Source organism: Oreochromis aureus, linkage group 12 (genome assembly GCF_013358895.1).
Source record: "Oreochromis aureus strain Israel breed Guangdong linkage group 12, ZZ_aureus, whole genome shotgun sequence".
NCBI lineage: Eukaryota > Metazoa > Chordata > Actinopteri > Cichliformes > Cichlidae > Oreochromis > Oreochromis aureus.
Window position 1 is genome coordinate 31938665 of NC_052953.1, and position 72089 is coordinate 32010753.

The window sequence follows — 72089 nt, forward strand, 5'->3', positions numbered from 1 at the left end:
ATATATATATATATATATATATATATATATATATATACTGACTTCAGGACACACACACCCACTAACTGCATGTTCTACTTATGGAACAACAACTAGAACAATGCATCTTGTTATTGTTACCTCCTCCATGTGTGAGTACATAGAGCCTGCTACATTATGTTTTTTGAGCATCTATCATTAAATCTACTCATGCAACAGTTCCAGTTCAGTTTTGGAGTTTCCTTTTCGATACAGGAGAAAAGCCAAACCCGTGATCTCAATGTATCACGGGTTGTGTAACAGACATTCGTGCTAGCTTGTACCGTTGTTTGACTCCATCTTAAATTTACTGTCCACAAAGGCTCGCCTGTTGCAGCTCCTTAGCCCAAATATGGCCGCTTCCTCCAGCCTGCTTATATCTTTGTGTGCATCTGTGTGTGTGTGTGTGTGTGTGTGTGTGTGTGTGTGTGTGTGTGTGTGTGTGTGTGTGTGTGTGTGAAAGAAAGCGGAGGTGTGATCATAGAGGTGATGACAGCAGATGAGTGCTGTGTTTGGAAAGAGCTTTGGCCTTCCACACAATAAGAGATCGCTGTCTACACGCCAGCTCATGCTCTTTCTGTGTGTGTGTGTGTGTGTGTAGGTGTGTGTGTGTGTGTGTGTGTGTGTGTGTGTGTGTGTGTGGGTGGACTCAGTCCTGAGCTGCCACCCAGTAGACTAATGACAAGACAAACAGCAGGTTAATTCTGTCTCTCTCACTACCTGTATGTTTACGTGATGAAAGCTCTCTACCTCTCTGAGCTCCCTGACAGTTGTGACATTACTGAACAGCAGGAGCCACTCTGTGTGTGTGTGTGTGTGTGTGTGTGTGTGTGTGTGTGTGTGTGTGTGTGTGTGTGTGTGTGTGTGTGTGTGTGTGTGACTGATGACAGCAAACAGAGAAAAACAGCATGTGCAGCCTGGGATGGGTGAGGAGGACAGGGGGGAGGAGAGAAAAGATTCATTTGTGGGGAGAGAGGAGGAGGAGCAGGAGGAATGAGGGCGGACTCGACGGGCTCTTGAACTGACGCTGACCTTGGAATAAACCCTCTGATCTCTCCCTGACCTCAGATCCCTCACCAGGGTCCCTGCAAAGGGCAGGTTGACGACTGGTTTAGAGAGGCTTAGGGAAGGATTAAAGGGTGAATGCTGACATTCAGAGTTTATTCGGTAGAGCGATTCCTTCTGATTTGCAGTTAAGAACAAAAGCTAAAGTCTCCTTCTGTGAGTTTTGCAATTTGTCATCCTGAGCTCCTAAAATGGGAAAATCGTACGAGGGAGTACACAAGTCCCAGGTAACCGATGTCTGCAATCAATCATTAAATCATTAAATCATTTTGAAGCTCTATTCTCAATAGAGGGAAATAATTCAACGCAATTATGTCTTTATGTAGGTGTAACAAATGTTCCAATAATGCCATTGTAATGTTTGGAGCACAATTACTGTGAAAAACTGAAAAAGTATAACATCTCTGTGTTTTTACTGATTACTAATAAAATGACATTTAAACTATGTGTTCCTTAAGTGTTTAAAACATCTGCATTTCCAAGTTTTCATCTTTTCAACAACGTTGGACTTACTAGAATTTGTAATTGAACGATATAGATCAGGGGTGATAAACACAAGGCACAGGGGCCAGAATTGGCCCAGCATAGACTGCATAGATTTTGATATTTTAACTGTATTTTCACATGTTTTTCCTATTGATAAAGACTCACACACACAATGCCATGCTACACTAAATTAATTAACTACTAGAGTAACTAATAACAGAATAACTAACTAATAGATTTTTAGAATTTATGTGAATTGTTGAAAACTGTAATGTTATAATTACACGTCAGTCTGGGCAACGACTAATGCAATTTTACACATTTATTATGTATTTTTACTGGTCCGTATGTGGCTCCCAATATAAAATGAATTTGGCATTACTGGTAGAAAATAAGATACAATATACTTTATTTACCCTAAAGGTTAATGAGTCAGCAGCCAAAACTTGGAAAAACAACTTAAAGCTCAATAGAATATGTAAAATATTACACATCAAAATTAAATAAATATTCTATTTATTAGTTTGAATTTACCTTACATTTAAAAATTATTATATCCCATTTAGTTTTGATTCCTGGAGTACTTTACTCTTTAATATTTTCTAAGTAGACTGATAGATTTAATATTGTGTCTTGTTATCGGGCTTTCAGCTCATGCATGGGGTAAATATAACTTAAAATAGAGGTTTAGCTTAGTTTAGTTGTTATGTGGGCAGTTCTGGACTTCCATACCAGGCAGACTGATCAGTGGTAATGTGTGTAAGCCTTTTCTAAAACCAGAATGTTTCCTGAGACTGGAGGCACTGGATGAACACAGAGAAAGTGACACACAAACACCACCGGCCTGTTTAACATCTGGTGCTAAGCCAATGCACTTCACTGAGGCCTCTGACTAACTCAGGGGGGTCTCTCCTTTTGAAAGTTACCAAGCAAATTAGGTCCAGTTCAAAAGGTTCTGAGCGTCCCATCCATTTATAAAGGGATGATTTATTATCCATGTGGTCCCTCTTTAAGCAAGAGGGCTGGAGGAGGAATGGTAAACACTGACATAAATCTCAAAGGATTTTCCCAGTTGCAAATTGCGGCTCTCTTACTTTTAGCTCCCTCTGATGTCGTCTCTCCTCCTCCTTCATTCCCAAGAGAATCAACACAAAATGTCTTGTAAACAAACCCACGTGTCCCATACCAAAGTGGACAGAGAAAGAGGCAAGCTCCCAAGATCTCCGTGCCCCGTCTGGGACATGAAAGAGGGGTGACGACATTTGGGATGACTGTCACTTTTTACTTTGGCAGTCGCTTCTCGCTGTGGCAAGAATGGAGATTCTTTCAGTGCTCCAAAAATGGCTTGTTTATCCCTGTTTTTCAACACATGTAACTCAAACCAAAGGCAGTTTTTAGCCAGGCCTATCATGCTTTTAAAATAAATAAATAAATAAATGAAAAAATACAGATAAAAAAAAAATACAGGCTGTGTAGAATGTCAATAAATGACCCTGATAGAGAGAAAAAAGGACCCTACGAATGTAGGAAATCAAAAAAAAAAATTTATTAGTTGGTTCTAGTGTTATTAGTGATTGTATTAGGAAATTACTTTAGTGTAGTATGAATGGCAATATGTGTGTGTGTGTGTGTGTGTGTGTGTGCGTGTGTGTGTGTGTGTGTGTGTTATTTTGACAACATCCCAAAAAGTCTGTTCATCTGGACTTGAAATGTTTCGTCACTCATCCAAGTAGCTTCTTCAGTCTTGACCACTTTACAATCTGACATTTTACAGTAATAATGCAGTAACGTTTGTACAGTAATCGACCATTCTAGTTGAATAGTGTTAGCACCAATGCCTTAGAAGAATAAAATGTGGGGCAGCATAGGAAAAGGTGGCCAAAGACACAGACTGAGAATCCCAGCTGCAACCAGTCAAAGCCAGGCAATGACCAGCGACTGGACTTTGCAATATTTCCAGCATCTGTTAAATTCAATGCCTGCAAATATCTCTCAAATCTATGAAAACATTCTTTTTTAAATGCTGGTTTAACTATGCTCATCTAGCAGATCTCTCAGGTATGAATAAATGATTTTGATATTATCTGATATTATCACCCAGTATTAGCTTTTTCCTGATGCACCATGTATCAGCATCCCCATTTATATCACCTAATAAATTTAAATGAGTAGAAACACCCTTCAACCATGTGATTAGTGCTGATCTGGCATAGTTTGTCCACCAGAGAGCACTCTGTTAGTTCGCTGTTGGCAACATGGGTAGAGGTAAAGAGTAAACTAGGAAATAAATAACTGAATATTAATCTCAACCACAGTTTTAGCTTCCACGACCGTGATCGAGTGATATTGAAAACTCATGCACTTCCTAAACCAACGTCCAGTGACGTGCCTTCATGATCCCATGACAGCTGTATGAACCACAATGCTTTCCTGGACTCATCTGGATGAGTAAAAAGTAATTAAAGTATAATTTTATGTTCCTGCAAATGTGTTCATCTGGCTATGCAGTTCCACGTGGGGAGCAAACAGCTGTTTTCACTCACTGCAAACGTGATACTGTGCAGTCCTCCAAAATGCTAACTGCCCGTCAATGGATGATGTATTCATCAATCGAATGCCGATAGGTTGACAAGTGGAATACACAGAAGAGCGACAGATCAGCACTAACAGGAGAAACAGGGGAAAAAATGATCAAAGACAAAAAAAATACAGTCTGAGAACTACAGACGATGGCTGCAGTGGAAACTTTTAATTGCTTTTAACTCTCAATTTCACTTCAGCTCTTTGTCTTTTATGACTATGTTCTTCTCCACAGCTGGCTGAAGGACCAACAACAGCACAAGCAAGAGCCCACAGACCAAATGTATCATTTGTTTTTGTGCTGCTCCATCTGACAACAAACACCATGACTGGCCGAAGACTATCTTCAAGTGCTAACCCTGCTCAAGCATAAAATAAGCATAACTCTGTATTAAAAGACAGATAAAGATCAAATGTTTCATCATAAGTGAAATGATTTACAAACATGCTACGTGTGAGCACATATTGATTTACAAAATCAAAGTAACTTAAGGCTGGGATGCAGTTTGACAAGTTGAAAGTAAAACTTAATAGAAAATAAATAAAGATATGTAAATAAAATAAATTTTTTTCACATGTTATTCTAGAACCTTTGAAATTTTAGCATTAAAAAAGTTTTTAAAAAAATACATTTTTTTTTATATATATGTGAACAAAAAGCTATCATACCTTAAAAATAAAAAAAGATGCACAAGATTGCCAGTGGTTGAATTGTTTGTACTTTATAGTATGAACATGAAAATAACAGTGTAGTGGCAAACAGGCAGCTGTGAGTAGTATTCTGTCAAGCTTAAAAACTGCAGTATATCAGTAATTAACTGTTGTTCATTAAAGTAGGTACACTCTTGAATAAGTTTATTGCTGCCAGCACAGTACTTTATAATTTAACAAGAAAATTAGTTACAGCGCAGTTTTACAGGATATCAGTTCAAATAATGTAATTATTCCATGCTCTGACATCAAAATGTACAAGTGATAAGTAAGTAAATAAAAAGTAATAAAAGTAATAAAACTTTGGGCAAGGTTTTACAGAACAATTACAAAAAATTAAAACAATTTAAATAATCAGAACTCTGCATTGTCTTCTGCTTCTTCCCATTCTGCTTTGACTTTTGTTGAGACGTCTGTTTCAGTGTCCACCCAAACCGCTGCTGCTCCCACGAAGCCCTTTTTTCCCCAAGTAGCTTTGACAATGCGGTGTGGACTCGTTGCAGGGCAATTTATGGGCCTGGAGCAGCTATGAGAAAAGAAAAAGATACAAGTGGATGAATAGGCCTTGATCACTTGTCTCCTTCCCTTCCTGATAGTCTGCCTGCTGGGCTCCCCTGTAATTACACTTTATGACTTGCTCCACAGTAAATGCTACATAAATCTTGCGACGCCCCCGATTACATCCCCCCCACGCACACACCCCTTATCATGCAAACATCGTAATCCCTGCGCGCAATTTTCTCCTTTTATTGGCAGTCACTTCTGATTTAATGGTGCTTTGATGATTGCACAGTAAAATGCTACATGGGGTGAGATCGGTCCAGATTGCGTGGTAGCAGAGTGTGTGTGCGTGGATACGTGTGTTCGTGCGGATATGTGTGTCCCTGTCAGCTCTCACTGTCAGTGTGTTTGCTGACAGAATCCAGGCCTCGCTAGTTTTGGGTTGGCATCCGTCAGTAGAGGCCTGCGCAGCCCAGCCAAGCCTGTGTAGCCATGCTGTTTTTCTGTTTTAAATCACTGTAAACAGCCGTCCCCTGTTGCCTCTCTGGCACCAAAGCAACATAAAGGAATCTCGACTCTCAAAGACAAACAGTTTTACTCCCCATCATCATCTGAAAGGCCCCACGGGCCTCTCAGGGGTGCATGTGGTGCTAAACTGGGGTTGCACAGGGTGAAGGTGTAGTACAATCCCCAGACAATCAGAACGCGTAGGTGGAGCTTTGCAAAAAAATTTAAAAAATAAAGTCCAGTCAGTATTGCAGCCTAAAACCTTTGATGGAGATATGAACATGACTTTTACTGATACTGAATAAAAGAAAAAACTGTCCCCAGGTCAGAAACAAGTATCCACTGATGCCAACATTCATTTATTCCAAGAATCTCTGAAGATGTGACATGAAGGCACAAGTGAAGAATCCAGCAAGATTAATAGAGGGTTAATGATGACCTTGTATTGGACCACCCCCACTGGGGTTTATGCACCTGGGACTCTCCACCTTTAGGTTTTAGAACTAAAGAAACCTCTTGGATGAGAGGTGAAGCATCTTAAAGAAGTCCATTCACCTTTTTTTTAACCTATGAAGACTACCTAGTACAAACTACAAACCAGACATTAACAATCTAAGGTCTAAGTCGTCATCACTGACAGCCCTAATCATACAAAATCAGGAGATGTAGTAGTTTGCGCTCATGCTTAAACACTGAAAGATTGTCTGTGTGTCCTTGTTAGGTGAAGAGCTCATGCCTGTGTCTTAGACTGCAATCTGAGTTTAGAGTCCTAGCTGGTGAGTAAATGTGTCAAAGCCCATATGAGGATTAATGTAACAGATGGTTTAACAACATACATTCCACAGGTAGTGAATGAATAATACCATGTATTACTTTTTTTTAAGTAACAGTTAATGCATGGTGTCCCTTTATCTGTAACGTCAAACGTAGAATTGGTTTAATGAAATTTAAATAAATGATATGAATTATTCATCCACAAATGAAAGAGCTGATTCTACTGAGATGAGTCATGTTACTGGCTTCCCTGTTCTTCCTAAACCGTTGTGCTGCTGTGAACCCAAAAGACAGTTTGATCCTAAACAATAAAGTGCTTTCGACCATAAACCACCATCACAAACACGTAAAGTTAAAATCAACCCTCCTGTCTGCCATTATCATTTACTGCCCTCTGTTAATGTACAGCGACAGCAAACTGATTACAGGCTGCACCAATAATGGTGGGAATGTTATTGAGCTAGCAAAGCACACAAGAGACAAGGGAGTGGGCAGAACCATCTGTCATTAGCTGTTTGTGTGTATGTGTGAGTGTGTGTGTGTGTGATAGATGTGGCTCCTCCTGTGGTTTGTTCATCACTCTTTAGCCTGACTGCTTCTGTCACACCTCTGTCATCATTCATCATGGACAGCTGGGTCACGAGGTCAAAGAAAGTACAGTGTGTTTTTGTGCGGGTGGAAGGTGGGAGGTTAGCTTTTAGGTTGCCAACTTCCCAAAAGTAATTAATGCATAATCAATAAAGATCACAAAAAAGAGACATTTTTAAGTTGAGCAGCAGCTGGAGGGACTCACTGCATAAAGTTTGTCATTTCTACCGTAGGTTAAGGGTCAAAAACTAGAGTAACATCTGCTGCAGTGGTAGATGAAGTCCTTTTAGGGACAAATGTCATCACTCAGGAGCAATCTAGGTAACAGTTATGAAGATATTAGACGTATTAGTTATGTAGACCTGATATGGATGAAAATATATGTAACTGTAGTATTAATGGTCACTGCCACATAAAAACTGCAAAGTAGAAATGTTTTCGTTCAGAGTAAAATTTGAATCTTGGGTAATGTGTTACTATAAATGGTAACAGCGCTTTTATTTTGAAGCGAACATTCTCAAATCTTTGAGTGCTCAGAGTTGAAAAGTGCTGTACAAGCACCAGTCCATTTACCATTCCATGCAAACTATATATGAGTACTGTACGGCAATCTGCACACAAACAAAGCAATCAAAAGGAGATTTTAGTGCAGCCCCCTCTTTGTAACCAATTTCACCCTGTGACAGCCGTCAGCTCACTCATCAACTAGTTGTAGAATACACATTTTCCCCTACAACTGGAGGTTGCTGGATTCACCAATTAATTTCTAGGCCTGTGTGCTAGCTTTTCCAAAATTTGCTAAATGTGCTTCTGTAGAACATGTTATGGGAAACTTGCGAAGGAGTGTAAAATAAACTTTGAGGTCGCAAATCTATTTGTTAGTGAGCAACAAAACCAAGTAGATCACTCATCTGAATGACAAAAGCAACACTTACCATATTGGAGTATCTATACAAAACACCTGCTGTGTGTGTACCGTAGATAAACAGTGAAAGTCACAGAACAAATGGATATACAGATTCTCACTTTGCACAAACTGCTTTTTGCTTTTTTGCTGGAATCCAAGTAAACAAAAGTCCTAAAAACTTGTGATGTCTTATTTCTTCAACCCAGCCCACCTAATACAAATGAGTGTGAGGACCACATGACAATATAAGGTTGTTCAGACGTTGACAGAAAGCTTTGTGGTTACATATGAGCACATTGCCCATCACGGTAACTTACACTGAGACAGAATTCTGGCAGAGGGTTTAAAAAGGGAAAAAAATTCCTCTATTTCTTTTGACAGAAACATTGTTTTGACAGCTCAGTGTCTTCATTTAAACTATCCACACACAAAAATATATGTCTTCACAAAACAGACCATAAATCAAATCATGCTGACAGGTTTCAGTGTTTATGAGATCTGTACTTTGTGATTGATGGAGTTTAAAAGAGCATTGCTTCGACCAAACTAAGCTTAAAAACTCATCCAAGCTTAATATTTTTCAGTTAACAAAGGATCAAAAGGGGCCACTTTTAATGTGAAAGACAATACTTGTAAAGATTAACCCGAAAGACAAACAGACAGTTTGCCCATCCTCCCTGTGGAAGCAGACTGCACACTGATTCCTATCTTTTATGGATTTTTTATTATTATGATTGTGTGTATCTACGGGTGTGTGTAATGTGAGTGTTTTAATGTCATGGAGGAGCACCCGTAATTTTACTGTATCACTCTATGTAGCAACAATAAAGGCATCTTATCTTATCGTACTCTTCTGTGCCTAATGCAAAATTACTGTTGGTTAAGGCATTATAAACCCCTAAAATCGAGATAAGCCTACATGTACTGTCTGTCATACCTTAGAGAAGCTGTAAATTGTACTGTAACATCTCAAATGTACTGGCAAATTACACAATGATTTCAGAAAATGAGAGTTCACTGTCACAAAAGTCAACTCTGGTGTAAGAATGTGGAAGGCATTTTTATTCCACTCGGATGAGTTGAGAAAAGCCAGGCTGCTTTAAAGCTGCTCTGCTGTCCCAGGGTGTAATGTGTGTGTTGTAAACACCAGCGTGCCACCATATTGTCTGGCAGCAGATCATATTTTACCATGTTAACACACCATCTGTTTACCCTCATAAGCATTCATTACACATAAATGAGTACACACAGCAGGCTGCCACATCAGTGAGCCGTGGCGCACGCACGCATACCAACACAAACTGACAAACACATTCCCATATGGATACATGCATAATATACAAATGTATGCAGATACGCCACACAAAGCATCCGCATGCTGACATAAGCAAAAGCGTGCAGGAGTATCTTCCATATAAGACAACTGCCGTAGTTTATTTCAGACACACCCTCTTAGTAGCACACATGTACTGTACATACTCTTATATTCTTCTTTTTTTGCCACGTCTTTAGTTACATTGGAGGATTAATACCTCAGCTTAAGTTTTCTGCCGATACCCAGCATCAATCCAACACCAGTTTTAAACAGGAAGCACTCTGAGACCACCGCTAAGCCAGCTCAATGTCTGGGCAGTATAAACTTTGAATAGTATTGTACTTTTTATATACAGTATTTGATTTTGTCTGATACAGATTCTCCTTTGCTATTAGTCCAAGGGTTTGCTGCTCCTCAAACAAACACACAAACGCTGTGTATGAAGGGGACGAGAGAGATAATGTGAAATAATTGATGGAGTTAGCAAAAACATTTTTTCTTGAGTTTACTTTGCAAATAAATTAAAAGCTGTTGCAAACATAAAAATAAACCTTGTTGGTGTGATTTGAGTAAATACCTCCACACTGCTGGTTTGCTGTTAGCTTCCTACCTTCTGTGTTAACACTCCCACTAGCAGCTGGAGCGCTACTGCTAACTACAGTGAACTAAACAGGCAGCTAAGCTGAAGCAATCGTCATCCAGTCCAGCTTTCGGGGTCAGGATTTGACCAAATTTTTTATAAATTTTAATTTGTATAAATGTTAAACCAGTACATTATACAGTAAAGTTACATTCCCCACAAAAAAGCCAGTTTCAGAATACATAATACATGAAAAGCTGAATGGTGTGTTTTGTTGTGTTAACTAAGTATTGCTCAAAGTAAAAAATGTGCACACTAAAATGATTTAGTGTGTTCATAATCTCATAAATCATGACACACTGCTGTCCCCTAAATAAGCTCCCTTTGTAGGTGACGGTACTGGTATTGACAGTACTGGCCTTGTATTTGTTTGGACCTGAATCACTCGCACAGCACTAGTGTGAGCTGTTAATAAATGCTGTCTTTTTGCCAACATGTCATCTATGTAACGTGCTGGGTCAGGACAGTATTAAGTAGGAGGACATGGTCATTGATGGAAAGGCTGACACAGTTAATTTGTTCCAAGTTTGACATTATTTCAACAATATGTATTTCATGCCACTTATTTTAAGGACTGTGGCAACATTAAGAGCCTCTTACTGCTGGCCGAGTAACTCAGCTGCCTGTTCTCTTTTCTAACTTTCTAATTCTCTCCCCCTTATTCTGCTTTGCTCATTGTAATTCAGTAAATGGGAACACGGTCTATCACAGTTGCTCAAAATTCATTTGAAGTCGCCTTTCTTGATTGTGCTTGTCTTGTCCTCCTCCTCCTCTTGCTCCTAATCTACCACCTTTGATATGCATTTTTCCTCCTCTTCTTCTCATCCAGGGCTGAATTAGATGCTTGGAGATAATGCTGTCTTAAAGTGCTTAAACTCAGCATTGGGCAGTTGGAGAGGGTCGGTGGTGGAGGAGCAAGTCGCATGTTTGTCAGGCAGCAGGTCATGTTTGTGTCCTGTTTATGGAGTCTTTCATTAGAAATGGGAATTTAACCAAAAAGTGATCAACTCAATAAACAGCTTTGGGACACTGAGTGTTGGGTTCAAGTTCACCTAATATGCAGGTTGGTTTAAAACCTGGTAGATCATCTAACCAGCATGTTTCATGCTTCATCTGTCTTCTTCAGTAGAGCTCATGTAATTAACTTGGTAATGGCAGTGCTACGATTACAGACAGAAAATAAGATAGGTGCCCAAAACCAAAAGCCTAAACCAAGTTGCACTAAATTAGATTTTTTCATCAAAAACCGGTTTCTCTATAATATTGTCCCAAAATAAAATGAATTTCCCTCATCTGGCACATCCCAGACCGAGCTGCTAACAAAAGACGTGCTTGTTCTAGTAGACATGGATTTCTCAGGGCCTGCTAAGTGTGAGCTTATTTACCCATATCAGTTATTTTGCCAGATGTCAGAGAGAACATTTATAGAAACAAGTAAACAGTTGCTCTAAGTTTGTTTGTGGCTAATTGCAAAATGCTATTTTGATAGGGTGGAGAGAGGGTGGTGGGAGGAAAAAGGGAGGGACAGAGGGTTGCAGGGGAAGAAGGTGAGAGAGGGGTTGGCGGGATCTGGCCAAGCTTACAGAGGTCCATTCATCCTCCATGCTCAAGCAGACAGAGAGCTGGCACTGAGGGATATAGCCCATAAATCAGAGACCATCACACCCTGCTGTCACACACACACACACACAATACAGCCTAGTATGGATTGATACACACTTTTGCACGCACAGCAAGAAATACACCCACAACCAAACACATTCTGGCTGCACACTTGCACTCACAGAAGGATTTTTACTTCCCTCACCCTGCCGCAGTGCCAGTATGTCATGTATTCTTTAGTCCCTCTGTCTCCTGGCTGAAACGTGCGAATCTAAACAAGATAATTCACTTTCATATACTCCCTCTACCAGCTCAGAAAACGGCTCAGTTTCCTTATCACCTCATATAAACCTCCTCTCTTCCTCCACCATCCTCCACTCCATATATCTTGTTCCTTTGTTTTGGTCAGTGGGTCTAATAGAGGATGCACTCTAGCAGGCTAATGATCGCCTTGACTGGGGGTTATTGATCAGGGGCATGATTGATCTCAGGATCCCTCTGATTATTGGGTCATTAATCAGTCCAGGATTACCCTATCAATGGAGCTGCCACTGACTGGGCCAGTCTGGAGATTGATGACTGTGGAGAGGAGAGGAGAGGAGAGGAGAGGAGAGGAGAGGAGAGGAGAGGAGAGGAGTATAGGAGAGGAGCACAGGAGAGGAGAGAGCAGATGCGATCAGATAAGGGCAAGAGGTGTTAGAAAAGATCAGAAGGGAGGGTTGTAATTTAGATTCTGTGACTTCTGCCTCTACACCAGTGATAAAGTATGAAGGACTGGGTGAGAATAACTAAAAGGTGACACTGTAGACATTCAGAGGTATAAACATTTGTGCTGTACCAAACAGTTAACAGTGAACCTTTGCTGCTTTGTTTAGGCCACCATGTGCAAGTTTCCATTTTAGAAGGTGATCAGTTTGCTGTGTTAGCTTTAAAAATGTTCACAAAAATAGAGTTTCATCAGAATCACTAGAGTTAAAAGAATGGTACATTTAATGTTAATGTTCAGTAGCAGAAGCGTCTTTTCCATGATCAAACGTGAAAAGGCAGAAGTGAAAAGAGGAACTAAAAAATCCTTCTGACCATTAAACAACAAGTTGGGAGTCTCACTAATTCCTTTAATCAGTGAGTCATGCATTACTGCCAGAGTACACCTTGTACGTAACTGGGATACAATAGTGGCGTTGACAATGCAGCATGACTAAGCCACCATGATTTCGGTCATGCTTATGCTTTGTTTTCTATATTAGCCATTGAAATCAAAGCAAACAATCTACCCCAGTTACTAAGCAATCCAATTAATTATATTTAATTAAACTTAATTATTATTTTTCTTGCTTAACACAGAGACAGACTTTATTGACATTCCAAGTTTCTTTCACTTTCCTGTCATGGGTAATTTGAAATGTTCATCTTCCTGGTAAACTCCCTCCTTGTTACAGTAAAGTCCTATTGTTTTCTGTGTGTCTGCAATTTTGAAATGACAGTTCGTTTGATTAACTTTGTGATAGAGTCTTAAAACCTTCACATACCAAACAAGCACACACATACACACATATCATTAAGCTCTCTGAAACGGACTTCCTCGCTCCCCATGAGGCTTTGTTACCAACAGAATGTAAAACAAAATGGGAAAGTGTGTGTCTTTGTGTAGTTGTGGTTAACCAGTGAATTTGAGAATGTGCGATTATGCATAGTCCACATATCTGTAGTAGCCTATAGATCAGTGTTTCCCAACCACTGTGGGAAACACCGTAGGTGTGCCGTGAAAAACAATCAAGTGTGCCGTGGAAGATTATCTGGTTTCACCTGATTGGTACTCAAAGCGACCAGCATGGGTAAAAGGCAAAACAATGTCATTCTCTTCCACTAGAGGGCAGTACAACTTCTTGCTCCAGTTAAATGGGTTGCCAAATGCCAGCAAAATGGAAGAAGACGAAGAAGAAATTACTGTCATGTCACGAGTGAGACAACGCAGCGCATAATAGCAATAGATAAATATTTGAAAAGAAAAGGTAGTCAATCTGACCTGGGTCCTGTAAAAAATTCCCACCCAGATGAAGGCCCTAGCTTGAGAAGTGGTCAGAAGAAACCAAAAACCGAGCCAATTCCGCTATACCTGGTGCACAGGGAAAACTAATTAATATGCTTTTTGTTAAGTTTTTGTTTGGAGTATGTGCTGTGGCTCCAAAGGTTTGGGAAACACTGCTATAGATCTGTGAGATAGTCTGCTCTTTGCGGAGCATATTAGTAGCTGTAGGAGAAAAATATATTTTGAGATGTTTTAGTAAAGTGAATGCACTAAATGATATTAGGTTGCACACTTTTAATTCTTGATAATTAATGAGTAATTTTTTTGGTTGATGGGTTGTAATAAGTGTATTAAAGCTAGCACAACAGCTGTTCAAGTTCCACTGCTAATGCTATGTAGCTAAAAAAAAAAAAAAGGTATTCACAGATTCAGACAAACAAACTCAGTAACTTATTTGTGAAACACTGCTAAAACATTACCCCCTCACACCACACACACACAAAAATAAAATTTGGTATAAATGTATAGAAATAACACATATTTGTATGCTAGCACTACCGCTTCCGTTAGTCAGGAACATGCTAGTACCAGTTTATCACAGTACACAGCTACACAGCTTGAAGTCTGCCACTCAGCAGAACACTAGGTAATAACAGTTTAGTTGTTAGGTTTTTTTTATTTTTAGAGCAAAAGTTTTAAAGTCTACATGTTTTCATCTACTGTCATTATGTGAATATTGCATTGTTGTGGAGACAGGTTGCTGGTGGAGCTAACTGTTGCATTTGGAGATCATAAAACAACAGAAGAAAAGGTGCCACAAAGGTAAGGGAGTGAGATTCACTTTATGCCCCTGCAAGAAAATCTGATTGTAGTACAGTGAAGTCATTTTTAGGCCTATTGTGACAATGAATCGATCCGCACTCTATTAATCACTTTGTGAGAGCTGACAGATTAACTCATTTAGAAAAAAAGTAGCATTGATCTACAGATAGAGGTTAAAAAAACATTGAATTTCTCTTTAATTATGGGAGAAGGGTTTGGTTTTAAGGAACGTAAACTCTGTTTCTGCCTCCAACTTCACACTATATCAATAGCTCTAGCCGTTACTAATTGGGCAGCCAACAAATCCTTCCCTTGAGAAAAGAATGAAAGTAGTTTCTCAGGAGTGAGTATTGATAAGGTTGGGTGTAATGGCTCCTTTTGTGTCTGATCCATGAATGTGTCTTTGTGGTCGTTGTCCACAACTGAGAGACAGACACATATGCCCATTACAGGCAAATGCCTGCCTGTGATCGATGACCTGGGTGACTAAACCCATCAATACATGTTTCAGCTCACACACTCATGACCATATCATGTTATTTATCATTCATTAAAAAGCAGAGACTGTGCCTAGATTGAAGTAGGAAAAAAATCATCCAAGTAAACAGTTTTTTTGCCGTGTGAGCTCATGAAAAATAAATGACTGCAAGGATTTTACAGGAACAATGCTTCTTATTGCCTTCTACTACTGTTTTTACCAGGTGTGTTTACATGCGCCTGACACCGTGGATGTTAGATCACTTCCATAAATAGGTTCACAGTCAGGGTGAACTATTTCCATGCTTTGTTATAGTCTGCTTGCAAATAAAACAGGATATTCTGAACATCATCATTTAGACAGACCATAAAGACTCCCTGTCACAGGGGCGAGGCACTTTAAGCCTTTGTGTTGTTAGTCTTAACAAAAGACGCAGTAGTGATAGCAAACACAGCTCCAGTGGGATACCCTTCAGCAGTAACCGCTCAGACAGAGCAGGTTCCTGTTGAAACTTCGCCTCTGTCTGTAAGCGTTCTCTTTTTTAGTACCTTTAGCTTTACTGTTAGCCACTGTCCAGTAAGAGAATAGTTCAAGTAAAGGTACTGCCATTATTTCTTATACTTCTAATGGGCCTCTGTTTACACAAAAACGCTGACATGTCACCAAGGCCCAGGATTATGCTTTACTGTGAATCATGCTAAACTGCTCTTGTAGATTTCTTGAATATAAATATGGGCCTGGAAATGTGCATTTTAGGTCCTACTTAAAAAACATAAGGTCATAAAAATTAAACATGAAAAGTATTTTGTTTTATATCCTATCCTCAACTTTTTCTTTATACCCAGTATGAAGATGACAGTTGACATGGACTAACTCATCTTTCTGCTTCAATACCAGTCAATCACTGGTACTTTGTTGAGTGATATAAGTAATTCAGATCTTCTCTAACTATAATATTAAATACAAACATTAATGAGACACTCATTATAATCCAGTAACAAAATATTAATAGGTATTTCTGGGTAATGATGAATTTTACTTTGGGTACTTTTAAGTATAGTTTCATGGTAAAACTTTTCCACTGTTACTTAGAAGTAGAATTTTTACATCTAACTCTAAATATGTGTTTCATGCAACACTGAACAATATTCAGGCTCTTGCTCAGTGCATCTTTTTTTGCAATACTATTTGTATTTGAGCACAAGCTGCACTTGAGCCCGATATATACACAGTTCTTTCTACACCACGGTTAAAGCACCTGCTAAACATCAGCATATTAAAATCAGTGAGAGTCTTGTTACTATGATTATATACAGTGCATTTACACCGTGAACCTACTGCATGTGTTTACCTTTTAGTAATGAATGAATGTCTCTTAGGACGGATAATATCAGCTTTCTGTTACCGTCTTCTGCGACTATAAAATGGCAACAACAAAAACAATGTAGTGGTTTTAGAATTAAGCAGTTTGCTATTACCTTGGATCACATTTCTCCTGCACTGCTGACCACTGAGCGGCTCCTGTGGGACACCTTGGGTTGTTTGTTTTATTAATAACATTCACCCAAACTGAGTTCAGCCTGTTCAGTTTGGTTTGTAGATCCAGGATGAAGTCCAGGACTTGTGATTAGAATCCCAAGTCTGGGATGAAGTCCAGGATTTGGGATTCTAATCACAGGCTCCCATAACGATGTCAGTCACAAACGTGCTATTAAAATGTAAGATTATAGCTCTAATTGCACTCAAACCCAAACACTGTGCTCTGCAAGTTGCTCTGGTCCCATTTTATTCTTAAATTTTTGATTAGGTCGTTAGTCCTGCATAAATATGATTCTTGCATTGCATTTCCAAAACTTTGTCCTCCACCTTGAGTGTGTGCGCTTGTGCGTGCACGCATGTGAAGAGACACTCCCTGTACTGCTCACAGAGATTAAATTTCAAAAGGATCAAAAATACACCAGACAGTCCTGCTAGGATAATCAATCACCACACCCAAGATGTGTGTGCGTGTGTGTGAGAGAAGGAGAGAGTGCAACATAGAAAGTGATAGAGACAGACCAGAAGACGGGGAGAGGGAGAGGGAAGTGTAGACAAGGGAAGGGGGAGGGCTGTGGGGGGAAACTAAAATACATACATATAGTTGGGAGTGTGGCCTGCGTCTATGTGTCTGCGCTGGGGAATTGGAGTCATAAATCAAACAGGCTGTCAGAAGTGGTGGTGGGGTTTGCTGGAGAACATGAGGGAGGGGGAGGCAAAGGGATGGAATGAGGAAGAGGGGGAGAGCCTCAGCGTCATTCACACACTGCATCACACACTGAGCCCGAATGCAATTTCCCCTGAATGTCAGGCAGAGATGCGAGGTGGGGCAGATAAGACGACAGTGCGTGCGTGTGTCCCCGCACCCATGCCTGTCCCCAACCCCAGGATGCGAGACACAGGCCCAATTCTCATTATGTCGACATGATAGAATTTGCTCCCTGTGTAACCTCATTATCCTCAATGTTAGATAAGGTGCTGTAATTGCTCACAGCAACAATGCCTGCTTCAGCGTGTTTGTCTAAGCCGTGTGTTTGGTGTTTCGAGGCTCACGCTAGTTTGCGTTATACCAGGCGGCCATCATTCAGAGCGCTGATATCCTTATTTCGATACGTCGGGAGGCGACAAATGGTGTCTACGGTATCAGTTAAGTTTGAACAGCAGCAACAGAGGTGTCTGCGTGATCATGCTTCTGCACAACAGATCACCATCGCTAGAGGCTGATCTCCACCTCTGTGAATACAAAGTGCTTGAGCAGTCTTAATCTCAGGAGAGACATTTTAACAGCTGTCAACCAAACGACTCATTCAATTAGTCCTCGTTAATCATTTTGGCGCAAATTTTTTTCTGTTCGAAATTCATCAAAACTTTGTAAGATTAATTATGCTAATAAAATAGCAGGGCCCTGTCACTCCATCTATCTTTCCACCCAGACAGTTTAATGGTAAGGAGCCCTCCTCACACACACAAACGCACACACACACACAACAGTTAATATCACTCACTTATAGCAAAGGATTAGTGTAATAAGAGAACACAAGTGAATGGATATACACTCACTTGTGTTCTCATGTTAAAAAAGAAATTACCCCCTCTTTCAAGGTTTTATCTCTAAGGGTAATAAAAATTGTCTGGTCCTTCTTAAAATTAGTTGAATACCTCGCCTCAGATCGACCGCCAAAACCTAACATTGTGTCATTATTTATTTAATAAAACTTAAGCCAAAATGCAAAAACAGTGTGTTAAAAACTCAAGAACACCTTTACTACTTCCATAGGAACTAAGAAGGCTAGTAGCAGTCATGTGCTGCTAATCAATGTGCTTGTGAGTGTGAGCACCCATAGAAAAGCAGGTCTGCAATATGCTCAGACAATCCTCAGAGCAACTGCATAAAACCCAAGAACTCAGATTGGAGTTTGAAATGTAACTCAGACCTCTGCCTGAGCATGTTAAATGCTAAAATTCATGACAGTGCACAATTAGAAAACGACTGAACAAGCATGACTTGTTTGGGAGGGTTCCCAGAAGAAAGCCTCTTCTTTCTAAAAAGAACATGGCAGCATACTTTTTTGCAAAGTTGCATCTGAACAAACCCAAATGTATTTCTGTGCGTTCACATCTGGAGATTAGTCATTACAGGGAACACTTTACCTTTCACAGCATGTCAGCACAAACACCTCATACCAACTGTTAAGCATGCTGATGAGTTTGGCTTGTTTTACAGCCACAGGACCTGGACACAGTAGTTGGGTTGACCATAAACTCCTCTGTATAACAAAGTATTCTAAAGTCAATTATGAGGCTATACAGATGTCATACAGAAGATAATTACTTCAAGTTACTGCTGCTAAAGGTGGTTCTACAAGCTGTTCCTTAGACTTCATGATAGAGACCGCTGCTCTTAAACATTTGGTTGCCAGGACAAGTAATGTGAAAGAAACAAGTCAAATAACTGACTTGTGCTTTTAAACAACTTAATTGTTTGCAGTGGTAATTGGACATTTCTTAGAAGTCATGTTTCAGGACACATTTATTCTAAAAGCAGCATACAGAGGAAAAACTCACTTGGAAGGGATTTTTCATCTATGATCTTCGAAAAATATGTCTTGGAAGTTTCAGTATTTACCTGTAAAAAACTTGTCTCAGTGAATATGAAGTCCAGTCTTTTGCCAGTTACTCTCAGCCTTTCGGCAGTTCCTGTTTATAGAATTCAACATGATCAGTTTCCTTTTCATTTGCTAGCCACTATTTTTGTTTTTGCAGGAGCAATTATGTCATTTCAACACTTTAGCCACTGCTAATGCACATTTTTGAGAACAGCGCTCATTTTCTCAGAACATTTAATTCACAAAACTGCACGCCCCGAAGTCTAACAACTTGAATATCCTGCAACATCCTTTTCTGCATTCAAAGTACATAAACATTTCTGGATCAAATGAAGCACACTTCTGTCATTCCTTCATTCCAACCAACTCTATAAGGTGGTGCTCAGTAAAAAGCACTCATTGGCAGATTGTAGTCAAAAACTGAAGAGTGTCTCACAGTCTAGCTGTGTCTGCATACCTCGTCTCATCAACATCACAGGCAAAATATTCTCAAAAACTGCTTCAAGTGTCACATAGCTGACTTGGACCTAACCCTATTAGGTATTGAACAATAAAAGTGTTGATAGCTGTACCATATACAGTATCTGTGCAGCTCTGTATAAGTTTGCTCTTCTGTTTTATTCCTAAAACTATAACAATCTAAAATGGCTCTGGGACTATGGACTCTTTAGATTATTATTATTATTATTATTATTTTCAGATTGAATCTGCTGGATCCTTAAAGCTGCTTCATGTCCACTTGGTTTCGATTGAGGATACAGGCCAGTGTGGAACGGCTGACTTACCACATGTCATTGAAAACTGTGTTGTCTCCTTTGAAGTGGCTTTGAATTTGAGTCTAATTACATTATTGGCTAAAACATACTTGTGGCTTTCTGTGCCTCAGCTGAACGTTTGAACCCTCCAGCCATTACGCGTTTGGCAAAGACAGTAAACTGTTCTCGTAGACTTGTCCAGTCTGTGACACGGAAGACGTTTATGGCGTCCTGCATAATGTAAACTGAGTAAAAGTTGGGTGTTCAAGCTTAAACACCCAGATACTGGAAACAATACTTAATTTGGCACAAACTGTCTCTGGCAGCCAGATGTGCCCAGATGTCATCAGTAGAGGTAGGTGGATCGAACCAACTACCTATGCTAGTACTGCTATCAGATCAATACTAGTGCAATAGGATCAATACTTCTTTTTTGTCATCTAAGTTCAGTATGTAGCCCACTGAATTCTGTTAAAAAACAATTTCTTTTTTAAATGTAATGATAAATGTCCGAACCTTTTTGTGTCGACTGTCACGTCAGTGAGAAAAGCCCATTTACATTCCAGGCGTTTTGTTGTTGCATAATTGCGCAGTATTAGTGGTCATTAAAACGTGTTCACAATTTGCAGATTAATGATGATTCATCCCATAAATCATGACACACTGCTCTTCTCTTCATAACCTTCATAAAAATTGCTATTAGTGTTGGTAGCAGCAATACTGCCTCTGTATTGAATCAATACCAAAATGTGCAGTATCACGCAGCACTAGTCTACAGAAAGTTGTCTTCATATTCTGCGTCCTTCTCCTCCAGCTCTACTCACTGCTCACTCTAGCTCTCCTTGAACCACTTTTAAGCTTTTTGAATAGCAACTACCTACTTTAGACAGAAGTGTTGCAAAACACACCCACAGCAGCAATATGAAGTTGTAGTAACAGTTTTGAAAGCCCTGCTCAGGCCTACTGAGTTTCAGTGAAAAGCTGGAATGTGGAGGCCTTCAAAGTGATAACCAGCAGTAACCTATGACCTGGCCCATGTCGGGGACTGCAGACTCACTGTGAGAACATCCAGCAGGCTAATAAAGAGTTTTGCATTTGAATTAACAGAGGAGTCCGTATAAATGTTGAAGAACAAACACCTCTGTGTGCTTAGAATGGCAAATTAGGGAAGTGCTGAGTGCAGAGAGGACTTGGCAGTGGGGAGAGTCCTGTGTAAAATGTTATTTTAGGTTTTTCACTTTGCAAAAGAGAGTGGGTGCATGTTATCACCTCGCAATTCCTTAATATAATCCAATTATTCCTTTAGCATTTTCAGGTTTCCAAAGCTTCTCAGCTCATATCAAGTTTGCCACATACAAAACCAAATGACTATAACTGTCTGTTTAAGTACGCTGATTATTCCATGACAAAGACGCACTGAAATGTGCGGTACGAGCACAAACAGTCTCCAATGACCCCGGAGCCAGGAGGAAGTGCAGACATCCCAGATGCATGTTTCCCCTCAGCAGCATTTACTCAGCTGAAATCAAAAGCTGCGAATGTATCATTCTGGTAAGAATAGCAGTTTTGTGGCGGACCCTGTCGAAACTGAATAGTATGCGGTCGGTGTCTGTCTGTGCGCGCTGGTTCGACCACCCACAATACACCTCACTGGATGTCTCTCTCACCCTTTTTGCCAAAAGCAGCATGGAAAAGCTAGCTTTATGAGCTTGCGGGCAGCAGAGGAGAAGAGGGGAAATGTAGATGATTTGTAGGGAGACCATAATGGAGACAGATGATCCTGCTCTGGGTCTGTCTGCTGTTGAATCAGCGCTGCCACCCAGTAGGGGAGTGTGCGTCCTCTGGCCTGGTTCTCTCTTGCTGTTATTTCTCTTTTTATGCTGCTCCTTTTATAGACCTCCACTGCAGTCCACTTCATTTCCATCTCAGAATATACTGAGCGTGCTCAGTCTGCATACAGTGACTTATTCAGATAGGGTGCGAGGCAAAGCAAAACCACAACCTCATTCTTCTGTATGCAAAGTTTTACAAAGAGCATGACAGGAGGCTCGAACTGGGTAGACTGGAAGATATAACATAGAAAGAGTTTGCATATTGTTACAAGCTAACAGAAATATCCAAATTGAGTCACACTCTTAATGTTACTTTTATACTTGGACCTTTTTACGTGATTTTTTTTAAAATAGTATCAGAAAATAAATAGTAAGTTTTCCGTAAAAAAACAAAGGCTTACATGCAAAGCCTCTTATTCATTAACACAGTACTAAAGTAGCAACCTAGCTAGGAGTTAAGTTTCTCAAACAGACAATGACTTTAACATTTAATAACGTACAATTAAAAAGTTCCGGAATTCCATATGTAAAAGCCAAATTTTGCTAACTGTACTTCCATAATTAAATCTGTCCACTCCACTTAAGGTCGTCACCACGTGAAGTCCTGTGCTCCACTTATGTAGCCTTCTGAGGTGATATCGGGGGCAGTTAAGGGCAAGTTTGTGTCTTCAACTTGGCTTAAGAGTTGAAATCATCGTGCAGTGATTTGCGAGCAGCTAAGCGGAGCCGTGTGCTTTTTTTCCTTCTAGTTTCCAGCTGTTATGTTCGGACGCTTTTCACATAGACACTCGTAAGCACTGTTCTGAATTTTGGGGGTCATTATGGGTACTTTAGGAATGCTGACAATGTCTATCAACAACACCCTCATACCCCATAATCACAGCAAAGAACGCCCTCACAGCTATTACTGCAATAAAAGCTTTTAGATTGTGAGATAATAGACATCATTATCTTATCTCTAAATGAGGATTGATGATGACAGGAACTCTGCTCAACTATGAAAATTAAACTGATTGTCTGTAAAAACCGCTGTTCCCTTTATTTTGGTGTTAAAGTGAGCAAACAATGAGTGGAAGAGATCACAACTGAATTATGTGCACATGTAAAGGAGTGTGATTATGCTCTCTGTAATGGACTACATTCAGTAATGGGCTATATTATTGCCAGCTGTGGGCTTTAGGGGCGTGTCTGGGAGGCCCAGCTGTGATCTCCATCTCAAGGTTTTAGATGATTTTAGAAAAAAGTGACTAGTGAGAGAGCAGTACGTTAGTGAGATGTGTTTTACAGGTAAGTTGTGAAAAGCGTGGCCAGTGCAAACCAAACAGGATTCTTTTTATTTATCGTGTGAAGATAGTACAGAGACAAGGTGGGGGAAAAAATTGATACAGTATAGTACCCCGATATTTTGTGTGGTGATATTGTATGGATACAGGGACACCAAATACCAACATTTTATTAAATCAAAATACTCTGGGAATACTAAAAACAAGAGGGCTCATTTAACTTACATCAAATCAGCTCAACTTAAAAACCCAGAGCATTGTCATTCCCAACTCGTAACATACCAACGAATTGTCACGTCCCTTGGTGTCCTTATGAAACGCTCTGGGATGTCAATTGAATCCAATAGAAAGCTGCTAGCAGTGGTAAGACACACTTAGAGCAGAGGCTCCAGCCGTCCATAACCTTAACCCTATCACATAGTGTTTTCCAAAGTGATTCAGGATCTGAAAGTGAACAGATTTAACGTACATAATGCTTTGTTAGGTTGATTTTCATATCAGATGTAAAACACATGTATAGATTCATTCCAACCCGCTCTCATGCCTCCGAACGTGTAACATACCGACGATTTGTCACAGTCGTCGGTATGTTACGCGTTGGGATGAGACCTTGTTGCAAAAACCATCCATCACTAGATATCTTTAACCTTACATAGCTGCCTTCTACTTCAGCAAGTAGAAAGGTAATGGCTCAGTCACAAAAATGTGTGTTGATTTTAGAGCCTCCCTTTGAGACAGTTACGCACTCATTACCAGATTTGAATACAAGATGATTGCACAGGTCGCCTGATAGGCAACCTCTCTGCAAACAATCGCAGTCTGACTGCAGTCACTCTCAGGGAGCTTGTCGAGGGTCTAATTTCTAAATGCACACAGATTGCCAACATGTGGCCATCAGTCTGAATGAGTCTTTATCAGTAAGCACAACTCAAGGGGACTCAATTCAACTTCAGCTGCTTGTATTCTGTTTATATTCCAGTAGAAGAGGAAGATTGCTGAGCGTATCGCACAATGTTAAAAATCGCAATAGTATCATATCATGAGTGAAGTATTGTAATAATATCAAATCATGGGATGTCTGGTGGTTCCCACTTCTATTTAGTACATGAGTTTTTGAGACTTCTACATCATCAGTGTGATTTCTTTTCCCCAAAAAACCAAAATAAATTGCACAAAAATGCCAAATACAGCAAAAATGATATATATACATAAGCAAATATATAATTCATTTCTTTTCAGGAGGTTCAATAAAGAAAAAATTTGGGTTGAAAAATTTGCCTTCTCTGTGCCTGAACTCATTAGAGTTGGACTGAGATGGAAAAATTGCCTCCAAATTTCAACTTTTGGGGAATTCGCTGACCTTTGGACTAAAGAGGAGAGGGGCCATCAACTTTGTTATCAGAACAAAGTACAACAACGAGCATCTGTGGTAGTACAGCGGTGGATCAGTACACCTGCACAGATGTAAAAACCCCTCTGATTCTGAACAATACATAGAATGCATAGTTTAGACTTGTCATGCTATGTACTCCAACACACTTAAAGAAACAAAAAGCATCACAAAGGAGTTCCCAGACTCAAAGCTGAAGTCCTTTAGCAAGAAGGAAAGTATTAAGCCTTCCACACAGCACCAAGCAGGGATGGGAATCGAGAACTGGTTCTTGTAGCACACTGGTTCCCAGTAGTCCAATTCCGTGGAATGACTTTCCTTGGAAAGTAAAGTACTAAACTGCTGCTTAGTGGTGGTGGTGACTCTCAAAACAGAGCCAGTGAGAACCCAATGAATCAGAATCACTAAATTCTTATCAATTCCGATCACTAGCACCCAGAGCAATGCTTGATAGTAATGCGTCTGTCCACACTTTTGTGATATATGATGTTGGCGTGAAGTTAACATATTTTTAGTTTCACAGTTTGATATGTTGTCTAGGTTGTTGTGTGTTGTGCTATTTTCAGGTACAGATATGATTTAGATGACTTGCAAATCATGTTTCTCTGTGATTTAATCAGGCTTTTTCAGAAACAGAGTAGTAATTTTTAAGAAAAATGTGCTAAAGAGACTCAGGAAGGTGGGAGGACAGGATTTGGACATAGCTGAGCAGATTCATCAGTGTGACTGACAATCGGACAGGCCAGCTGCTGTCCCGCTGCACAGAGGAAGGAGGACAGGATGAGAGCGAATTACAAGGATGTGTGTGTGCGTGTATGCTTGTGTGTGTCGGTGGGGAGGGTGGTGGTGTTGCAGGGGTCCGTCTGCCTTTTTGTGTATGCCCGCATGCTTGAGATTTGAAGTCACTGTGTCGCTGTCATCTCTTTTGAGAGAGTCTCACATTCTGTGGCTCTTTGTTGATGCCTCTTGCAGCGGGGCGGGTTGACAGGCCGTGAATGGCCATCCCTGCTGTGCTGTGGCGGCCTGCCGCGCGGAGTCAAACCCTCAGCAGCCCTTATTAGTGTCAGCGATGCAGAGACATGAGGGGCTTCTGGCGTGTGCACGAGTGAATATGTGTGTGTGTGTGTGTGTGTGTTTTTTTTGCTTTCGCTCTTTCTCTTGTTTGTTTCCTCTGTGTCATTTTTATTCAGCACTATTTTGAAGTTTCGGGGAAACCGAATAACTGATGTGAACAGAGGGAGAGGGGTGCATGAGGTCTGTGAAGGAATGTGCAAAGTTGAATGCATGTAGGAGTGAGGGCACGTGTGTGTGTGTGTGTGCGTGTGGTAGTGTGTATATATGTGCTGCCACGTCAAACGCCACCCACGCCTCCTCTGCTTGGCCCTCCCTCCTCTCCATTCAAGTCTGACAGTGATTAATGATCCTCAGCTGTCAGGTACGCTTCCCTCCTTCTTCTTCTTCTTGAGCTTTCATTTTTACCTCTTATCTTTTAACTCATCTCATGGGTCTAACAGGAGGACAACAAGGCCATCACAGGACATAAAAGAAAAAGGGAATCACAGCAACTATCAGACAGAAACAGTGATTACCTCTCTTTCTCGGGCCCTTTCTCTTGCCCATAAAAGTACTTGTGCGTGTCTGTGTGTGCGCGCATGTGTACACGTGTGTGTGCAACTGCAAGCAAGAACCATTTCTCATGTGTATGCATGTGTGTTTTTACATGTGTGCATGAGTGCGAGCCATGAATGTGCCATGCATTCGAGCTTGAGAGAGACCAGACACGGTGTGTCAGCCATTGCTCTGTCTTTCCTCCTCCTTAGTTCCACGCACCCTCCTCCATTCCCAATCCCGATGATGGATGATGGCGAATGGGAAGTTTCCTCTCTTGGACTGCTGGTTGCCGTCAGAAGACTGGCCATCTGCTTTCCATTGCAGGGGCCGGTGGGGGCCCTCGGTTTTGGGCCTGGGTTTTTGGCTGCCCTGGCAGCACGATGTGGCTACACGGGCAACTAAGGATGGAGGCAGGGTGGGCTGCAGAAGAATGAATAAACCCATTTAGGAAAGTAACAAATGAAGCAAAGGAAATTATATTTATTTTCAACTGGAATCATGATTAATCAGTCTGGATTAATGTTTGTGTGGAAGCCCATGTGACTGACTCTGGAAACCGTACTTTCGACATAGTATACATTTACAACATCCCAAGGGCAAAATTAATGGCAAAATAATGTGAAAATAATTTTCCAATCATTTCTTCTAATCATCCACCAGGTCACTGGGTTTTAGCCACATGCTAAATAGGCAAACTTTTATAAGCTATGGCTGGATGTTTTTAATGGGGGTAAAAAAATTTGCACCTATTGCGGTTTCACAGACACCATTTGTCATTTTTGGTGTGTGAGAATCACGGATGACCAAAGGAATGTCAGGCAAATAAGTCCTCAGTCACACAGGAGACCAGTCAGTGACCCTCTGATAACCAGTAGTCTTCAGGGAAAAAAATGTGTATTCCCTGACAAGTTGGCGAGTGGTTCCTGGAAGCTGATGGCAGTTGCTGGGAAATATATGGCTAAAGGCCCACAAAGTCACACAGGCCTAGAAACCAGTTGGTCTCCCTGGTAGAAAATGTATATTTCCCTACCAGCTTTCAAAAATCTCCTTGGAATAGCTTTTCCATTAGCATATTGCTACAATGACCTGTAGTTTGCATGGAACATGCATCATCAACTACTCTCTGAGTCGAAATTAAAGTACAAGTACAAGTCAAACTAGAAATGGAAACCACTGACCTTCAAAAAAAGTTACACCTTTTGAATTATGTTTACTGCATCACTGAGGGACAGCTTTAGCTGTGAAGTGAAACGTTCTCTGGTTCACACATTTTCAAGTTTTACTGCTGCTTTACTGTAGTTAGTGTCTGCAGACAAGCCAAGGTATTCCATCCAAACTACAGGCAACCGCATCAATCTGCTAGCGACCAAGGCAATTGCAAAGAGGCCTTTTTTTGTAAAATCCTCTTTGCAATTGCCAGCTAATCAGGGAATAGATATTTTTCCCCACAACCATTGATTGTATTGCTTCTGATATGGTGGCCAACTCTCGAGCAATGTGTGGATGGTCTTATACGAGAACCCTCTACAGCTGGCATTGTTCAGTTCTTATTCTTTAGGGCATTGTGAGCAAGGGTGTCCAAAAGAGTGGAATTTGTCATTGCACAAAAGTGAAGTAGGTAGAGTATCGGTCTAGATTAGCTGTCCCCAAACTTTTTTCCGCCACGGGCTGGTTTATGTCGGACAATATTTTCACGGACCGGCCTGTAAAGTGTCACAGATAAATACAACAAAATAAAACCAGTACCAAAAAAAGAAGATTTATTCATAACACACGGGAAAAGACCCAGGGAAACCGAGTTAACGAAACCATGAATTTCACACCTGAGCCTCAACTCTCGCAGCCCGGTACCAAACCACTCACGGACCGGTACCGGTCCATGGCCCGAGGGTTGGGGACCGCTGGTCTAGATTAAACTCAAAGAATCTGGAACTGAAATCTGACAGAATTACACATCAAAAAAGTGAAAACTGGGAAATTTGGGAGCACTTTAAGGCTTTTTTTCTATGTTTGAAAGAGGAGAACAACAAAGGTTTTTCTGTTCTTCCCCTCAATTTGATTCTAAACCTCCATTTCACACAGTTTCCATGTCCCAATGACATGGAAGGGTTCCTCCATGCTGATACTCACTTCTAGAAAGACTTTTGTATTAGAGCCAGTAAGTGCAATTAAAACAGTTACTAGCATAGATGTATATAGAATAAAAGTGGTAGTATGCAATTTAAAGAAATGTGTGTTTTTTATTTGCAAAGAGTCACCAAAAAGGCCTCCGAGAAGTGAATAAACTGCTGGGCTACACACCTATGAATGCAACATTAGCTCAACAGCTACTGGCCAGTTATGTGAGCACTCTCACCATCACCAGGTTATGTTATTTATTTGGTAAAGACAAATAAAGCAAAGGATTCTTTCAAATCTCATGTAGAAACACAGAGCAGTTTGTTTTATCAGGTTTTCAGAATGCCACAGAGTAAAATCTAAAAAGCAGCAGGGACATTAACAGCATCACAATAACTTGCTGTTGCTAAGCATGTATTATATCACACTCAGAAGATCCAGGGTAGCTGACATGTTTTTCTAGTAATAAGTTGGTTGCTTCACCAAGACCCAGATGGTCCATGAGTATCTGTTTTCAAAAGCCACCCACGAAGGGGGAATAGAAAGTACAGATTCATTCAACCACACATCAGCTTCACAGCTTTGTCATGTTGTGGAATCTCAAAACGTTACTTGCAGGGCTGGAAATGACAGATTTAAACAAATGATTTCAATCAGAGACTATTCGGGTCCGTGCAGCGCCAAGCCACTGCTCACATGTCACTTGTGATTTATTAATCCTGGACATATTAGCTCGGCAGGAGATGAGGAGTGCAGACAGCTCGTGAGACAGAATAGGGAAGAAGAGAGGGACAAAGAGAAAAATAACCACTCATCACAGTTCTTCAGGATTCATTAGTTAGACATTCCTGACAGACATACAAGTCCAGATGTTTTCCCTTGATACAGACGTTTACCATTATATTCCAAGTTGTGGGTCGACAAAAAAGGTTGCAAAGGGATCATTACTGTCTTGCTTTTTTGCTTTATGTGCCACTGGACCCTTTGGTGGCTCTTTGAATCCTTTGTTAAAAAGCTGTGAAATTTAGCACGCTGATTGGGCAAAAGCTTTTGACATGTTGGGATAAAGTGGCCTGCCTTCAGCTGTAGCTCATCTTCTTTTTCATCTTCTTCTACCATTGAGTACATGCGGCAAAGCGCTGTAATATTTGGCACAGTGACCGAGAACAGTCCCCTGGCTCTTTTTAACTAAGAACAAAGTCTGCACTTCAAACATCCAGGGCCTTTAAAGGGTTGATTAGGTTATGGGCATTTATACACATAACTTTTGCACCATGCTCCCAGTGTTTTTTGCCTTACGGCCAGCAAATGCTGCAGAATTGTGTTGTTGTTAACAACCTTATCCTGCCAGTTTGCTTAACCTCTTTAACATCCACCAAGTCAGCAGCACCCCTTGCATTATGGTTCGGTTAGCATCTACTAGCATCATCTTCAGTTCAGTTTAATTTGTACTGTGCCAAATCGAGACAGCAGTTGCGTCGAGGTTCTTTAGAACTCATATTCTTCTTTGGCAAATTTTTGTCATTGGTATGAACATGTATATTTTGAATACCTGCATTACTTACAACAGATTTTGCACCACAAATTTAGAAACCTTTCCTTTTTGTAGAATTATAGCATTATAAAGTCTTAGGGTTGTTCTTGTAATGAGTTACATGTACACGTGCATAATAATAAGAAATGACAGAGGAAGGAATATTGAACACATGAAGAAAGGGATTAGCAAAAAGGCAGGGAAAGTCAGTGATTAGAAAGCAATCCTCCCACTTAGTGCAAATTAACATCAGCTGGTTCAGTCCCAACTGATGGCCTATAACAAGGTGTCACACAAGAAGCATGTCCTGATGGGTAAAAGCAGTGAGCTCTCTCAAGACCATCACAGCCTTATTGTTGCAAACATGCTGATGGCTTTGGTTACAGGAAAATTACTAAACTGCTGAAGGTTCTACTGGTCATTGTTGGGGTCATAATCCAGAGGAAGAACATCATTTTAGCACAACCAAACAAGACCTGCAAGGTTTCAGACAGAGGAAGAAAAGAATTACCAGAAGAGTTGTCCAAGAGCCAAAAAGCACTTGTGGAGAGCTGCAGGAAGATCTGGAATCAGCAGGTACAACTGTTTCAGAGTAAACAGAAAGTAATGCAACCGCCATGTCCTGTATGCACGCTCACCACGCAAGACTCCATTGCTGAAGAAAAAGCACATTGAGGATTGTTACTGTAAGAATATAGTCTGGATAGATGAGACCAAAATTTGGATGTAATAATATAGACCATGTTTGCAGGTCAAAAGGCATTGCATATAATCCCAAAACAGCACACCAACAGTGAAGTTTGGAGATATTAACACACAGAGATGACTAGAAAAATGTACCAAGACATTCTTGATAAAAATCTGCTGCCATCTACCAGGATGATGAAGATAAAACGAGGATGGACGTTTCAGCAAGACAATGATCTCAAAACACAACCAAGGAAACTCTCAGTTGGCTTCAGAGAAAGAAAATGGCCCTGCTGATCACCTGAGCTGAATCCAACTGAAAGTCTATGGAAAGAACTCAAGCTCAGTGTTCATAGAAGAGGCCACAGAACTTTCAAGATTTGAAGTTTGTTTTTGTGGAAGAATGAGCCAAAATCCCAGCTGAGCAATGCATGCGATTAGTTTCTCCATACAGGAGGCGTCTTGGTGAGAGGTTCTCGTTGAATGAAAACATACACCCATATAAACCCTTAAGAACCCAGTAAGTACAAGCAAATAAAGTGAGTCACCTCACTTTGCAGTTTTGCACTGTCATGGGATAAAAACTCCCCGGAGAATTCTGTTAAAATCATTAATCACCATCCCTTTCATCCCGCGCTCCCACCCACATCCTTTCCTCTCTTTTTCTCCTCTTTGTTTCTGATATTTGACTCACCCGCTAAATCATGCGCCTTTTTTAAGAACATTAGGCTTTCCACATCCTTTTTAATTTGGTCATTATTTTACTAGATTTAATAGATGCCTTGGATCTGGAGAAACATGCGCATTGCCAGATCGCCCCTCCAGTGAAATCTTGCAGAAAGAATATTTGACATGAAGTTTTCCAAAAATCTGTATAACTTAAACCTTTGTATAACTTAAAAGTCTGTGCCGAAATTAATACACCAGCTTTAACAATCCTGCTCACATCTGTTACACTGATGGCCAATAAGAATTAAAAGCAGAAATCTCAGTGTGGGTTGGTGTATGTGTGTGTGTGCTTGTGTGACACTGACTGATAAGTGATGGGTTTTCATGCAGTTATCAGCCACCTGCCAGTTTTCTGACATCTCTCTCTCTCTCTCTCTCTGTCTTCTTCTTTCTGCTTTCCTTCAATCTGACCTTCTTTGACTGACACCTGTCTTTGGCCAAGATTAATGATCCATCTGTGTGTGTTCTCTCTCCAGGCCTGTGTGTTAGTCTCTATGTATATGTGTGTGCACAAGTGTGTGCTTTGTTCTGTTCATGCGCTTTCAGTCGAACATGCACTCAGCCAAACGCGGATTGATCGGGGTCTGGACCGGCGGGAATAGAGGTGGGAGTCAGCATTGATAAGGCAGTAAATGAAGTGATTGGCAGGATCAATAGAGGCCCCAAGGGAACAATGAGCATTTCTGCCTGCTGGTCTGTCTCTCTGTCTAAGGATGCAGGGATGGGAGTTAGGGGAGACAGAGTGCAGTGGGAGTAAGTGCACAAGCAGAATGTAATACATAATAGAGCTGGCTTCAGCCTCTCTGGCTGCTCTCTGTCCCATCCATCCATATGACAGGACAATGGAACAGCATGGCACATAACTGAGGACTGGCTCCCAGTGTGAGGAAGTCAAAAGACTGGGAAACCATCCATGCACCAGAGTTAATCACTCACCTCCTCAGACATACTTTGTGTTGCAGCAGGCTTTTATGTATGTTGTTTATCATATTTTCACTGTGCTGTTTCATCAGTTATGTGATATAATAACTACTGTATGAAATGTATTGCTTACTTATCCAGGAGAGTTTCATTTTTGGTTATTGCAGTAAAGTGTCTCCACAACCTCCCAATTCTTCTATCTTTGAGGACTGGAGGTCTATCGCAATTTAAAAGCTATCACATATGTTAGATATATATCAGTGATACAGGACGGTTATCAAAATATCCCCAAAATTGTAATTCTGCAGAGTTGTGCAGTTTAAGTGTAATAAGTAAAAGGAAAAAAGAAGCAATTTTACTTCTGTGCTTTCCATGCAAACTATTGGCAACAACAGAAATCTGCTGGCCATCAAAGCTATCACAGAGAGGTTTTTGGTGAAGCACCGTTTTTGCAACCAACTTCACCAAGTTACAGCTGGAAAACGGGCAGGAATTATGGATTTTTCCCTCACCAGCTGGTTTCTAAGCCTGGGTGACTGATGCCTATGCTAGCATGTATGCAAACAATTACTGATAATGTGACTTGCAAAACATTTTATGTGACATGCATCCTACATCCTTGGTAGAATGCTCATAAAGTGGTCGTGTACATTTTTCATGTTTTTGGACTAATAAAATCTCTAAGAACTTCTTTAAGGTTTCCATTGCGCTTCCTAAAGCCTGTGTGGCATTGATGGCTTGCATAAACCTCAAATTTAAGTATGTGTTGAACCCTGCCTATGATCTGTGGACAACGCTACTTCAAACTCCCGAGTATACCTGCCGCAATGGTTGCTTCGCTCGCTGCTCAAGCCTCGTCTTTCATGCATGTCTTCTATCCTGTCTTCCTTCTCTCACCCCATCCGGTCGCAGCAGATGGCCCCGCCCCTCCCTGAGCCTGGTTCTGCCGGAGGTTTCTTCCTGTTTAAAGAGAGTTTTTCCTTCCCGCTGTGGCCAAAGTGCTTGCTCATATGGAGTCATATGATTGTTGGGTTTTTCTCTGTATGTATTATTGTAGGGTCTTCATAACAATACGAAGCTCCTTGAGGCGACTGTTGTTGTGATTTGGCACTGTATAAATAAAATTGAATTGAACACTTGTCACTTGTATCACCCACTGTGTCACCCACTGTTAAGGTGCAGGAAACCGCTGCAGTGTTCTCCACGAACAATAAGTGTCACACACTCAAGTTGCAAACTGTTTCAACATCTCTCTCTGTATATCTGTATGTCTCTGAGCCTCTTAATATCATTAAGAGGGTGCGAAAAACTGACAATCTTACCCTCATGTCTTCAAACCAGCTGCAGCTGCAGCGCAACATGCCAGGTTACAAAAGTTGAGAGGTGCATGACCAGCCAAAGTGCCACAAAGACTGTGTCGCATGATACATGATGTGGCATCAATATAGCCCAAGACACCAGCGACACAAGCGGTTATTACAAAAAATAACGACAAATTTACTCAATCTAATATACATTTAAATAGTCTGCTCAAACTATCCATCATCCAGCTCATAAAAAATCTGCTGCATCTCATAAAAGAAGCTATCAGAAAAGCCAGATGGAATTAATTTTTAAAATTAAAAATACAGATAAATAAGGAAACAGAGTATTGTCCTCCATGACCTCATGCTTTTTAATCTACCAAGGAAAGTGGAAGGACAAGCAACAGCTCAATTATTCCCCTAAAAGATGTGAAGAATTTGCCTAGTTTTTTAACAGAGCAGGTATTATTATCTCAAACAGCTGCAATTCTTACAGACAACCTTGTGTAAAATCACCAGCTGTGAACAAAACTTCTCTCATTTCTGTCAGAACTGTTTGAGACTGTGAATAAAAACTCCACCTCACCACTTAATCCTGTCCCCACTCCTCTTTTGAACTGCAGTCTTTAAAAATCAACCATCATTAACAAGTCCCACTACATTATTCTGTCCCTCTGTTCAAAATCACCTTGGTCAAAACTCTTTGTTTTTTTTTAAGAAACAGTGATCCTTAGTGATTAGTCCTTAGTGATTAGCTAAGTCCTGGCAAATGTCAGCACATATTTAACTAAACATAACATCCTCAGTGAATTCAGTCTGGCTTTCAAATAAATGTAATTGTACTTAACAAAAACATGCATGTGTTGTTGGAACATGTAGGAACAGCGTGTCTTCCTTTCTTTGCCTCCAGCCTTTCAAGGTAGATGGCCCCGCCCCTCCCTGTGCCTGGTTCTACCCGAGGCTTCTTCCTGTCAAAAGGGAGTTTTTCCTTCCCTCTGCCACTGAGTGCTGATTGCTGGGGTTTTCTGTGTTACTGTTTTACCTTACATTATAAAGCACCTTGAGCTGACTATTATTGTGATTTAGTGCTTTGTAAATAAAATTAAATCAAACTTAATTAAAACAAATGTGCTCCTGTAACACTGAAAATTAATAACATTACTGAATTTAGGAGAGCAAACTTTAAAATTGAATTACACCAAAATCGAATTTAATTTATTTTGTTGTAAACCCAGATATTGGGCCCACTAGGTGTGTTAGTTTTATGCCTGATTTGAAAAGGTTTTGCTGTCTTCTAAACACAAGTGCAATCACTTCATTTCAATATTAAGCACAGTGCTAATTATCAGTGTGATTGGCAGTGAATAAATGGGGTTGCACATTTTACCTGAACTACTGGATCCCAGTATCCTTCTGAATTGGCTTTAAATTAATGTTACACATATATAAACCCTTGAACCATGTGACATTGCTGCAAGTTGTCAGTTTATGCCCTGACCCACACCTGCACATTATCCACTGTCAAATTAAGAGAGAAATTGATAACATGGTGGAAATTTTGTTGATAGTGCCCGCAAACTCTGGAGCTGCCTCCCTCTAAATAATGTTACATCGCTGACAAATGATCTCTCTCTCTCTCCCATGTGTGTCTGTAAAGCCTTTTGGCAACTGCAATATTGAGTTATGCAAATAAAATTGACTTGACTTTGTTGCACGACCGTACTTTTATGGTCCCTCTTCTCTTTAGTCCGGATGACACAGTTTCCATGGTTTCCAACAAGAATTTGAAATTTTGATTGGTCACACCACAGGACAATTTTCCACTTTGCATGAGCAAACTTTACACTTGTGTCTGTTTTTAATGCGCTGTCACATCAACGCCAACAGGTTTATTTTTTTTAATCATTGCATCCTGTTTTTATTTTCACACTGTCCTAACCTGTAAATGGGATTCCAGTAGTAATAGATGCTTAGTTTCAGCTTGTTACTTTTTTATTAAATCTGTTATCAGCTTTCCCTCTGCACCTGTAATCCAGGTTCAACACATATCACCCCCTGGACCAGAAGATTCTTGTATTAGATAATATTTCTTTCCTGTGTAGCAGCACTCTAGTTTCACCTTTAGCAGCAGCTTCTTTATGAATATGGATTGCATGTATACATAAAGGATTAAGATCTCTTCTTCAGGTCCCTTCTACTACCTTTCCTTCCTCACTCTCTCTGTCTCTCCTCTCAGCTGTTCAAATATTGTCTTTCTATTTATACTGAGCTTGGGGAAATATTTACCCTGGGCCAGTGAAGCAGGGTGGATATGAATGGGCATCATTTCAGCTTGTCAAATTAGCTGCCGCTCGCTGCCTGCTAATGTCTCTGTAATTGGAAAGGCTGGCAGCACAGCCTGTCTGACTGCTGCTTTGGCATGGACGTCACGTGTCGCAACCTGTCTCAGAGGGTCGGGATGCTACGCTACAGCCACAGAGGGCACCTTACCAGGTACTTGATAAAAGCAGCTATGACACTCATATCCACAGCGGCTTACAGGAGCTGTCCATCAAACCGTTGAAGGTTTGCTTATTGTTAAAAATGTGTTGATGACTTTTAAAAAGAAGTCCTTTTACTTGCATAAAATAAAGTGAAAGTTTGTATTCTGTTTCATTTGGGGAGATAAGGTAAATGTAAAACTGATATAGCAGAGTGTTTGAATGATTAATAAGAGGCCATAGTTTACTGTGAAATAAACAATGTAAATGTAGGTTGTCAGTCATCCAGGCGATTGTAGTCTAAGGAGCTTGGAAAGATAATAACTGGACTAGGTGAAACGTCTTGGAGAAACTTAAAGAGTTCAGTCACTTTCTTTCCAAACTTCTTAAACAACATAAATGTGGTTCAGTCCCTCATATAGTCATTTCTCAATATTTGCAAACTTAAAAAGTCCCAGTACTTAAAAACCACTGAAATAAAGCTGAAAGTGTATTGAAAATCATACCAGTATGACTTTGGACTGTCTGCTACACTAAGAAGTGATGCCTGACTAAAGCTAAACTGAAACACAAACACATCCTACTCCCCCAGTGAAGGCAACAGGCATTTTCTGTTCTGTGCACCAGTCATTGTTTACTAGTAAGGAAACATTTATAAAGATAATAAATAGCCTGATCGTTATCAACTGATGCTTTGAGTTCATATTCATATGCAGATACTCAACTTACATTCAGACCTTCCAAGAATGTAATTTCAGCTTGCTGTGCATTACACACTGGAGCTTCACATCTATTAGCCATTTGCAGCTTGTTAAAGTATAAGCCATTGTTGCACCCTCAGAGAGATATGACTCCATTCTCCTTTTGGCAACTTTATTCTCCTTAGTTCAGGTTTGGAGTTTACAGGCAGCATAGCATATCATCAGCAAACATTGCTCTCACGTCTCAGACACTGTTTTTTTTTCTCTTTTCTGCCCTTACTGATGACATCACACGTCTGAACTCTGACCTCCTGGAGCTAGTGAACTACAAAAATTAACTAGAAATGTGTCCAAAAATAAAACACAATTAAATAAGAACAGTCTTTAGAGATTTTCCCAATGATTCAGAAAATGTAAGTTTTATAACTACTTTTAGAGCACAACACCATCATCAGTAATGATCCCCTAACCCCTGACCTAATCAGAATGTTCTTCCAAGTCCTGTCAATTTTTGTTCTCCAGTTTCTCCACAACATAGACTCATCAACGATGACGACTTATACACAGGATTAAAACTATCAAGAAGTCCTGTATGTTTGCAGGAGGCTCATTGTCTTGGAAGCGTATGGAAACAAAGACCATACAAAGCTGATAGTACCCTACGACTTCAAGTAACTACTTGCAAAATAAATGCTAGCAACTGGGCAGGGGGCGGGGCCTGAGATAAACTCTTATTAACCTTAAAGCGAGTGATTGAAATGACTGCCAATGAGAGTAAAGAATGCTGTTAATACATTTAAAGGTTACCTAGGCAACCAGAGCCTAAAGTCTGCAACCAACAGGCTACACTAAGCTTCAAAACAAGGAACGACTCATTCCCGTTCAGTGTGGATTAACCCCATGGGACATTCATGTAACATGTAGGTTAACAAATAAATTCATCAGCTGCTCATTTAAAACTATATTTTTTTTATACATAGAAATTATGTAAGTCCTTCCCAGAGGTCTCCCATGGGTATGAGTATGCACACAGGATGTCTGAGTATCTTCTGTGGCACTGTGGCATTGGCAGCGGATGCTTTAAATCACGTGGGTTGCGGGGCAGGGTCTCCATGGCCTTTTTTTGCTCCTCACTCAGATCAGGATCTGGGGAATTTGGAAGCCAGGTCTTCGCCTTGGGATCTTCTTTAACGTTCTTCAAGCTTTTAAATAAAGCTTCGCTTTTTGCAGTGTGGCGGGGACATATTCCTTTGTGGGGGAAGAAAGCCGCCATCGGGGAGTATCGTCGTCAGTAGCAGTGTGTTAGGTGGGTGGTACATTTCAAAGTAAACTGTAAATGAATGCCACTGGCATTACACTGTGACAAAATGATAAGTGGCTCCAGTGTTGTGGCTGATTGGTGCATAGTACATGTGCTCTGTGAGAAGGGCGAGAAACAAGCTCTTTGTGTAAGCCAAAAAAGTCTGTCTGCTTTAGCTTACTCTTTTAAATCTTTGATTTTCAATTTTTCTAAACTAAACAATTTGAATGAAGTTTCTACTTTCCTATACAAACCCCACCGATTTATAATTCACACTAACTGGTCTCAAATGCAGACACAAGCATGCATCAAGCATAGGTACCCACCTGTCATGAATAATTCAGAAGTACTACATGGAATTATGTAAGAAAAAAAAAGAACGAAAGAAAATAAGGCCCACAGGAAATAAAAAACAAGCGGGTGTTTACCCTTTTGATAACAGCTGAAAGCGAGCGGGCTGTAAAACCGTGATGGAAATGGTTAACAGCCGCAGAGAGCGAGGGAGAGAGCTAATGGAGAGCCACATTTCCTACTAAAACGGATCCTACAGCAGACCAGGAGATGGGCTTGAAAGTGAGAAGAGAGGGCCGGAGAGGGAAGGGAAGAAAAGCAGCCGCGGAGCTGATATTGATCTTCTGTCAGAGAGATTGATAGAGCAATAAGGAGCTGAGGAGAGGAGAGATGAAAAGTGGAGTAGAGGTGGAGGGAGGTGGAGGTGGAGGAGGATGGCAAGGTGAGGGAGCGAGAGAGAGAGAGGATTGCAGGGTGTTAGATGAATGGATGGCAGGGCGTCGGGAGGGGAGATGAGATGAGAGGGTGAAGAAAAGATAGAAGGAGAGGGCTGAGAAAGTGATACAGGATGAAAAAGCAGGAGAGGAAAGAGAGGGAGAGGTGATGTTGATGAAGTAGCCTGCGAGTGACATCACTGAAAGGTGAAAGATCAGGTATCACTTCCCTAATTAGGTCAAGGAGAGCAGAACGACGGGGTGATGGATGAATCGGGGGGGCAGAGAAAGAGAGAAAGAGATGATTGGATTTTATGTGTGAGAACGAATGGTGTGTTAGACCAGCTGAGACACTAAAGGTGACCTCCACTTGCCTAATGGCACAATACATATTCTTTAATGAAGTCACCAGCAAAGTGCAGTCACATCTAACTACAGCTCCACCGGCAGCTCCTGTGTGCTGAGTGAAGAGATCAGCAAGTGCATGTGTGTGTGTGTGTGTGTGTGCATGAGTATGCGTGTGTGCATGTGTGTGTGCGCGCACGAGTGCATGTGTGTGCAATAGAGCCTTGTCAGTGTGACATGTGAAGCATAGCACAGTACCATTCATTTGAAGCCCCAGGTGTGTGTGTGTGTGTGTGTGTGTGTGTGTGTGTGTGTGTGTGTGTGTGTGTGTGCGTGTGTGTGTGTGTGTGCGCGTGTGTGTGTGTCAGGGTGATGTATGGGCATGTGACGCTGTGAGTAGAGGACTGGCACAGCCATCACTCAGGTTCAAGGCCTAATGGAGAGTCCTGGTAGACAGCTGGCTGATAGATAGCATGACCACCACAGACACACACACACACACACACACACACACGCACACACACACACACACACGCACACACACACACACACACACACACACAGTCATCAGATAACAGTACTAATGCCTGACCTCACTCACTACACGTCCTTCAGCGGTGAGAGGGAGAGGAGGGGAAGGAGAAGAGAAAAAGAAACAAGCGTGTGTGTGTGTGTGTGTGTGTGTGTGTGTGTTTTCCTGTGGGTATGCATTGTGCATTGTGAGTAACTGACATGTCTACTGATATGATCTCAATTTCCTTGTTAGTCCCTTTCGCCAGTTTGTCAGGAGCCATTAACATCACCAGTGATCCCAACTTCCTTGGCACACAATCACACACACACAAACACACACCTATACATATATATATATATAAAGACTATGTACGGACAATTGCACCACAGCTGCATCGACCACTGAAGCCACATGTGTTTCGTGTTGCTGCAGGCCGCAGTACACAGGCTGCCTTCACTCTTCATTAGCCTCTGTTTGAATGAGATGCTCGGAGACATTAAGGTAAAGTTACAGGCCAATTAAGTAAGTAAAGTCCCCTCAGGTGTCAGTGCAGGAGGCAACACTGTGGTGGTGGGCAGAGACTACAGAGTGATCACTAAGCAGGAGGCAATGGGAAGGTCTGAAGGAGAGGATGGAATTTGACACATTAAAGTCTTCACGACAATATTTGTAAATAACACTTCATTCCTGCATGGCCTTCATGAAAACACTCATATTCAGTGTGGATTTTTTTTTTAATTCATGAGATCGCAGCTTTAGACGTGTTTCCATTCTGTAAACAGCACGGTCAGGACACTAGTGAGACACAAACATGTCAGAAGATATTATCATCAGAAATACAGTACATCTGGGAGCTGTGTGGGTCAATGACCCCTCTCTCTGATGTACCATCACATAGCCTGAGTAATGATAGCTTTTAGAGAGACCAGCTGTCAAACAGAAAAGTAATGAATTACACTTGGACAACTTTTGCTACTGTTATTAAGCAGCATTTTTTCCTAGTTTTGACTATGTGGTCAAAGCCTCAAATAGTTGCTCCTCTGAGTCACAGAGCTCTATTGTTACAATAAATAATATAATACTCTCAGCCACATTGTTGCATCATAATCTTTCATCACAATAAATATGGTCTCTGTTATTGTTTTTGATCATCCCACACACACGCTGTCATGCAGTATAAACTCACTAGAACTCCACAGGGCTCTAGAGTGCGACCAATTTGGTCGCAAATGCGACCAAATTTTTCAGTGGTGCGACTAAAAAAAAATATTTGGTCGCACGGGTGCGACCAAATATTTTCGGGTAACAAAAAAACAAAAAAAATCTCTGCAACTCTCCGTGTGGTCAACAACAGACACACATTATGCCCCTATCGTGGACTAAACCAATCAGAGATAGTCAGGGGCGGGACCTCTCTGATTGGCCGTGGTCCAGTTGAAAGTGCAGGTGGAAGAGAGAATAAAGTCATATCAATTCATTAACGGATTCCACACAAAGACGTAAACACAGAGCGGACCCGACGCCTCAGAATCAGCTTTGTCTTTCTCGGCTTTCTCACCCCACGGCCCGAACACGGACACGCTGTCGGAGCTTAGCGATTCTGATGCGTCGGGTCCGCGCTGTGTTTCCGTCTTTTTTGCGCTGATTCTGAGCTGCAGGTTTTGTCTCTCCAACCAAAATTCGCCGAGCCAGCAGCAAAAGAAGCAGCAAGCTACGCTTCACATTTGATCAATGTCGTCATGAATTCCCTCTGACTTTTGCTGTTTTGCTTCCACCACGATAAAAATCACACTTCATGCACAGCTCTCTCTCTCTCTCTCTCTCTCTCTGTACTTCAAGAACAGTTTCCGTCTCAAATCTCTGTTTTCTGCATCATTCATTCGCTTATTACCCACCAGTCTACCGTTGTTTACAGCGCTGTCGGCCGCTGTCTTTTTCTTTTCTTTTTCTTTTTTTCACTTAAATGACCTCCGACAAGAAAGCCTAATTTCTGCTGTTCAATACTGAAGAAATTTAAACTTTTTAAAATTATGCAAAATTGCAGAATATTTTTAAGGTTATCTGCTATAAAACGCCAGACCAGGAAAATCTCCTTCATGTTTTTCTGTGTTTTATTCTCAGTTACTTTGACACAAAGGGCATCTGCTGTGATGTCCACAATTCTGATGAAGTCTCACAGTGTCAATACTGATAAATGATCAGAATTATAATATTTCTGACTGTCTGAGGCTAAATTGAATCGAATCAGGACTTTGAGAACCGGAATCGAATGGATTATAGAAATCAGTGATGATACCCAGCCCTAGTGAGCAGCCTAGGCCTGACAGAAGTGGATGTAGCTGTAGGTAATAAGAAAAGATGAAAAGAACTATTGATAACTTTTGTGTTAAGTTAAGGCCTGATCCGTCTGAAATTCATAGCCAGCTCTGACACGGTGCCATCAATCTTTGAATGCTGAAAAAACAGCAGTGTATCCAGAAAACACATTATATGCTGCAATAAATGCACTGCCCAAGTGTCCCCTCTCCCCACTGCCTTTCAGCAGCAGGCAGCAGCAAACAGGTCGTCAGAGGAGCCAAGATGATGATTAAGTTTAACATTTTCTACAATATTGACAAAGCAATTTAAGCACAAGTTTGTTAGTTAATAATTTAGAAATGAATATTGTCTGTATGGACTTCCACCCCCAAAGAAAGTGCACATGTAAAACTGCGGTGTTAAGCGATGCGGTTGAAAAATTTGAGTGCGCCTAACTTTTGTGCCGGTACGCCTAAATTTTTAAAGTTAGGCGTACCGGTGCGCCCATGTCAAAAAGTTAGTCTAGAGCCCTGATGTAGATCCACAGGTGTAAATGCATTTTGCTTCTGGTTAAGCAACTTTAGCTCAAAAGTGCAGCTGCCAGCCTTTTTAAGGATACTATGATGACATTTTTGTACAGACAAAACAATCATGATGTATTTCTGAGCAATTTTTAAAGATGCAGATATGAATGAATGGTAGAGTAAACAATCGTGTCATTTGGGGAACTGATGATCTACTCAAGGTGTTTCTGTATTAAGGCAACAAAGAGGCCTGTCAGCCTAGTGTTAACCAGTCATTAGTTACCGTTGCTATTTTTCAAGCCAACACTCTCCGCTTCTGATTAATGAGTTATTTTTTTCATACACATCTGAATGTGTTGTGTGTTTCCTGTCTAGAGAGGTGTGACCTCTGAAAGAGAACATTTTCACAGGACTCTGTGCAGACCTGTGACAAGCTACGTACAACTCATGATTCATTAGCTTGGGTACAGGTCTGGACCAGTGCAACACCACCTTTCTTTTCTTTTTCAGTTTGTAGATTTGTAGATTTGTTGCTGTGCTTGGGATCACAAGCTTCAGCTTTTGGATTCACATTTTATTCTGTAATACTTCACAGAATCAAATGTTTAGCTCCCAGATCAAGTGGCTGCAAAACAAGCACAAATCATCACCTCTCCACCACCGTGTTTGAGAGTTGGTTTGAGTTGTTGATATGTTGTTTATATAAAGTGTTTGGTTTTCATCAGACATGGACACGGGCCCATTTTGTTCTTGTCTTTCCAAAGGTCATTGTTTCAGAAATCTTTTGGTTTATTTAGATGCAACTTTGCAAAGCTGAACTGTGCTGCCATGTACTTTTTATAGATAAGAAAGTTCTCCTAACTGTCATGAAATAATGACAGGACAGTTCATGAACATATGCTTTTATAGAGGTACTCACATTTGCTGATGATCATGTAATCAAGTACACTTGATTAGCAGCTTATCCTCTTAATGCTTATGGAGGCAGTAAGGGTGTATTTTTCACAGGTCCTGTGGGAGCTTCCATTCACTCTGGGAATGCCGTATTTGATTTCATTTGATTTCATTGGCGTTATTGTCATTTAACAGCACAGTTGAAGGCTTGTGGAAATACAATCAAAAAATCTCTTAATGGGTTTCCTTTTCATTAACAGAAGCCTTTTCATTAAAGAAATTCTTAGAGTTTCTCCTCTTGTGTCTTTCCGTAGAATAAACTTGTAGCCAGAGCATCAGAGAGGAAGATATCAACCATCGGAATAACGAATATGGAGCTTTCAACTTAAACGACTGCAGACACATTAGGAATGGATCTTGCTTTGTGGACAATGAGTGTAGTCTCGCACCATTGATTTCTCACCAGCTTTTATTGCACTCCATCGACGGCTAATGCCCCTAAGATCCTGCTGCAGTCTGAATTATTCAGCAGGAGTGTTTTGTTTTTGTGTCAGGGCCGCGGGGGTAATTCTAGATCTGCGATATTTGATGATCTGCTGCAGGAGTAAAATGTCTCATGACTCTTCCCCCCCCAGTAACTATGGGGTCTGATGTGTATGTATCAGCTGATGTGGAGCATCCATATCAGGTTGAGAAGAGGGCCGTGACAGTGATATTTAGCGTTTGGCTGCATTCCAGTTTTGTCCCGAGCCGCATCAAGGCTTTTCATTTCAAAATGAGACAGACAGGTGGAATGAGACGGAACAGGAGATGACCGACTTCTCCGTAACACGGGGGGATTAAAAGAGGCATTGATGGAATAGCTCAGAAGAGGAAACAATAGCCAAAGAGAGAAGTGACAGAGACACACAGGAGCACAAAAACAGAGAGTGTAGAGCCACAGAGAAAACAAGGCAAAACCACTGAGAATATTGCAACAGCACAGAGGAGCTGTATACAGAGAGAGACAGAAAGAAGGATCCACGAGGAAGGGAAGAGACAAGGAGAGAGGACAAAAGTGCGTTGGTTAAGATTCAGGGCAGGCAGTGGCACGGGGCTATCATTACCATACATCAGGACAATAAATGAGGCTTTCAGCAGGCCGTAATAAGAGTTTGATAAATCATCGGGGCCAGAATTAACTAGACGTCAAAACAATGTGAGGGCTCTGACGGATGGCAGAGGAGGGGCCGATGGCACAGATTAGTCTAGCTGGGAGTGAAGGAGCACTGAAGGGATGAAGGGAGGGAGGGCGTGAAGAGAATGGGGGAGGCAAGGAAGGGGGGATAGGCGGAGAGGTGAGGAGAGGAGCACAAGGACGGAGGCAGGGAGACTGTTAAACAGAGGATTGAGATGGTGTCTGCTCTGTCACTTTGATGTCCATGAGAACGTTTGCATCATGCTTCTGTGGATGTGTGATGTCAGCATTTTTCCTCCATCTGTGTGTTTATTTCTCCTCACCTCTGACCTCTGACCTAAGGAAAAAGCTATGCAATGTGTTGCTATTTTATTCATGTGTGTGCATGTGCATGTTCTTTAGTATGTGTGTCAGGCTTTCACCACCCCACAGCTAATCTTGTTGGTTATCATGATGAGTGGTTGGTACAGTGTTGCTACTGTCCCTGTTTCTCCCCCCTCCCCGCTGCCAAACCCCTATTCACACCCCCCAGTGGGTAGCTTTAATTGCCAGGCTCTGACCTTTGCCGAGTGGCGGTGACAAGGCCTGTCTGTTGCGGTGGGAGGTGGTAGCGGCTCGATTAGCTCTGACAGCAGAGCCGGGCAATCGGAGGGAGGGTAGGAGGAAAAGGGGGGCGCGAGGAGAGCCAGAGCCGACTAATTGGAGCCCCTCAACCTCGGAGCAGTGAGCTAGAGAGCAGTTGCACTCGTCCGGGGCATGGTGACGAGTCATGTGCATGTGTGTGTGTGTGTGCGTGTGTGTGTGTTGGGAGGGTAGTGGACTATGGGGAGAGTCACCTCTACTCCACTAAGCATGAGCCCAACGAGTGTACATGCGCACACATGGTTTGTGTGTGTTCTGTCCAGTCTGTAGCGTGTCTGTTTAACCAGTCTTTCTGTGATGTGTGTGTGTGTGTGTGTGTGTGTGTGTGTGTGTGTGTGTGCATGACTCGACTGCGCTGTCTACCACACTGTAGTCACTGAGCCTTTTGCTGTGTGTGTGTGTGTGTTTGCCTGTGTGTGTTTGCCTGTGTGTGTGTGTGTGTGTGTGTGTGTGGGGGGCTAGAGAGAGACTAAGTGGAATGGACAGTTAGATTGAACAGAACGAGGCACAATTACCAGGTGACGCTGAGAAGATAATGTTGTCCCAATCTAACTCACCCCTCAGCCTCCTCTCCCTTCCTTACTCATACACACACACACACACACACACACACACACATGCACACACACACACACACACACACACACACACACGCAGACACACACGCACACTGACATGCATATACTTTTTTCTCTCCCTCTCTCTGTTTCTGTGTCCTACAGGCTGGAATCGAACGATCTCTAAAGAATCATAGGCTGAGCAGCCCTGCAGGCGGAGACCACCCAGCCTTTATCAGCTGTCTTCCTCCTGCTGGATGCTGGGAGGAGTGAGCTTTCAGCCCTGCTTGTTGCACAGACCTACCGGGAAAGTGAGTCATATAGTTTGATCTTGGGGACTCTGCCTGTCAACAGCTTATTTTATGTTTTATCTGCTCTGTCCAAGAGACCTTCATAAGGTCAAATTCAGGCTGACAATTTCCTAGGATATCAGTGTTTAACATGAATGCTGCGTTTCTTTCATTTATCTAACAATTTCATGAGTTTAATAAAGTATGAAATCACATAAGTGAAAAATGAAGTCATTGTGAAAGCACCAAAAAACTGCAGTTCCTTCAGTGGCCACTTGAGACTGGCTCCAAAAGTGAGTAACTACCATGTTAAAATGCCTGAGCTTCACAATCAAATCAAAATTCATATAACCTGATTTGGTCTTTTTAGCTATTCCCCCTTCACAGAAACTGTAGAGGAGGTACCAGGATATAAAAGCTTTAACAGTACAGTGTAGTTCATGAACTTCTGCTTTTATAGAGGTGCTCATATTTATTGATTATAATATTTATTGACAAGTGTGTCATTGCTGACTGATGAGTGTTTTATTGGTCGCTTCCTTGGCACTTACTACCAGGTATCTGTCATGGCTAGTGCTGTGTAGACTCAGAAACAGGGAGTAACTTAGGGCGCAGCTTTATTGCTGGAAAACTCTTAAGACAATAACTGTTATAAAAAATAAAGCTGGGAGTGAATGTGAGCGTGAATGGTTGTCTATATTTATGTGTTAGCCCTGCGACGGACTGGCAACCTGTCCATGGTGTACCCCGCCTCTTGCCCTAAGACAGGGACTGGGAACAGGAAACTAGAAGCTAAGAAAAGTCATGCTAGCAAAACCAACAGGGACACGACAAGAGGACACAGGAAAATGAGGGTACAACGCGACAACAAGCAGGGGATGACAGAGGACTAAAATACATGGCAGAATAATCGGGAAATGGGAGACAGAAGGGAAACACAGCTGGGACTAATTAGGTAGGACGAGACAAGGAAAGCCAAACCGAATACACTGACATAAGACCCAGACTTTCGAAGTAAAACAAGAAACACGCCGACTAAACTTACAGACACAGACTCAAAGACACGGCTTCACACAGAGACATGACTGACTTGAAACCAGAGAGAACAAAGACACAAAACCTAAGGACTAGAAATCACAGAACCATGAACCAAAAGACTAGTAATGATAAACTGTGATGAAATCAAAGCTTAATTATAATAAAGAAACCAATCATGGTAGCATTAGGTGATCACTTAACATTCAGTTTTATTTATTTAGGGTTGATTCATATCAGTCACAACAGCTGTCTCAACACATTTAACCTCTGGTTTCATTATGTTCCCTTTTGTCAGCAAAAAAAGCCACCAACAGAGAGCACCAACCATTTAGTTGCTGTATCCAACTATATATAGTCTATGCATAAAGCTTGTTGCTGCTGTAGAAACTTGTAAAAACGTGTGCAGCGATTGGGCACTTTGCTTAATATACCTGTCAAATTTAATGCAATACAACACAAACAGTGGGGGAACCTTCACAGCAATGAAGAGACACAGTGTTGAACTAAATGCTAGCAGATCAAATCATATATAATGTGTTAGCATGCTAAAATGTTCTGATGGGTGCAACCATAATGCATAGCTTTGAATGGTAGCAGTCCCCCTAGTTTAACAAATAGCTAGTAAGACCAAACTCCTTATAGATCACAAAGGGGACTGACGGTGTTTAATCCTACTGCGTGCTTGGGTAAACTAACAGCAGTTTTGGTATTTATTTATAATTTTATCACCCAATGAATAAACATGAGATCGATGCAGCTACTCTATAGGGCCACAGTCAGCATTTTTAAATAGTTTTGTCTTATTTAGTAATTCACTACAAAATCTGAAATTCAATTGCAGAAAGAGATCTAATCTGTGAGTCAAATATTTCACTGCTGATGAAATTACGCAGCAACTTGGGTTCAGTTTCCATTGGGAATCATCACCCTGGAATCGCAGCTTATTGAAATGCATCAAAGATCCGGTGTATGACAAGACGGTGTGGGAAACCCCACGCCTGGTTGTGCCTCAGTCCCACAGTCAAAACCCTTTTCAGACTCAGCTCATTTACTCCAGTTCTTCCTTAAATCCTAAACATCATATATTAATGAGTGACACTAATCTAGACGACAAACTCAGAATAAACTGGGTCCAGTCCCTGTGGAACCTGGACACCACTAACTAACTAATCTAATTTTACTGGAACAAAATATCTCAGTGCAATTTATTCACTGTACATGCACGGTCACCCTCAACTGGTTCTAATATTAAACTTAGTACAACCACACACTGAATCTCCCACTAAATGTATATTGCTTGACACAGATGTTGGGTTTGAAACATTGCCAATATAAAGCTGCCTGGTTTAGAGTCCAGCTCTATTTAGGATGGGCATATGCCTCTTTTCTGTGTAACCCTTGTTAAATGTGATACTGCTGTCAGTTCTTTTATTAGTGCATGTGATGATAGACGAGGAGTGAAAGGTCTAAATTGGTTTAAGTCGACCCAGGTGAGGCTCATGGGTTCACAGTAGGGACAGAGCCAGCCCTGCTGGGTGTGAAAGTTCAGTGTCTCGAGGCAACAACAGTTTTTTAGTCATTATACATGGGAACAGAGGACGGTTAGAGGTGAGGGGTGAACAGTGCTGCCCTAAGTATTGGGTACAAAACTCAGACATGAGGAATCACGGTGGCCTGAGCGAGTAGAACATCACGCAAACTTCACATCTGATCTAATCTAACTTTGCTGCAGGGGTATTTAGGTCCCAAAACTAATTCCCACATGTACCAACTCCCCCTGCTCTGTTAGTAATATTAACTAGCCCTTTACGGTGTGGTGTCAAGTCTTTGACTGACAAACAGCAGTGTAATGACAACCATCTGGCGTAGTAATGAAGCCAGCAGTGGGAATGAGATGTTTTAATTAATGAAAGCCACTCCATTAACTCTGATGAGTGGCTTATCAGCTCCGGCTCATTATGCAAATGGAATTAAGATTGCTGAGCAGCCTGCATCGTTAATAACAGAGTTGTTAAGGCATTTTGTTCAAAGTGACTTCCTTTGACCACGGCTTGCCAAGAAGTCAGCTGTTCCAAGACATTATATGTCCATATGTACATGTACAGTGTCATTCAGGACTTTTCTTAGTGTGTCAGTCTTTTTTTTCCCAACCAGAGTATTATATAAGCTTAAAATTTTAAATATGCCGTCTAAGCTGCAGAGACAAGTGGGAGCAATCTGTAAGTCGCAGGTACCAAGTGGAGGTAAAGCATTCGAGCAGATACCAACTGTTGCCAAAACATGAGTAGAAAACCTGGAGGGTTTTTGACCTGAAACATCAAAGGTGTGAGCAGGTGCAGCTTTGTCATGTTTACACGTTTTGGTCTATGAATAAGCTAAATGATCCATCCATCCATATCTCCATGCTCTTTAACAGGTTCTGCCAGAAGGTCTCCTCCTGCTTGGGTATGCCTGAAACACCTCACCCAACTGTTGTGGCTAGCTGAACTACAGCTAACTTTTCTCAGCCTGTGGACGACAGTGCTGGAGTTTGACCATTTCCAAAGTCCCTGCAGCAGAATAATCTTAACAGGAGTTTAGGCTAAATTTCTCTAATGGCGTTTAAAAATTGTCATTAAATTTGAAAGTAAATGGGTAAAAAAAAAACTACAGACTAAATCTTTCTCATATTATAGCCTGTAATGCACACCATTCTTGATTTGAACAGGAAACATCATAGATCCTTTCAAGGTGCTCTTCTGAACGCTATTGTGTAAAATAGCAAAATCCTTATAATAAATCTTCAAAAATAATGGGTGTTTTTATTAGCTGTTAAACAAACATATACTTTTGATCTATTGAATCAAAGACAACTCGTCAAGTTCCAAATGTGCTATGATTAATATGTTGAATCCCATCTCCGCTTTACTTAAGATCTGCAAAGCATTTTAGCTCTTTTTAGCCATTTATGTTGATCTTTTGGCTCACTGTAATGACTGAATTATGCTTCAGTGGAAAATTTACATTGTAACTTATGACGTAACCAGACACTCCTCTTAACCTTATGCCATAACCTTCCGTGACACCTAGCGTGCACCTTTCAAGAAACATAACTACACACTGGGTTGACCCTGCTGATGCACAATTCAGCCATAACTCCTGGCTGCTGGTAACTTTCAGGAACAAAAAAAGTTCTTGGCTGATGTTTGTCAAATCACAGCTAAATGCAGACATTAAGAAAAACTGAGCAGTCGCTGTTGTCCATAGTACTGTACAGCATTTACCAGATGTAAAGTCATGTACCAGAACCTGAAAAACAGAACAATGAATGGCCTTGTATTCAACATGTGGCCAGAAAAACAACTTAAGAATGTGTCATGTTGGCTGCTGATAGATTCATTGTAACATAGATGAATGTGTTGTGTTATATATGATATATTAAATTGTTAAAGTATAACAAAAAGTCAAGAAGTAAATACTGTTTTATTTGAACTTTTTATCTTTCTTTACCACTTTTTGCGCACTTCTGTGTCTAAAAATGTTCTTTTACATCTGTGTGTTTGTGTGATCATATTTCTCGGTTCCTCTGTTGTGTGTGCGTGCATTCGCATGGGGGGAGATGGTGTGACTCTCTTTGACCCTGTGGTCATTAATCTCACTTGCTGTCAGGGTAATAGACACTGATGGACAGGATTGTGTTTGCTCACTCACAATCTCTCACACACAAGACACACACACACACTCACTCACCAGTGCTGACAGCCTCAAACAGACCCCTCCACACACACCCACACAATTCAGTTACTCATTGAAAGCAGCTGACGTCCATTCACTGAATAGTCCAAAAACAGCCTGCCGCTGGTGCATGTGTGTGTGTGGGTGTGTGGGTGTTCTCAAGTCATCTGTCACTACCTCTGCTGGTCACTCGGAGCGCTCCGCTTTTATTTAAATTGGTCAAACCTATCATTGGCCTGGACTGATTCACTGGCCCACAAGGTTGCAACAGTTCTCCGAAACATCTGCATGTTACATTTCCAGCAACACCCTGCCACCGCCGCCACCATCGATGCTTTGTCCAGCCTGCTTGCTCACTTCCTCCACATTTCAAAGCAATTACTCCATGTTGATTTAGCTGTCATTTGGGGCATGTGTTAGAGCATGTGATTTATAGAGCACCCGCCCGGTGCCAGTTGACTCGCGATAAATTGCACAATATTCCAAAAGGCTCATTTGCTTAGCGCTACATTAGCAGGCCGATGATTGCTACACAAAGCCATGTAAATGAGTTCTGAGAGGGGCCCCATCACTCAACATGTCATGTAGCCAATCCCATTATTATTTATGACTGAAGCTGGGCCGTATTTCCTCAGAGGCCAGGCAAGACTCATATGTGTGCCGTGACAGCTCTGCTCTGCCTCTGTGTGTGCGCTTGTGTGTAGGAGAGAGACAGAGAGAGAGCTTGATATAGGTCATATCTGCATGCTGAGCAGGAAGGAGCCAGGCTGTCTGTGTTATCTGCCGGAGAGTGAAGATTAAAAGATGGTGATGATTGTACACAGGCAGATGGGAAGATGATGGAACAATGACCAACTAACTTATTAACCAGCTTCTCCTTTTTCCTTTTTTCTGCTTTGTCTGGTTTCGCCTCCTTCTGTACACATAGATATACACAATCTGAACAAACCAATAAATCCAGAGATGTCTCCAAACAAAAGCCTCTTCAGTGCACCGACAATGGAGGAGACCACTGCGGCTCACTGTGTTTATTCACTCTTATCTTCTTCATGTCAGGGCCAGTGTGAAGAGCAGCCCGATTCTGGGCCCTACAGTATTTGGCCTTTTTCATGGTCGCTCAGACATGTCATAACACTGCTACTTACATTCACTGCTGTCAAACATGTCAGCTCTCCAAACCATAACAAAGATAACAGAGGCTCTGCTCTCAGATCCATCGCTCAGCGAGTGGATATGTGCGTGTGCGCATGTTGACATTACAGCTGAGCTGTTATTTGATCAGAACCATGATCTAAGTGTCTGTGGTGATTAGGTGTAATCTGCTTTCCAGGGCTATGATCTATGGTCTGCAGCTGTATGGGGAGGGTGTGTGTGTTGCAAGCCTGGTTATTGGAGGCAGAAGTGACAGCTTTAGACAGCACAGTAGAAAGCAAGGGATCTTCAAAAAGCATACATTTCATTACTGAACGTGTATGAATATACTGTAAATAACTCTAAACCTGCATGAGTCAGTCTAATGATGTCAGGGATACATTTACCATAATGGCAAATAACTTTTAGCTTGTAGCTAAATGAATCGCTGATGATGTTCTATACAGTCTTTGTTGCTGTTCTCTCGTTCGGTCATACCCAACAGTAAGCAATAAACGAAATAAGATATTGTCATCACTGATGGCATCCTGCCACTTTTTAGAGGATCATTAGCCCTTTACATTATGACCCATGACCAAGTGCATAATTTCTCCGTGATTAAATCAAATTTTAAGGGCTTTTATTGTGAAATTACAATGTAACTGTATGTATGTACAAATACTTAAAGTTAAGAACATTAAAATTACTTCTGCACTACTTACATTTACTTACAATGTAGTTATTTCTTCATAACTGAATGCAAAGGTCAGAAGTATTCATGCACTATCTAAAGTAACTCACACATAACACGTAAAATTAGTTACAGTCTTTTTAAAATTACTTATAGTGTAATTATTTTCTTCCAGTTCCACGTGTTCCTCTCCTGCTATAACAAGCAAGAAATCAATGCTGACTAAAAAAGTTTGATTATTAACATCTTGGTGTGTATTTAGCTGACACCCCAAAGTTCCAGTATATGAGCAAATGCCTATTTTTGTCCCACCATCATATAATGAGCTGGGCTATGTTTAGTATTATGCCAAGTGATAGCATAGTATTAGGGATCGCTTTCCCCAAAGGTCAACCACCTGCAAACAATGTAGGGGTTTCTTGCGCTTGAAGGAGTGAATCGTCACCACAGTCTAAAATATGAGCTGTGTTTAATCAAAGAACATGTCAAGGGTTATAGTTTGATTGTGTGTTTTTAAATAATAATTAAATGTCAATATCTATACACGAGGTACGAATCAGCTCCTGCAATCCATAAAAACCATAGTTGAGTCTTCTGGTGCATCTCTGGACCAAGAAATTTGTCTTTCAAACTTTCAAACTAACTTTTGTATGAAGGATTATTAGTGACGGTGAGAGCTGGGTCTCCAGCTATGAACAAGAAGCATGAAGTTAGTGTGTGAGGTCACACGTGGGACCAAGAGCTCGTCTTTCTTTACCATGAAGTGATCCTTTCAGCTACACTAACATAATCTCAACACCAGCCTTACTCAGCAGAGTTGGCTCCACCGAACTTCACCTGCTTTTGCTTCAAGTTTTGAATAACGTGCCTGCTGGAAGGAAAATAGGTCAGCACTGGAGACAAGGAAGCAATCTACAAAAAAAAACCCTATAGGGATAAAATTTGTGCTGTTATAAGATCAGGTTTTTTTTATGAATAATTGCAATTTTTTGTTGATGCCTTGTAAATTACTTATAATAATATCAGGACCTTTCCCAAAAATGGTACTATTGATTGTGTGTAGGAGGAATTCAGTAGATAGATTACAGATTAGATCTCTTTCTTTCCACATACAGGTGAGTTAGTAACGTGACCACTGTGGTCGGTCCATTTCTAGGCTAGTGTAGACCAACAGACCTGTTGCTAACGGTTAAAGTCATAAAAGGGGGGTTGTTTTTAAGTTAACAATTGGAATCAAGGCCAGTTGGTAATGATAAGATGTTTTCTTTTTACATTCTTACTTCCAAGTGGTAAAGTCACCAAACTGGGAAAAATGGTTTGTGGTTTACTCATCAGAATTTACTTCAGTTGCATAAATATAGAAGTGGCAATTTTAGCTGCTACCTAACAGCATTAAAAGCACACACACAGCCTGGTACCAATAAGTGTTCTGCTCTTCATGGTTAATTTCCCCCCTTCATAACAACTCTGTGGGGTTTAACTCACCGTCTGGACACTGGCGGTAAAGGCATGGCTGCTTTGATTAACAAGTTTGCAGACAGCTGTAGCCACTGACCTGAACCCCTTGTGGTGTTTTTAATGCAACTAGCTCACAGGTATTGTGATTCCTGTGTGGTACAGAACTTTAAAGAGGTAAGTGCTTTAGCTTTGGTTGGTGAAATACTGGCATGTTGTTATTGTGTTAGTAATAGCATTAATGCAGCTTGCTAATAAGCTACCTTAAGACACCACCATCTTGTCTGAATATAGTAAATGAGCCCAAAACACTGATAATGAGCCCAGAAACCAACAGGGGATGGTATTTAACTTTGCCATGATATTCCAAAGATGTAGTGACACCAGTCACACTGCATCTGTTGCAAACATTGCAAGCTAAAACGCTCTGCTGTCAAAAAGTGCACAACTGCAAGGTTTGCGATCGCATCCTTTCTCGACAATCACCAAACTAGGGGGCAACAAATGTTTTGTTTACTATTAACTGTGATGAATGGTGTCATCTTGTGGCAGAAAAGCATAAGGACATAAAATCAGTGTGAAAATCACTTTAAGCTTCTTCTCAAATCTCTGCCTATTTTTCTGCCTGCAAATAAAAAAGGGAGCAACACAAAGCTGCTGAGAAAAGACCGTGACATTCTGCTGTTGCGCTGCTGAGAGCAGTAAGTGAGCCTTGAATTAAGAAGCAAAGATCATGAAAGAGGTACTGTTTTCACTACAGTGAAATGAATTTAGCTGCCTTCAATCAGAGCGGGATTTCTAACAGTCAAAACATTTCTGGGTGCAGTTTCTAAGCGTGAGACAGAGTGTGTCATTCTGTCAACCAAAACACAGCCAAGTCTGCTATCAACCAGAAGGAGACAGATTGCCTAACAGATTTTGAAATGCATCCAAGATGCCCATCTTTATTCATGCACAACACGGTGCATACTCAGATTATGATACAACATATCAGGTGGCCTGGTGCTTCATATCTACAAATCCCCTGCCCTCCATCATTTAGACTTTGAGTCACTTCGAAAACTGCCCATGGAGATAATATTTACAGCAGTGATCCAGATTGTTACATCAGCACAGATAAGCCCAGACCTGCAAGAGTCATCACTTGCAGCTGTTTAACTGTTTCCATCAACAGTGGAATTACTGGATGTTAGTAATAATCTCAGAGGAAACTTGAGACAAAATTCAACCTCCTCCAAATCAAAGAGAGGATGAACAATGTGCCCGTGCTGACGCCTGACGGCGGTTGCTTCAGTGCCATGCCTGCTGGAAGTTTGTGGCGTTAAGTTTGACAGAACGTTCAAACACTTCAGACACTTTTTTTGTTTTTACAAGAGTCCGATGTCAGGGCGGAGAGGCCAAGCTTCCTTTAAAACCTCATGTCAAACGTTTGATACTCTGATACAAAATAAAATACATTTTGAGTGGCACGCAGGAATAACTAGTGAATAATTCCAGATAGAACATTTTTAGCTCATCTCACTCCATTCATCTCCTCTGCTGTCTTTGTTTCTGCCTTTTTCGCCTTTTTTTTCACTTGCTTGCCTCTCTTGTGTCCTTCATTGCCTCTCTCTATCTCCTCCTCCTCTCCGCTGGAGCTTTTTGTTTTTTAACGGATGAGTTATTGACTTAAGCAGGGCCAATTAATCAGGGTGTAATGGGGCAGCAGGGAGGCCCAGGGAAGCCATGCATCATGGGCCAGAGATGAGCTCTGTCAGCCTGCTCATACAGCCCTCCTCAATCACTCCTACATTAACGCCAGGCAGAGATGATGAGGAGGAGGAAGAATTGGGAAAGAAAAACTGGCAGTCGAAAAGAGGCAAACAGAAGAGAAAGGCAACGGAGAGCGGTACACGTACGTGGTCATGCTGAGAGTGTGTGAGCTAGAGAAACCACACACACACACAAAAAAAGCCCATGCCACCCAAGACCATCGGTTGTATTTGGCAGCTGTGTATCTGTGTGTGTGTGTGTGTGGTGAGGGTTGTGTTGTGTTGCGTCTGGGTCTGATGAGATAAAACACTTGACTGCACTTTACACCCAAACACAGCATGCCAGAGATCAAACCTACTTCATAACATACAAACAGCCTGACATATCAGTGGTGTCTGCTTTGACAGAACATACACATTTATACCCTCACGTACACACACGTGCAGCTATAAAAGGAAAAAGGCATCGTGGTGGACTTGACGAAAACTCGCAGTTTTATTTGTATAGCACCAAATCACAATCACAATCGCAGCTTATTTTAAAAAGAGGCACTTTTTTAAAACCAGTCTCTGCTGTGACAACAAATCCCAACAATGTGAATCCAGCGGCCTGTGTTCACAGTAAGTTCAATATAAATAACCAGTACGCAGTCCAGAAACGTAACATTTGAAAATGGGAGATTTGTTATGTGATCAGTAAAACAGTTACCAATCATCTTCAACAGGAGCGAGAGGGGTGATCAGTCACCCCCCAGCTGGGCCTCCCATTCCTCAACAACTTTCCTGCCTCTGGGCAAATGCAGCACTGCGGCATCGACTTCATGTAAAATTCATAGCCGACAATGTCAGACACATGTTGTTTCACTCAGCCTGATTGACTTATCTGACACCCATTGGTAGAGCTTTTTACAAATATCACTGACGTGTGTCAATCAGTGGCTTTAGGCCTACCAAGCAGCTCTGTGTCACATCATAATCCTCCCTGTCACGACACACTTACACTGGAGTAAAATATCCACTTAACATGCCGTCCATCACTTTTATCTCCTTCAGCTAGTCCTCTTCTTCTTTTCTGTCTGTCTGTGTCTGTGATGATGGAACTTTAAATATCCATTTTTAAAGTATCTCTTTTTTTCTTTTCCTTTTTTTTGGAGAAATCAAAGCAGGCAGGATATGAGAAAGAAACATTTTTACCCATTTTTACCTGCATGAACCATTAATGCATACGTCTGTAATACGGCTGACCTAAGTGACAGCCGACTGCAGTCGATGTTAGTGGCATGTTTTGCCTATTGATATGCACTGAGCCACTTTACTCTGCAGGCTACACAAAAATACAACCCAGTTTACATCTTACCAAGGCTAACACATTTTACTCAGGCCCCTTATGAGATCTGGCAGCCTTGGAAAGAATACTAATTTTTATAATGACTGCTGCAAAGCAAGAACACAAGTTCAGCTAGTTAAAAGGAATATGCAGAGCGATGGCATCCTTCCCTTGGAGTGGTGGAAATCTGGCGCTTGGTGGTATACACTGGTTTTTTGCCTGGGGGGCTAAAATGTGTTGCCAAGCTAAACCTGAGACAGAAATGCAAAGACAAAGTGAAGGAATTTGAGGGACCAGCAGCTGCCAAGTGATTCTCAAACAATGTCCTCTGACAGTGTGTATCTGCAGTAAGCTACGATAATATCTTTTCATTATTATGTGTAAAAACCCTGAACTATAATTGAACCTGCTACAATACAGTGACAGCCAGCCGTCCGAGTATGACTCCACAGAAATCCAAAATACAATAAAAGAACAAAATGCCAGTACAAACTTTATTATACAAAAAACGCCCAAATGAAGGTACAAGCTTGGTGTTGAGTGACTTCATATACTATACTGATGTTATTATAAAACAATCATAAGAAGTATACTGTATAAGTATCATCACCAGCTGGGTTTGTGGATGCTTTTTGGACTACTTTACTACTTAAGCCCTCACTGCCTTTCTTTTTTAGTTTCTTGTTCCTTTTTGTTTGTTTGCAAGCTAAAGCTAGAATTGGCTTGCTAGCTTGGTTAGCTAGCAAAACGCGTTCTTAAATCACTTAAACGTTGAATTAGATGATAAATATGAATGGTGAAAATCAGGTTTTAAAACATATGTACTTCATAACTTTGATTTTATAGGTGTCAAGGGATTGGCAGCTGGAGCCAACCAGTATCTGCTAGGCCTCATCTAGTTTGAGTCACTGGACCTTTTTAATCAAATCAGATTTAATGAACGTTTATTACATACAATTCATCTATCTCACATTCATGGACAAGCACCAGAAGCACCAGTCAACCTGATTGTATGCTTTTCTTTCCTTCTGAGGGGGGAAGCTGGCGTACCCAGGGAAACCCCAGGGAACATCCAAGCTTCACACAGAAGGGCTCCAGCCAAGGTTTTAAATTCTTCCTGTGAACTGACTCTACCATTGGCTTTCTGTAAGGTATCATAGACGGTATAAATGACACAGCTTCAAGGTCGGAAAAATGAAGCCAATGTGGAAGTGCTTTAAACCTGCATCCTATCTGAAGGCCACCAGATGGCAACAGCTGCAGTTGCAAGCAGTTGACTTCAGTTCATGTAGAAGTCTATGGAGGACTCTTCCTTTGATCTCTCTTAACACCTTGATGAGTTCAAGGTCTCAGTCATTCGATTTGATTCTCATTAAGTAAAAAATTATATTTTACCACATTATGTGTCAAAAAGAAGGATAATCTAATATGTGTTTATTTGCTAACTACTTGTGATTGACAAGACTGAGAAGCAAGTGGTTTCACATCTTTTTTTTCTTCTTTTTTTCTTTAAGACCAAGATGTTGATGGCAGAAATGCAAATCTCAAAGCCTCAAAATGGCTCTGCACAAACTATTGGCTGACATCACAGTAGCTATAACCGTCTTTCATACTTGCCAACCTTGAGACCTCAGAATTAGGGAGACATTCAAAAGGGCTGTTGGGGGGGGGGGTTAATACATATACCATTATTATTGTCCGGCCAGAAACAGCGGGGGTGTCCAAATTTAGAGGCTGCATCCTGCTGAGGCCCCGGCCTTCGCGGTCTACGTGGGCCAGGTCCTCCGAAAGCCGGGTAGGCCGGAAGTGAGCGACTGTGAAATTGGACGGTCTAGCCTTCGGAATTACGTCACGAGCTCTCTCAGTAGAGTGAAACTCTGCCGTCTGCTCCTTGCTATCTAAAATATAACCAGAAGCTGGCGTAAATTCTTGATAATCTCACACTTCTGTTTATTCAGCTTTCTGTTTGACGTTTATTCAGCTGTGTGAAAACCCCGGAGGAACCCTCCCGAGGGATTAATAAAGTTTTATTTAATCTAATCTAATCTAATAACTTTAATCTCAGCCAAACCGATTTACTCACGAACAAATAAAACACTGGAAAAAGCCAAACAATAACATTTTTAAGTTATCTATGACTTATATATCATGTTTAACCTGAGTAGTGAAAGACCGCGGGGGGTTTGAAAACCATGTGCCGGAGGTTTGCTTTTCTCGCCGGCTCAGATATTTGAAGTTTACACAGCTACATTCTCGCCTGAAAATATGTTAAAAGTTTATTTTGCCACCCAGAAAGAGTAATAAGAGTAATACTAAAACTAAGAAGCTTCCGCCATTGTTGGAAACTGGAATTGGCTGGGCCGGGCTATGAATTCTGGGATATGGTTTTTCAATTTTGTTGTCCGGGTGGAAAATCGGGAGAAATTCGGGAGAATGGTGGCTCCGGGAGATTTTCGGGCAGAACATTGAAATTCGGGACTGTCCCAGAAAAATCGGGAGGGTTGGCATGTTGGCATCTATTATGCTGTCTATGTATGGTAAGACAGAAAAGCAGAGTGCCATTGCCAGCGCAACACAAATATTTAGCTATTCATTGAAGCTAGCATTTAGCATAGAGCCTACTGCATCCTTTGTGAAAAGGCCTTTAGTTTGCTAGCAATATATACCAGGTATGTGTGCCCAAGTACTGCAAACATACAGATTATGAATAACCAGGCTTGCAAGCCTTAACCAACACCGCTACCCTGTCGTACAAATATGGTCATAAAAAAAAAAACTAACATGAAATTGACCAAAACACTAATCTTGAAGCTTCACATTGTGAAGACATAAAACTACTGGTTGACATCACTGTAGATACATTGTAAAAATAAAGTAACCAGGACCTGAATATCAACCTCAGTCTTTTATAAACAGTGCAGTTCATGGCAGGGAGCTAACTTTAAAAACCACATTTAGTGAACTTACTTGGGTTCATCACATGTATTTATATAATATAAATGCAAAAGCATGCTAGATTTATATATGAAGTATAAATGTCAGAAAACTCGTCTTATTTATGTGAAAAATTGATCATACAAGCCATCACACCCCCTCATAAAACCTGTTGCTGACTCCAAACACAAGGAAGATTATCTTAACTGATTTACAGTTTTAAAAATTTACTGTCCTCATGTTGACTGACACACACAACTACACAGCACATAATGCTATAACATTTCATGCTAGGGGCGCTACGTGTAACTGATATCAGCTTTTGTTGCTTGTGAGTGTGTGTGTGTGTGTGTGTGTGTGTGTGCGTGTGTGTGTGTGTGTGTGTGTGCATACTGTCAGTGTGCTCATTGGCAGGAAATGGAGCTGAGAGTGTTGATTGTGCCTTTGGATAGGGACTGAGTGACATGAGAAGAATGGTGGCGGCTGGATTTTCGAGGGATGGGGGTTGTTGTTATGGAGCCCTGGGGCAGACTGAAAGACGTGTTTTGACATGTGGCTCTTAACTCCTGTAATCCAGCTTGATCTGACCGCTTTACACAGCCAAACACCTACTGTATTTTTCAATTTATCATAACAAGCATAAACAGAGCAAGAAAGGAACCTTTCTAAGCCACAGTCTAGTTAGTCAGATTTACCAGTCTTAATACTTGGTATGCACCTGGTGTACTTGGCAGGCTACACCAGGTGCATGTTTATATGCTTGAAGCACAAATGTTGTTTTAGCATCATTTAGTGTTAAGGTGCCAGATGAAATTGGACCCTAAAACACATGCTCCAAAGCTGTAACACATTTTTTACATTAACAAATTATTGCTGTATTCATGCTAAGGAAATATTATAACTACTATGTGGAACATAGGAACATGGCTGGACTGCAGGGCAGCACTCTCTGTCTCTATCTTTACATCACATTTGTTTAACACACAAAATTTTAATTAATTAATGAAAAAGGAACACATTATTAAAAGAGACTTTAAAGCTGCAAAAACAATCAAGAACAGCTTTTTATTTCAGCTGCTCTCTTTATCGTCACTTCTATCTATCTATATGTCTTGATGTTACTGTTTAGTCTGTCAGATTTACGTGACGCTAAGTTGGTGACTGGATTAACAAGCAGAAACACTGTGTTGAATGTGTTCCATTCATGTTTGTGAGTAGAAGAATGTTTTCTCACAATTAATTAAACATACAAAGATACATAACCCAAACATGGACAGAGTACATTATTTTATTTATAATAAGTGGAAGTTTAAACTTTTACTTGTTACTTTATGTACACAGACCTGTGACTTTGACTCAGAGAACAGCAGTAAGAGCCGAGTACAGAACTGAGGACCAGTGTTGGTCAAGTTACTTGAAAATAGTAATTAGTTACTAATTACTGATTACTTCTCCAAGAACGTAATCCTGTTACTTTACTGATTACTTATTTTCAAAAGTAATTAATTACTTTATCATTTAGTTACTTTTTAAAAACATGATACGCAACTGAATACGTAATAAAGGAATAGACCTTCAGCTCAATACTATTTTTGAGCTGACTACACCCACACATAAGCTACAAGTGCTACAAAACACTTCTTTTCCTTTATTTATTGTTTTCTATGCTATTTTCTACACTCAGGGTTAAGTATACTCTTTATTTTAGTTAGCTGTTATTTAATTGTGTGAAGGGAACCTGCAAAGTAAGAATTTCATTGCTCTGCGTAACCACTTGTGTTTTGCGATGTATATCTTGAATCTTGAATCTTGAACTGTTTGCGCATATAAAATTAAATCAAATTAAAAAGTCACTTTTTAAAACTTTTTTTATTAGTTTTAATCTTAACTTTCCTGTTGGTCTTATGTCTATTTTCACCTGTTTAGCAGGAGTGGAGGTTTGCCCGGTGCCGCGGTCATGTCAGTGGAGGGATCCGGGGGTTTCTCTGTGAATTTCACATTCACATGGCGGCTTGCAAGGTGCTTGCTCAGATTTGAGGTTTAATTTTTTGCTGTGGAAAGACATTTGCTTCCCACGCAGTGTACTTGTTATTAATCTCTGGCTCTCTTCCACAGCATGTCTTTCATCCTGTCTTCCTTCTCTCACCCTAACCGGTCGCGGCAGATGGCCCCGCCCCTCCCTGAGCCTGGTTCTGCTGGAGGTTTCTTGCTGTTAAAAGGGAGTTTTTCCTTCCCACTGTTGCCAAAGTTGCTCACAGGGGGTCATATGATTGTTGTACTGTCTACAACAATCATATGTGTTATTTATGTGTCATTATAGGGTCTACCTTACAATATAAAGCGCCTTGAGGCGACTGTTGTTGTGATTTGGTGCTATATAAATAAAATTGAATTAAACTGAACTGAATTTAATTGAATTGAATTGAAAATGTACAGCGGACGCTAATGTTTTTGTCACTTTTTACAGAATCAAACTCAAAGTAATGTCAGTACTTCCAAGCTTTAAACGCTGCATGGTCGTCCTCTCTCCCGCACTCCATTTTATCCATTGTTGATCTACACACGTCTGTTGCTGCCACAGACGTCGCACGCTCGTACATCATTGTCATTGGACATTCTTACAAACAAAATCACGGTTTAGTAACACAGGAACACAGCATGCTTACGGGAATGTAACACTAATCTAATTACTTTTTTGCAATAGTAATCCATTACTTTACTCGTTACTTGAAAAAAGTAATGGGACTGCCCATCTCTGCTGAGGACACAGCTGATGTGATGTTGACTAATTTGGAATGCAGTATGGAAGGAGGAGACGGTGGGTTCCAAAGCAGCTTGCAGCTGTGCAGACTAGAGCAATTTATTTAGGGGGGCCCTTTATGACATTTGACAATTAGATGTAAACGAGGGCTTTGGCTGATTTTGGCTTCCATTGGAGCTGGATTTGATTTTATGGCCTGCTTGAAGAAACACTGTGTTTGATTTCTGTATAAATCAAATATTTGGTGGCTTTTCAGTGTAAGTAAAATTTTTAGTAGGGCTTCTTTACCCCATGAAAGGAACCTGCTTCTGTCAAGTGCCCTTGGGTGCCTCTAGCCCCAGAGTTAAGAACCAGTGCACCTTATGAATCAGATCTGAGCAGGAGCATCTGGTTAATGGCTAAGAATACACATGGAAAAGTAACAAGGTGACAAACCATTGTGCCACTGTTTACTTGCAAGTGCCACACACACTCTCACACATATCTACAGCTCTATCCTCCACTCTTCTCACCCTTCCTCTCCCTCTGGTGCTTTCTGGGTAATGTCGAGTGACACGTTTTAAGCAGGAACTGTCAACCCTGTGCATGTACCACTGAATGGCAGGGCCACTGAACGCCAGTGACAGATATACGCTTACACATACACTTAATTTTACAATACATACATACACAACCCCCCCTCCCCCGTTACTGTCACTGGAATACTGCAGAGAGGCCTCAGCCCAATTTGTACTCAGATAGCATCTGCGCAAACACACTAACCCAAACCATCCATAAGAAGTAAGCACGTGCTGTCATGCGCAGACAATCGCACACACAGAGCTGACCTTGGCTGTTATAAGGCCCCCGTTTCTGTGCGTGCTTGCGTGTATTCGTTCATGAAACATTATCTACCATCACCCCCCACTTCTTCTCGTTCCCTCCTATCAGCGCTCAGATCTTCTCTCTCTGTCAGCCGTGAAGCAGTCAGCAGCGCATCCAGCCAGCCAAAAGTGGAGAGAAGAAGGAGGAAAAAAATCTGGAACATGAAGCTCGGCGCTGTCAGAAATCTCTTCTTCGCTGACATTTGGATTTACACATCTCATTTTCTTGAGTGACAAAGTACATAAACACACGCTTCAAGTTGAGGAGCTTGGCAAGCTGCTCCCTTCCAGCGCACACACACACACACGCATACATCCATACAGCCCTCACCATGGTTTTTTTTTTTTTTTTTGGATGAATTTAAGAAAGGGGAGGGGGACAAGACATCTAGTCTTTGATCCATGCAGCTCGTGTAGTCTCGCTATGCTAGTGATGAGCGATGAGTCAAGTCAGATGGGGGATTTTTTTTTTTTCATTTGGAGCGTTACAGACGGTGGTAATAGGGAGGGGGAGTTAGCCGCAGGCTGCCTTTGTCCTACATAGGACTTCTCCAAGATTCCAGCTAAATTGTGTGCGTACAGGAAGTGGCTCGGCCTGAGCTTCAACCAACCCTCTTCCTTCATCGTCTCCTCCTGCCTGTCAGCACAGCTGACAGCTTAAATGATGAGGTGACACACACCTGTCAACTCTGAGCCTGACACACCCTGACAGAAATACACAAACAACAGAGTGCAGTGCGTGTGTGTGTGTGTGTGTGTGTGTGTGTGTGTGTGTGTGTGTGTATGTGGTGGGTGTGTGTGTGTGGCGGGGCGGGGGGGGGGGGTGACTGAGCCCTGAACTACTGTCACAAAACACAAACATATCCAACACACAAACATCTGAACCAGAATTTAAGAACACAACTGCCCTGACCTGCACTCTGTGTTTTTCTGCAAGTGTGTGTCTGTGTGTGTTTACACTGGAGGCAGCTGTGGCATACCTGAGAGCACAGTTTCATCTTCATTTTGCTGCAGGATTACTCAGGTTGTGTTTGACACTCTGACTATAAATCATGACTGTCTGGCTAACACCCTGACTGCTACAAAATCACCTGTAAGTCTATTTGTGAATGCCAGAATTGTGACTTGCTGTTGAAGCTGTACACAAAGTACACAATAAAGCTGTCAAAGTTATAAACAGTGCGGCAGGGCTCTGAACAAGACTTGGCCCTGGGAAGTTTGTGTAGCGTCAGCAGAGTTGATATAATGGTTAGCTCAAATGTCAGGCAAGTGTTGTCACTTTGTGCAATGGGATGTCAGCTGGTCTGATGCTGTAAATGTTCTTTTATTTTATCTGGCCTACTTTCAATAGTCTCCATTCAACTCAGTGCGGCTCAATATGGTGGACAGGCAAAAACTGCTATGTTTTCCATTCATTTTATTATAATCTTTGCATGAAATCTTAACATCCCTTTTCACTTTGTGAGAGAAATTCAGAAAGTCAAAAAAAACATGAGAACTGTTTTGGGGGAGACAATAACATGACAGCAGAGCTGCAGAAGTGACACGCTTACAGTAAACACTAATAACGTGCATGTTTCTACAGTGTCATACGAATCATGCGATTAAAACACATATTGCGTGCAGTGTTTTATCTCTCATAGCACTGATGAATCATCTATGAATCTCATTTAAGCATGGCTCAGTGCAATCCTTCACGTTTTGGTTTTGGTCATTTCCGTAGCTGTTCGGTCACGTTAACATCCTCCCAAAAACTCTTCCATTGTGTTTTGTGAGGGGTTTTTTTTTCTACTTCCATTGTGGGTTTTTTCTATTTCTGTTGGATTTTATTCAGCTACTGGTGTGTGTGTGTGTGTGTGTGTGTGTGTGTGTGTGTGTGTGTGTGTGTGTGTGTGTGTGTGTGTGTGTGTGTGTGTGTGTGCGTGTGTGTGTGTGTGTGCGCGCGCGTGTGCTTTTGCAGCATTTCTTTGTAGTTGTAGTGCATTTGAAATCTCAGGGCCAGAGTACATTTTATTAAACATGAGTTACTACAATCTTGAATTCAGGGTTCCTCTAAAAAAAATAAAAAAAAAACATGAGAAATTGTAATGCTCTTCAGCTGAATGTCTGTAACAGGAAAACTCGGAAGTTTACTTGCAAACCTACTTTTCTTTTTCCTTTTTTTTAGGAATGAAGCCCGTTTTGTGGCACGCATGTTATCTTCTGAGTTTATTTAAAGTTAGTAGCCCTTACCAAAGGAAAATCTTGGGTTGTGTTGAACAAATTGTGTTGAAACATTAAACAAGATTTTTTTTTAAATGGTAAAAACTCAACCAGGCACAGTTATTGCCACTCCACTTCTGTTTATCATAAGCCTTTTAGATGTTCTCTGGTATTAAACAAGGCAACAACAGCTTCAAGGAAGCACTGGACATGAATGCTGACATGATGTGAATGTCTTCAGCAATAATTTCCCAGTAGATGCTTCTAGCATATGTAATTTGTATAAAAATAGTCTCAGTGGGTTGTGGTCTGTGTTCAGATCTTGCTATACCCTTAGGCTCCCATGAAATTGAGATCTGCTGGTTACTCAGCAGACTCGCTGCACCAGCACAGGGAGAGAAAATCCAGAATCTGATAAGTAAACAATGGAGCCAGAGAAACTGAGATAAACAGAAAATTCACTACAAAAATATGTGGTTTTTCACATTTCTGCAGCTTCTTATTTTCTGGTTTAGCTTGGCTTGCACATACTAGCTTTAACTGGTCTCCTTAAGCAACATTACACTGAAGCAAAACATTAGCACATGGTGCATGACTTTTTTCTGCATGACTGCAGAACAACTGGCTTCATCAGTCCAACCACTTTCATTCAACCATTTCCCCATCTCATTCACTCAGGTGTGAAAAGTGGCCTCGCAGTAGAAGCTATGTGAACTGATATCTTTTTGTCTTTTAGTGTTTTTTAGCACCATGAAGCAACATGCATGAGAGTGAGTGAATGAGAGTTAATTCATCCACGCCAGAGACCTTAACAAATCAGAGTTAGTAAGACGAATGTGTGTTTGCATACAATAATAGTGTTTCTCTGACAGTGGGCTGCCTGAATGTGTAGAAACAGAGACAAATTTTTAAAACTGTGCTTTATTAAGATACCACAGGCTGTTTTGCAAATGGTTAATTACATGTAAACATCTTTAGTGTCTGAGAAAGTGAGGTACACTTCATGGCATCATCAAAAAAATGCATGAGAACTAAGTTAGTGACATGTATCAGTCTGGACAGGGTTACAAATTCATTTCTAGGGCTTTGGGACTCCAGCAACCCACGGTGAGAACCATTATCCACAAATGGTGGAAATTTTGAACAATGACAAACCTTCTCAGGAGCAGCCGACCTACCAAAATTACTCCAACAGCGCATCAACAACTCATCCAGGAGGTCACAGTAGAATCCAGAACAATATCCAAAGAACTGCAGGCCTCACTTGCGTCAGTTAATGTCAGAGTTCATGATTCAACAATAAGAAAGAGGCGACTGCTGACCAAAACGAGTATTAGGGCTCGTCTTACATTGGCCAAAAACATCTTGATGATCCACAAGATATTTGGGAAAATATTCTGTGGACTGATGAGACATCTGGCACAAAACTAACACATCATTTCATAAATAAAACATCATACCAACAGTGAAACATGGTGGTGGTAGTTTGATGGTCTGGGGCTGTTTTGGTGCTTCAGGACCTGGAAAAGTTGCTGTAATTAATGGAACCATGAATTCTGCTCTCTACCAGGAAATGCTGAAAATCCTGATGTCTGACCACCAGTTGATAAGCTGAAGCTTAAAAACACTCGGGCTATACAGCAGGACAATGATCTAAAACACACCAGCAAGTCCATGTCTGAGTGGTTCAGAAAAAACAAAAACAAAATGAACACTTTGGAGTCAAATTGCAGACTTAAATGAAATTAAGATACTTTCACTTGAATTTAAACAGGCTCATGCTTGAAAACCCTCCAATGTGATTTTTTTTAATCTACAAAGAAGAGTGGACCAAAGTTACTTCATAGTAGCAGAAGGATTCACTGAGAGTTATCACAAACACTCAATTGCAATTCTTGCTGCCAAGAGTGGCAAAACCAAAACCACACAAGCTTTTTCACACAGGGCCGTGTAGGTTTGGAAAATGTTTTTCTCTCATTAAATGAATTAATATCATAATTTAAAAACTATGTTTTATATTTACGACCGTTATATTTCTCTAATATTAAATTTTGTTTGATGACACTTGATTTGATGAAACTTATAAGTGTGACAAATAGTGGGGAAAATAGTTTCACAGCAATGGTTTTACGAGTCTGGACGCCTGCATTACTCTCACATGAAGACCATATGATTAAGTGGTGTTAATGTTATGTTTTTTTCTACTCAAGTGAGCCCTGAAAGTGCTTTCTACCAAAAATGTCATTCACACAATCACACAAACATTCACATAGCCCAGGACAATACATCACAGTTCTTCCACATGATAAAGAAATGCTGCTCTAGTATTTATAAGGTATCTGTGGGTTTAAATTGTACGAAGTAAATGAGTAAAATTATAGAACTTAAATATTTTGGTGTATTGTGAATAGCCATGTGGGAGGGCTTTATCAATAGGAAAAGGTGTAAAACTTCTAAATACAAATACAATTAAAAGTCAAACATTTTTATTCTCCATCACATTTTCCAAAACTATCCAGTGGCCCAGATTGGAGTCTTTCCTGTGCTGATTTTAGCCCCTGGGCCTTATGTATGACACTCTTGCTGCTGTAGGAGGAGTAGCAATTCATGTGACTTGTGGACAGACAACAGATGCCTTGCAATGGCTTTAGCTCGTTGGTTCTTTGGCGGGACGAGCCAGAATTTGTTGTGAACAGTTAATGCAATGTTTCTTTTTGTAACCATGTGAGCTGAACGTCTGCACTTCAAAAACATCTTGACTGTTTGATTTAAAGCACACTGCGACGGTGTAAAAAAATGTTGGCACTTCCCAAATACTTATGAACTTAATTGTATGTATGACGCAGTTATAGACTTGTTACGAGGCCCCTGTGCAAAAAATTCAGGGGACAAGAAAAGCAATTTCCCAGTAGCTTTGGGCTGGGTGGGGTCCAACCCTCAGCTATGCAGTAAGTCTGCTGTTGCGTATATAACTGAATTGAACTTGAAGGCTCAGGGATGTGAGGCAATGAAGAATTCAGATGTGAGCGGTTAGTTTTTGATGTGCGGCAGATTTTTTTTGAGAAACCTTCGAGGAACACCTCTCTGCTGCCAGTTTGTTCTGCATATATTAGAACCCACACAGGCTGCGATAAAATCGTTGGAGGTGTTCGAGCAAATTCAATAAAACCTTCGTAAGAGAAAGGTCATCATTGGACTGCACATATATGTACCTGCAGAAGTTTATTATCTTCAGCATTCACTGTGGGACCTTTTCCAAACCTGCACATATGTACTGATTACATTTCTAAACCTTTGAGTCCTTTTATTTTGATCTTTTCTTGCATTAAGGTTTAAGCAAAAGCAACAAATACAAGTTGTGTTAGCACAAGAGGAGCATTGCTCCCATTCTAGCATATACAGTATTTCCCTACCAGTCCTTCCAACACACACACACGATCATCACTGACTGTGTGTGACTGTGGTGTGACAGAATGCCTTAATTATGGATTAATTGTGTCATTAGCAGGTTTCTGCTGTTGGCACCACATTGGGCCTGTCAAGGTTAATTACTGGAACATGTTTATTTGCTGTCAGCCACTGCAGCAAGCTGTCACTTGCATGGAAACACAGACAAACACACACGGACCCTGTTCACTCAAACAATTCACAGGGCACCTCTTGTCCCACAAGCCCTCGCCGCTTCCCTCTGCGATTTCTTTTCTGACTCGGCACACTTTGTACAGTGCTCAATCAGCCACCTGAAATATAAACACGCAGTCGCCCGGCGCTTTGACTCCATCCAAAAGAAACTGGCGTCACCAGAAGAGGAGGGACAGACAGCAGCAGCAGGCGAACTGAGGAGGTTAAATATTTTTTAAATGACAACTGACAATTTACAGTGAATCTGTCGTATCCTTAGCAAGAGACCGTGCTGGTTTTTGGATAAATGGATGAAATGACGTGTGTAGTTCCATAATCCAGTCTGGCCTTATGCCCTCTGTACTTGTCAGATTCATCAGGAGGAGCTGTGCACTTGTGTAAAAGGAAGGTTTCAAACTCAGAAAAGCAGGAAAATGTGCACAGATGCCTGCTCGGCTCAGAAATTCCAAGTTGTCTGGTTGTTCTCTGTGACCTCATGTGTAACTGTTACAAACAAATGCATGAAACACATGAGCTGACATAAGGTGCCAAACACCTGGGAAAGAAGAGATATGCATTTTTTAAAATGAGGAGAAGGCAGCATCCTTTTTGAACACATGGGTCTGCAATAAATAATAAAACAATCGCTTGTTTCCAGCGCAGGGTTGTGCCATCTTCTACTTACTGCTGTAGGTGACCTACGGAAAGCCTGCGATGTTAGAGAATCTGTGAATCTTATACTGAAAGAACATATTCATCTGCAGGCAGCTGAATTTTTGCAAGATTGGCAAGAATTTGTGGTGACTGACTTGTATTTCTTCTAGCCAGATATACACTCATCATCACCTGAAGTAGGCTCACCTTGCTAGTAATGGGTTAGATCTACTTTTCCCATCAGTTCTGTCTTAATTCCTCATGGAAAATATTCTAACTGGGTGCTGAAAACATGCTGGAGACATTCCTCAGAGGTTCTGGTCCATACTGACGCAACAGCATCACAGAGTTGCCAGGCAACTCTGACCGGACCGAGGCTTATAGCTGCAGGAAATAAGGACTAAGTAAAACTTCCCCCATTATCCAGCGAAGGTCAAATTTTGAATTTAGTATAGACCACAAACAATGATAAGCCCAAACTATCAGAACAAACAAGCTATAAATGAAAATGCCAAAAAACAGCGGTCCTTCTACATCAGGTGCATCCAGGTTATACTACGAGGGCACACACAGTCCAGTATAGGTTTAGGCAGTGCTGGTGACATTTCCATGGTCAGTTTATGTCCATTATTCACACACATTATACACCAAGTTTAACCCTTTCACACATAGTGGTCACTACAGTGGACAGCGTTTCAAAGGCTGTTTTCTTGTATTTGTGTCAGTGTTGATGGTATACTTGCACATAAACCACTACATTGGACACTGATGTGTCACTCCATACCCTGCCACCCACTCCAAAGGTGATCTTGTCCACCTAAGTGGACATGTAAAAGACTCTTTGAAAAGTACATGTTTTCAAAAGTGAAGTTCAAAAATCTTTTTTTCATGCCTACAGATGAATAAAAATGCTTAAGAAAAAAATCCGGATTGAGGTTGTCATAATTCATGCATGAAAGGGTTAATGTGGGTAAACAGTAATGTTAAGCTGACATGCAGGTGCGGTTCACCTCTTAGCCTGCCTTTGTCCGGTGCCTTCGCCAGCCCCTTCCAAACATAGAAGGGTATACTTGGCAATATAGATGCAAATAAAACCATCAACTATTATACTTTTATATAGTATATGTACTGTTAACTGTGCTGAAATAAACAATAATGAGTTTTTGTCTTTGTAAGAGACAGACGTTAGACAGAAGGTGTTGTTACAGCACAGACTAAGTCCATTTAAATAACACAACAGTATTTTATAAACTGGAGTACTGCTCTCCTTTCAGTCCTAAGGCCTGATATAGACTCCTGCAGGTCTTTGCAGCACTTAACCTATGTAAGTGGCCAACATTGCTGCCGACATTTATGCTTGTGCTGGTGCGTTATGCGTTAATTACCAGTCCTTATATGAGTCCTTATATTGATGCTATGACTATATTTAAATATATAACAAGATACTGTGATTATTATTCTTTAACTGACACACTCAAAAACCGCAGTGGAAAATCGATGCTATTGAACAGATCAGTGACAACCGTTGCGGGCTGCGTTGACCCGACGTGTAGTTGCCTTTCTCAGGAGGTGCACCTTAGACAACAGATTATGACGTAGGGTTAAAAGGGATTTCCGGTCACATTGAAAGTTATGATATAGATTCCCTTCAGAAGCAGAATTCAGGCAGAGGAAGGGTTTCCGCAGGTTACGATGCAGGTTATGGTTTGCAGCTACAGCATAGGTTTTGTCATAGATTTCCAGCTGAAGCCTAAATCCCCAGTAAGTCTGCTTTTGGGGTTTGGAAGAAACATTTTAATATCACAACCTATTGAGATCATCATAAAAAATGCATCATATGGATGTCTTTTGTTAAAATAATCCCATATGAGTCTAGTCTCCCTTTCCATCCTCTCACTTTAAGATTCCTGCAAGGACACTGCCGAGTAGCACAGAAGCAGGAAATGATATCGCCTGTCACTGGGGCTCCGTTTGTTAAACGAAAAACATTATTCTCACCAAGTTTTCAAATATTGTTGGGTGTTGCATCTCAAGGACATTATATTCTAATGATGGCCCAGTTTTGGCTTTTAAGCTAGTGATTAAAAGTAGCCTTTAAACTAAAAGAAATGTGTATATATAATATATCATGTTAGCATTTTAAAAAATGAACATTTAACTGATGTAACTAG

The 72089-nt window shown here is 41.0% G+C and overlaps 1 long non-coding RNA gene across 1 annotated transcript; it reads left to right on the forward strand.

Moving 5' to 3' along the window:
• The first annotated feature begins 14504 nt into the window (after window positions 1-14504).
• Window positions 14505-49366, forward strand: LOC120443044. The gene is made up of 3 exons (XR_005615092.1): window positions 14505-14545; window positions 45652-45797; window positions 49231-49366. It is a non-coding gene; the product is annotated as an uncharacterized LOC120443044 (long non-coding RNA).
• The last annotated feature ends 22723 nt before the right edge of the window (window positions 49367-72089 follow it).